General features: G+C 32.7%; 6 protein-coding genes and 2 pseudogenes across 6 annotated transcripts; 3 read left to right on the top strand and 5 right to left on the bottom strand.

Annotated features, from left to right (window-relative positions):
* Positions 1-5147: 5147 nt before the first annotated feature.
* LOC104746810 (ethylene-responsive transcription factor 1B-like) lies at positions 5148-6452 on the bottom strand. The gene has a single exon (XM_010468338.3). It carries the CDS (start codon positions 6025-6027, stop codon positions 5362-5364), a length of 666 nt encoding a protein of 221 aa, XP_010466640.2. The 5' UTR covers positions 6028-6452; the 3' UTR covers positions 5148-5361.
* Positions 6453-18595: 12143 nt separating this feature from the next.
* On the top strand, positions 18596-19289 carry LOC104746809 (ethylene-responsive transcription factor ERF098). The gene has a single exon (XM_010468337.2). The coding sequence runs from the start codon at positions 18675-18677 to the stop codon at positions 19098-19100; it is 426 nt and encodes a 141-aa protein (XP_010466639.2). The 5' UTR covers positions 18596-18674; the 3' UTR covers positions 19101-19289.
* Positions 19290-21376: 2087 nt separating this feature from the next.
* On the bottom strand, positions 21377-21800 carry LOC104748469 (ethylene-responsive transcription factor ERF095 pseudogene; annotated as a pseudogene).
* Positions 21801-28029: 6229 nt separating this feature from the next.
* On the top strand, positions 28030-30397 carry LOC147926622 (uncharacterized). The gene is made up of 4 exons (XM_087487121.1): positions 28030-28146; positions 29654-29722; positions 29833-29865; positions 30125-30397. The coding sequence occupies exons 1-4, from the start codon at positions 28030-28032 to the stop codon at positions 30395-30397; spliced, it is 492 nt and encodes a 163-aa protein (XP_087343247.1).
* A 5502-nt stretch (positions 30398-35899) lies between these two features.
* Positions 35900-38362, top strand: LOC104746808 (transcription factor bHLH34). The gene is made up of 5 exons (XM_010468336.3): positions 35900-36390; positions 36592-37032; positions 37375-37452; positions 37554-37716; positions 37868-38362. The coding sequence occupies exons 1-5, from the start codon at positions 36332-36334 to the stop codon at positions 38120-38122; spliced, it is 996 nt and encodes a 331-aa protein (XP_010466638.1). The 5' UTR covers positions 35900-36331; the 3' UTR covers positions 38123-38362.
* Positions 38363-38615: 253 nt separating this feature from the next.
* On the bottom strand, positions 38616-40298 carry LOC104746807 (CASP-like protein 5B3). Its single transcript, XM_010468334.2, has 3 exons — positions 39770-40298; positions 39111-39243; positions 38616-39021 (listed from the first exon to the last, which is right to left on the bottom strand). The coding sequence occupies exons 1-3, from the start codon at positions 39898-39900 to the stop codon at positions 38827-38829; spliced, it is 459 nt and encodes a 152-aa protein (XP_010466636.1). The 5' UTR covers positions 39901-40298; the 3' UTR covers positions 38616-38826.
* Positions 40299-40839: 541 nt separating this feature from the next.
* LOC104746806 (uncharacterized) lies at positions 40840-42336 on the bottom strand. The gene is made up of 7 exons (XM_010468333.2): positions 42123-42336; positions 41954-42027; positions 41694-41785; positions 41497-41595; positions 41298-41402; positions 41091-41165; positions 40840-40985 (listed from the first exon to the last, which is right to left on the bottom strand). The coding sequence occupies exons 1-7, from the start codon at positions 42239-42241 to the stop codon at positions 40890-40892; spliced, it is 660 nt and encodes a 219-aa protein (XP_010466635.1). The 5' UTR covers positions 42242-42336; the 3' UTR covers positions 40840-40889.
* Positions 42337-50537: 8201 nt separating this feature from the next.
* On the bottom strand, positions 50538-52495 carry LOC104748468 (bidirectional sugar transporter SWEET6-like; annotated as a pseudogene).
* Positions 52496-60948: the final 8453 nt, after the last annotated feature.

The following is a 60948-nucleotide window of genomic DNA, read 5'->3' as shown; positions in this document are numbered from 1 at the left end:
GCAATCTCTATTATAGAGGTGAGAATAGAAGACCATTGGAGTAAAACTCACCATTATTATAGAGTTACTCTATTATAGAGACAAAAATAGAGGACTATTGGAGATGCCCTAAGTTAATATTCAAAGAATAATGGTTCATGCAACGTAAACTGAGGATAAAACGATGTCCTGTTTGGCGAAAATAAATAAAAATATATGTTAAAGAAGATAAAGAAAAAAGAAACATAAATTGAGGATAACTTTTGTTTCTTTGTATTATTGTACTATTTTCAGCAACACGTCGGATTAAATTTCGGAAATGACAGAGCAATGAAACTGGTTAAACCATTTTTTTTTTTTGCAAACAAGACTCGGCTATTCATTCATTCAAAGATAGAGGTTACAGATTTTAGAGGTTTAGCCAACACAAGGCGTGAATCACAGAAACTACAAACATAGGTTAAAGAAGATATCAGGGATAGAAATATCGACAACAAAACCAATAGAAATTGTAGACATGGGTTAAAAAGCACCAAATCACAAGCATATCCAGAGGGTGTCAAAGCCACATTCACGGTCATAACTGGAACATGTTGAATTGTCCTTATCAATAGACATTGGGACGTTAAGAAGGGTTCCATAGCTGAGAATCTCGATGGATTGTCATCGGCAAGGAAGAGGGTGGTTGTGGGTTTCATGTCGAGTAGATTTTGTTCAAGAGGTTGTCGGTAACCGCAGTTCATTGGAAATGAGGTCATAATGCCGAGGCTCTGCAAACTTTGGACAAAGGTGATACACTCCTTGGCTTTGATGATATACAGTTGACACAGTTCAGGGCACAAGAGAGATGTGGATGGAAGATTAGGGAAGTTCCGGTAATCACCTCTTCTTGGAGGAGTGATCATAATGCCGGTCTTCCTCTCATTTCGGGTAGCTGGAAAGATGGTGTACATGGGCAATTGTAGTGACTCAGGTTCCAGATTAGACGTGTAGAACATAATAGAGAAGCTTTGCTAACCACAGCTCCATAGAACTGAGATCATAATGCCAATCTTCTTCAACCTATGGCAGTCATGAGGGGTAAATCTAGATAGTTCTAAAGGCAGGGTTCTCAAAACCCTTTTGCAACCACATAGCAACAATGATTGATACTGTTTCAACTGCAGTCTTCGGATAGTTGGTTCCAAGTATCGGCACAAAGGTATACATGAGGACAAAAGAGGATTTGGGACAGACCTGGTTTGATGAAGCACAAAAGTAGAAACACAGAGCTTCGTCCAGATCTTACGCAATTCCGGCGTCATCACAGAGCTCCTGACCAACTGCGCCCAAGTAAAACACTTGGTGAGGGGAACTAAATCCGAGGAGCAAGGAGATGTTAGGGATGACTTCAAGGGGAGTTGGTAAGGACGACAGAAGCAAAGGCTCAAAGGGGGTTCAGGGATTTCAGATTTGACTTTGGGTGGCTGAGGGCTCGACAGAGACAGACCGTCGAGGTATCTCACCGGTTGAGATAGGGGGGGACAGGGAGGATGAAGCTGGAACATGGTCGGAGTAGCGAATTTTAACCCTCCGGTGAAGTCAAAACAGAACCAGAACAAAACTAGTGAACAGAGAAGAGGATGCAAGTGACAGATCGAAGTCCCAGAGAGAAGCGGCTAGGACGAAGAAAATTTATATGTTTTTCCCCAAAATTTTTTATTGAAACTGGTTAAACCATTAGACTTACATTGTTTTATGTATTTCGCTAACTCTTTTGTTGTAAGTGCACATAATAACATACATAGTATACTACTATTACTAATAATGAAACAAATAATCATGAGTTTCTTTAGTTTTCACTATAGTAAAAGGATAGTGGAATACTGGGACTTTTACATTTAAATGACTAAAACGATGAGTGATTACGAATATATGATTTTTTACGATTTGACAAACACAACGTCTGCCTAACTTTGAACAAACTTCAACTTTTTATGCGTTAAGGTCATTGGTTTATAGATATGATATATTCTACGTGCATCTGGTCATTGGTTTATACATACAATCTTGTATTATAGGAACCAGAATGTAACTATTTGTGATAAATTGATATATGATGATCTCTTTGCCTACTCTCTCTAGTAGCTAGACATTGTATAGCCCCTATTATAATAAAATAGTGGTGTCAAGAAAATTTGGATATGACTATTATTGTACACATATTTGTTGAAAAAAACCCTTCTAGAATAAATGAAGGGTTTAAACAATACAATATCTAGTCAAACAAACAATACAATATCTAGTAATTCTAAGATGTATGAAACATTGGAAATGATTAGGTATGATTGGTACATATGCGAAAAAAAAAAAAAAAAAAAAGCACACAAGCAAATATCTTATAGCACTGTTTTCTGTATAATTAGAACAAAAATCTTCTAAATTCTTCATAACTTTTTCAGTTTTCAAAAAAAAAAATTGTAAAATGTAAAAACCAACGCCCAACACCAACATCGCTCCTCTATTTAAGTTTGGCGTTAAATTTTAGAAAAGAACAAAAAAAATATGATTTCATTTGAAAGAAATCTATTATAACAGCATACACAAACAAATGTTAGAGCAAACAAGGCCTAGTGAGTTCAACTGAAATATTGTATGTTGTGCTAATCGGATGGGCTAATCAGTTACGAAAGATATAATGAACTTAGAAGTATGGGCTGATCAGAAATTGATAAAGTCAAATTAATGCAAGAGTGAAGTGGATTCAAAACACAAGAGTAGAGCGCCACTATTTCAGAAGCTTAACATAGTTTTAATTTAAGAAACCAAACATAAGAATGGTAACAACTAAAAACAAAGAGCTAACATTCGATTGTAAGAAAACTACGGGAGGTGAATTCCTCAGTTAACTATGGGAGGTGAATTCCTCAGTTACCAATATATTCAACTTTTCAAGTCAGAATATTGTAACATGCTTGAAGCCAATTACTACCAACAAACACGATTTAGTCACTTGTCAAGCTACTTATTTACTCATACTTGTCCCGTTGTTACCTGTCTTGTTGTGTCAGTAAGTTCCCGTAACCAAACAAATAACAACACAAAACTAACATAAGTTAGAAAAGCCCAATAACTAATTTAGCCCAGTTATTGTTGGCATTTTTAGTATTTAAATTCAAGTAACGATTATCTCAAATTCAAGTAGTAATGATTATGACAAAATAATAAACCGGGTTAAGTACTTGTTGGCACTTTGGCAGTCATTTTGTAGGCTAGTAGTATTTGATATGAATCTTGAACGAGGCAATCCAAGTAACAAATACTGTATATGAAAAATTTGCAAATATTTGTCTCGTGTCCAGTTCTACTATAAATTAGAAATGAAAATGACTCTAATGTTCATTTCAAATTAAATTAAAAAAATATGATGAGATGCTTCTAACTACATAACCTTATTTTAGAAACTACACAAACAATTATTGGAGAACTTTTGCAGTTCAGTATCTATCTACCTTTTTCCTATTCAACTCGTGTTCAAATTTTCTGAACATTTTTTTTTTGGAATTTAGGTTTTTTCTTCCTTCAGCTTCTCATATATATATTTTTTTTTGAAAGAGAGTTAACTTCTCATATTTTACCTCATCGAATTGGATACAATAATGAATAATCTAAACTTGTGATGTTAGGTGTGGATAATGCATGACAAGTTATTGATTATGTTTTTTTTTCTTGTAAAAGAAGTTATTGAACATTAAACAGTAGGTCAAAACCGAGGATACTGGATAACATATTTGATTATATCGTTGGACCTTTATAATGATTATAGATCTAGAAGTTCAAAACAAATCTTAGTATAAATATATTAATATCAAACACATCATATCTTAAATTCGTCATTGTAAATTATTAAATGGAAATAATTGGACCAAGTCCGTGACCTCTGGAGAACCTCAGTATATAGTATGATTTAATGTTTGTTTCCTCATGCAAATGGGATTTTACAAAGTTCTTGAAATTTTTTGGGACCAAATTCAGTTAACCCTTTTTGGATAATGGATAAAGCTATCAAAACACATCAGCATTATAGTTGATGTACAGTAATCGTTCAGAGTATTTACACATGGTATTGCTTTTTTATTTATCACTAAGTGCATTTTAATATATGCTTTTTGATATGTGCCTAGCAAAAATATTGACCATTTGGCCCACCATCGTAAAAATAATTCTTCTTCTGTTTTGTTGTGCGATTCGCCGACGTTCAACAAAACACGTGCTCAAATAAATCTGCATACCCTTTTTAATGCTTATATGATGTTCCATGTACCAATTTAACAATTTACTAGATGTTCTGTTATCTAAAAAACTAAAATTTTTACTTAATTTACTCAATACATACGTTGATTATAGTATCTCAAAATATATATTTTCACCATTTACCGGCTTCATTTTGGTTCCACTGCACATAGTCAAGACTCATACGCAAGCATTCCCAAAAGTTATGACAGATCGTTTCTAGTGCCCTCAACTACCAAACAAATAATGTGACTACTTCTTTTCTAAAACGTTTATTGGAAAGAAAAAACAATCTTGATAAAGAAGCATCTCTGATTGCTAGATAATTAAAAGTCTCTGCATATTTAAATCTTTTATTATTCAATGATTATTCATAATCACCTAGCCTTATTAGTTTTTGCAAGAGAATCTAGTCCATTGCTTCCTTAAATCATAAACTAAAAAAATGGGAAAAATAGCACAAAAAATCTAGAAGATGCCACCTAATCAGAGGAAGTCAAGTCACGATTTTCATTAGACCACCTGACCATCTTTTTCAGTTGGGGTCTATTTAATACAAACACTTTAACTTATATTATTGGATTTAGCCATTTAGGTCGCTCCTCATTCCTCAATACATATAGATACCGTTTCCAAATCCAAATTTCGAAACATTTCTGCATATTACAACAAAAAGAAAGAAGAAGAAGAACTGTCTTTGTATATTATTATGATTACATGACCATTTTGAACTATTTGATATGCATAATGAAAATAATTTACGTATATTTCATTATAATTAGAAGCCTTAATTTATGTGTATATATTTTGTTTTCATTAAAAGATTCTTTTTAAAATTAAAACATGTTTGAATACTCTAACAACACATGCTTAAAGACTAGCCTCATTACGATAAATAAGAAAAATGAGATTTTTCTCTCTAGTTGAATAAGACACAAAGACTTTTACACTATCTTGAGAAAGTCAAGTACCACAAAAAAAAAAAAAAAAAAAAAAAGAATCAAACATTGTTGCAAAATTACAAAACACAAGAAACATAAATATTAGGGACTAAATAAAATTAACCAAACCACTATAACATTATGGGCCCGAACACAAATCCTAATCTTTTCACCAAGTCCCACTATTTTCAGAAGACCCCAAAAGCTCCTCAAGGTACTGTTCTCCCAAATCCTCAAAGACAACAACATTATCTAACTTCACGGAGCTTTGATCAAAGTCATTGTCTTTAGTCTTTCTACTTGTCATTCTCCTTCTCATCGAGTGTTTCCTCTTCAACGCCACAACCGGAGAACAACCTTCCTCGTAGCTATACTTAATCTCCAAAAGAGATTCTTGAACTCTCGCCGCCGGAAAATTAAGAATCGCCGACGACCCTCTCGTCGAGTAAGCCGCTTGATCGTAGGCTAGAGCCGCCTCTTCCGCGCTTTCGAACGTTCCGAGCCAAACCCTAATACCGTTTCGTGTTGAATCTCTTATCTCCGCTGCGAATTTTCCCCATGGACGTCGTCTTACGCCTCTGTAAGACTTCTCTGACTTTCTTGAGTTTCCGGTCACTTCCTCGGACTTGATTGGAAGATCTGCCATGAAGTTTTGTTGCGTGGATTGCTCGATGAGACCGTAGAGAAGCATTTCCTCTGAGTCGTTCTCGTTGAAGGGGAGAGAGTAGTTGTTGGAAGAAGAGGAGGAGGAGGAGGAGAAAGATTCCGGAGAAGATCCGATAGAATATTCCGGTGAGAAGCCAGAGAAAGGTGACTGAACAAAAGATGGATCCATGTAGAGACCGGAGAAAAAAAATACTCTGTTTTTCTTACTACTCTGTTTTGTAGACTACTCTGTTTTCGGTTAGAGGATCGTTGGTGGCTTGACAAGGTCTATATATATAGAGAGAAAAAGAGTGAGTAAGTAAATGCAAATGTCCAAATTAGACATGAGTTTTCACTGTCTTACGTGAAAGAGAAATGTCATGTAAGAATGGGTGAAATGGTACTTTAGGATCTTTTTTTTAATTACACATTCAAATGAAGAATTAAGGTTGCTTCGTGGAAGATTCGAGCAAAGACATTTTGCAATTTTTTTTTTCTCCTCGTGTGATCTTTGATATATGATTGCTTTTGTACCGTTTATTTTCAGTATTAGTAGTTCTTGGTGTCTTGAATTTTAACTACGTGAGATTATGAGAAAATTAATGTATATTGATTACTTTATCTCAAAATTTGTTTGTATACTGTTATTTTGGTAGTCTTCATATTGAAAGGTGGTTGATGTTTTTTAATCGTCAAGTGTAAATGAATGAATAGTTTAGGTTAAGTGTATCATTTCGTTCTTATCATCACATGATTCATCGAAATTTTTGGTACTTTTTGCATCCATATTTAGTATAAGGTAAGATATAAATATACATGCTACAAACTATAAAAGATTTATACAAAAGTAGAAGTAAACTGTATCATTGGCACTTTAACGTAAATATTGTCTTGTCATATATAGTAAATGTAAAATATTTTTAGAGATACTTTTCATACAATTTAGAAAAAGTAAAATATTCTTCAATAACGGCCAAATTATGAATCATAAGAAAACCAAAACAGATGAACCAATTTACAAAAACACTTGTGACGACCAATTTATGGAGAGCCTCAAATATGCCACGATAATATTATGGTGTGGTGACCAAGATTTCATTTTGCAAGTGAAAAATTGATGATGATGCTTTATAAAAAAAAAAAGAAATCGCGATTATATATACATATATATATATATATATATCATAAGTTTAATCAACCTACATAACACATTCAAATCAATTTGACTCTAAACGAACGAAATACGATAATGATGTTAGTAAAAACCAGTTGACTAAAATATTAAGATTTTTTTCTATGTAAATAAACTTTTCCTAATTTCTAATTACAAAACTATCTATGTAGTAGAGTCCATATATCTTATCTAAATGACTTGAGAGTAAAACAAAATAATTGCGGAAGTTCACATTCCACATATAGAAATAACAAGATCGATGTGAAAATGATCCAAAATAACTGGTGGATCAACTCAACTATAGAATTTTTATGCTTTGGCATTGCAAATATGATTACATAAATATCAAATCATATTATCCTATAATCTTAGGAGGCTATTCTTAATTATTATTTTTAAAACTTTATGGCCCAAAAGCAAGGTAAAATAAAATGGTTGGTTGGAAGGAGTCAAAGATACATGCCCCCTTGAACCCCAAACAACAAATAACTTTGAGCCATCTCATGTTTAGAAGATAATTTGGCTTTATTTGCTTTCAACGTCTTTCTCAAAGCAAAAAAAGATGCTTCATATCCCAAGTTTTTATCATTATTCTGGTTTATTCGTCTTTGTTACATTCTCTACTTATGTTAATCTTATATTAGAAATTATCTTATATTTAGGTGAAAATACACCAGTTTAACCCAAATTTGGCAATTAATTGCTAGATTAACACTCCATCCCATCTCATAACTAGAATGACACAAATTTTATGTAAAAAGACTAAAAACCCTTCAAATTTTTTTTTTCAATTTTTTAAAAGAAAAATATAATGTATAAAAATATAATGTTTAAAAATTATGATTTAGAATATGATTTATAAAAATAAAAAAATAAAAAAAAATATGATTTTAAAATATAATGTATAAAATAATATTCAAAAATTTGATGTTTAAAATTTTATTTTTAAATAAGTTTTATAAAAAATATAATGTATGAAATATAACTAAAAATATAATGTATAAAATGTTATTAAAATATGATATATGAAAATATAATAAAATATATAAAAATATGGTGTTTAAACAATTTAAAGAAAAAAAATATGATTTACAAAAAAAAAAGTGTAAGAATATGATGTTTAAAATACTATCAGTATATGATATATAAAATATATAATATATAAAATTTGATTTTAAAAATATAATTAAAAATATTTTGTAACATATGATTTATAAAAAATATAGTGTATCAAATATGATGTTAAATATTATTTAAAAATATGATATATAAAAATTTGATGTATAAAAATATTATTTTTGTAAGAAAAACTGTCATAATATAAAACAAATCTGTTGTCACTATATTTACATCTAATAAATCTGTTATCGAACATCAGATTTTTTAAAGCAAAAAAAAAAAACTGTCATAACGTAAATAAATCTGTCATAATATAGGTCTTTATGTAGGTTATTTTACCAATTTTTAAAAAACATTAATAAATCTGTTATCAAACGACAGATTTTTGTTTAAATAAAAAAATCTGTCGTAACTTAAAACAAATCTATTGTCACTAGATATCAAACTAGTAATTAATTTTCTGTTAAAAAATCTGTCACGTTATGACAGATTTTTAATAAAAAAATAAATCTGATATAACTGTAAAAATAAATCTGCCAGATATTATATAAACTTACTATATATTATGAAAATCTGTTGTGTCTATATAAATAAGTCTGTTATGAAAAATAAATCTGCCACTAATTATAAATCTGTAGTAACTATCATTAAAAAAATCTGGCATCCAAAAAAAGTCTGTCATAATAAATCTGTCATGCAAAAATAATTCTGTTGTACAGAAACAAATCTGTCATATACTAACAAATCTGTCACAACTAGTCCGACAGACTTTTGAAAATATTTTGATTTTTTTTTAAAAATGCTGGGAGGGTAAACTTGACTTTCTTTTTTCTTAACAAAGCACAAAAGAATATTTTAAACAAAAAAATAACTCATCTAACCTTCACTTTTTATGAGTTAGTTTAGTAATTAACCTCTTAATTTGGATCAATCTAGTTTTTTTCCCTATATTTAGTGTACATTAACAAAATTGGAGCTCTTAATCCGAGTTACTTTAGGTAAATTCAAATTAGCTGAGCAAATTTATTTTACTTTAGTTCATTCAATATATGTTAGGATTAATTTATATGTTAGACACTTAATATACAAAAGAACGTTGAGGAGACTGAAATGTTCTCCAATATTTTCTACACTCACTTAATAAGTCAGAGTTACATTAAGCACGAAAGAGCAAAAAAACGCAATGGTTGCGCAAATGTCATCATTGGCCATGCTGCATACGTGACCAAGTTAGAGCCATTGGTATAATGGTATCAAGTTGCATATGTTTATAAAGATAAGATTAAGTGTGATCCAAGCCGAAGACATCTGAAATCCAGTTTACAAATCCAGATCAAATTTAAACTTTTTCAAATCTAGACCTTATGATCCAAATTTTGTTTGTTAACCAGAGATCTTGATGTAACGTTTGAAGAAACTGGTATACTTTGTCACGCGGTAATAGCATAGCACACGTCAAAACTATAATCAAATTGGAAGAGAACACTACACATCATCACATATTCACATGCATCCTGACCCGAACAGGATACAAATTTATTTATTCTTTCTTAATGCTTTCCAAAACAAGCCACACAACTGATTATTTGGTATCCCGCACGTGTTCAAAGTTCTTGGCTTTATTTTAAACCTCAAACATGGACATTGTAACTTTTTTGGCTTTATTACTTTAAATTTCATATACGTACAAAAAACTAATAAATTAATTGATTTAAATATTGCATCAGAAAAGTAAGCCCAAGAATAATTATGTTTTCATATCTGTTGCTAAATAATCATAAATTGACAAAATAAATTATGATAGATATTCGAAATTATCAATACTTCATATAGGAAAAGGAACAAGTTTTACTAAAATTTCTAGTACCATTCTTCGTGATTCAAAGTTTTGAGTTTTGTGATTGATATCTCATTATTAAATAGATGCTGATCATATACATAAAATAGTTAAGAACATCTTAGCCAAAGGCAAAAACGGTTTGATAATAAAGCTTAGAAATAGGCAAATATAAAATGAGTATTAGTCAAATCAAAAACGAAAGAAAACAAAGTCTAGGAAGCATTCAATTTTGACTAAGGTGTTAGGCGTAAGGAGATAGCTACACATTCATGGTACGTGGTCATTTTATTTGTATTCCTTAGGCATATAATTTATTTTTGTAATTGTATGTCATATCAAGTATTTATTTACTAGGAGATACCCCGTGCTTTAAGCACGGGTCAACATTTAAAAAAAAATTATAATATACAATAAAAGTTATTGTTATATCTTTTTCAAAAAGTTATTTTGTTTGAGATAATATTTATTTTTAATTTTTCTGTAAATCTATTAGTCTATTTGAATACTAAGTATTTTGGAATATTATAGTATTTTATTTTTGACGTATATTACAGTTTTATATTGTTTGTTTGTTGTATTTGCATCATTATTTTGTGAAATATAAAGTAGTAATTTTAATATTATAATTGTGAGAAAATAAAAATTATTAATTTATCATCTATATAAATTTAGTTTACCAACCCGCCAATGTGGAAATTAAATCATATATTTTTTATAGATTGATTAATATATCTTCGTTTTTAAAAATTCAAACCACAACATATGCAGAAAAAATTCTGCACTTTATTAATCATAATTATTATATGAAAATTCTAAACAAATTGTATATAAAATAAAATAAAGATGATAGGAGAATCATAATTTGAAATCTTAACAAAATTTTCGAAATTTAGTTATTAAAAATAATTATATTGTATATTTGGATATAAAATCTTAGTTTTTAAAATCCTGATTGGTTTATATTTTTTTTAAAAAATTATTTAGTAATTTCGTCCATAAGTATTTTTTATTTTTTTAATTAATTATATTTATTTAAATTAATTAATTAAGCTTAATTAAAAATTTCTAATGGCAATTGAATGTAATTTTTTACACATTTTAAGGTTAGTTTCATATTTGTACTTTCCAATTAATATAGTAAGATTTATTTTTAAGTTTCTTCATGATTTTTCTTATAATATTAAAGTGTTTAACGGGAAAAGTTTTCTAAAGTACTTTCTCTCCAGTATTTTCCACTTCGATTAAAAACAAGATGAGTTTCAGATTTCAGATCAATATATATGTTAAGCTACGGGATATGAGCATGGATTATTTTGATTTAGTTAGTGGAAAAAGTGATTTGTAGCAAACCAATTTTGAGAGGAGTTTATGTATGGTGGTTCCATTGATCATCAAGCTTTGTTTTTTTTTTTTTTTTTTTTTGTCAAACTGTGTTTTTTTTTTTTTTTATAATTTTTTTTTTTGCTTTACATGAACATAATAATACCGCTCGTAAATATATGTACTAAAGCAAATATCTAAGAAAACTCAGCCGGAAAATAAATGTTATTTATTCTAAGTTTTTTTATATATACTAGATATTCACTTGCGGTACACCGCGGGACTATATTTTTTGTTTCGAAATACAAAATAAAATTTAATTATTATATTAACTATATATGTATATAATATATTTTATATTTTTATTCTACTATAGTTTTACATCAATACATTGTGTAGTGTATACTTTCCATTGTCTACATATAGTAGTTTATCTATATATACATTTTTTTTATAACAATTTGTGTCAACTCAAGCCCCGCAGAAGTATATTTATTAATAAAATCTCTCTTCCTAAGTTATGCTGATTTGGAGAAGATAAACTCTCTTCCTAAGTTATGTTGATTTGGAGAAGTAATTTTTTTTTAACAATTTGTGTCAGTTCGGACCCCAATTTTTTAAAGAATTAAATTTATTATCAACAATTTCATCACTTGAACTTTCAAACACATGAAAATAAGTTATTATCAACAGTTTTTTATAGAATTGATTAATTAAATATAAAATATATAATGCTAATGGGTGTTAGTCCAATACTTTTGGAAATTTGAATAGGAGAAAATCTTCTTAAATTAGATTCCTAATTTGATATTATTTAAAATTAAAGATAATTGTAAAATTAATGTTAATGGCATGATTATAAATAAATTTCAACTCGAGGATTTATTTCAAAAATGTCTCCAAAAATATATATATATATATATATATATATATATTATTTAGATTGTATAATTTTAGTTGGATAATAATATGTGAAATAAATAAATAGATAAATATACCAAAAGAATACATAGAGAAATATTATACAATGTATCATTTTCAAAACTTAGAGAATGACCCGTGGACAATGATTTTATATAACTAAATGGAAAAATATTCGATTGTGCATGTATATATAGATAATATTGTTTATCGTGATTGATTTTGTAGGATAAAAGATTTTACCAAATATCAGTTTCAGAAATAACTTAACTGTCTTGAAAATATTAGTGAAAAATATACAAACAATCTGAATTATATGGAAAGTTTATCACCTATAAAGAGCTCTCTTCTCAAATTCACATTATTTTTCTTTAATTAATATAACTTTTATTTTCTTTAAGTAGGACTATCTGGCTAAAAATGGCCAATCAGACGAAAAAAAAAAACGATTTGGTTATCATGAGGCTACCATAATAAATAAAAAAATCTGAAGTGAATATTTATAGGAAGATATGACATTAAACGAAATTACATTAAATAATTAAGATTTTTGTAGAGTTTTCTTAAATTAATTAGATTCTAGTATAAAATAACTATTCATAATCACGTTTTTATTTTGCTTTAATTCCGGGTTTTTAGCTATCACATTAACTATCTTTTGTTATAAATTGTCTAATTTGGAAACTAATTAATTATAACCATAAAAGATTTTAATTGTAATTACTGAATTTTTTAATTAGAGATGTTTCTTATTGTCAACAAATTAAAATGTAATTTTAATATAGATAAATAATTATAGTTATTATCTAAAAAAATATAAAATAATTTGAAAATAATTTGCATGAATTAAGAAAAACCGAAAATAAATAAATAAAAACGAAAACTAAGACTTCTCTATTTTTGTTTTGATTCATCTTGTTCATGTTTATGAACATATATTTTATACAAACCAAAATATTTGTGAAACTAAAAGCAGTAAACATAAAATAAACTATAGTTTTTTAATAAAGTAAAATAAACAATAATGACTTTAACTGTATAAGAAAACCTTATATTTGAGAACTGAAATAAACACCATGACAACAAAAAATAACTACATTCTATAAAATTCCAAGTATATGATATTACAAAATATTGATAATGCTCTGTAACCCAAAAAGAAAAAAGTATAATAAACATTCTATTGTTTCTCCATCATTTTCTTTTTTTCTTATAAAGATTTCCAAGATTTGGAGACAGATTCGTCAACATATGTTGATACAAATCTAAAAATCATGAAAAAGAGGGTTTAACAATTATGTAGTTCTGATTGTTGATATATAATCGGAGTTTAGGTGTTAAGTATTTATAGGATGAACATTAGGTTGAGGAAATAAACATTTCCAAGCAAAAAAAAATCTGATTTAATAACTAATTAGGGAGTAAATCATTGTAATTTGTTTTGTAAGAAATATGGTAGGGATATGATATCTTTTGGTATTTAATTTTTTTTCTTTAATTTGATTGTTAATATATCTTATGAGAGAAAATAATCGAAATTAATGTATGAAAATCAAAAATCTCGGCTGATTTTTTAGCAATTAATAGATTATTTATTACGCAGATTTTTTGGAAATTTGTTTTCAAAAATCAGAATATTAGTATTATTTAAATTAATTACCAAGTTAATATTTAATAATTTAATACAATGGCAGTCTTGTAAATAGGTGGCAACTCTAGGATTTATTTGCTAAATGTACTTGGAAAATGTATATATAGATACATAAATACATGGTTAGTCCAACATTTTCGGGTGCAAAGCAAAAAAAAACAAATTATGAGCTTAAAAAAAACAGCTTATGTAATAATTGTAGATTAGAACCATAATAACATAAGTTTAATTTTGTTGTCACAAATGTATAAAATTATAATTGCGCCACAAGTAATACCTGTAAGGTTTTTTTTGTTTAAACATAAAAGTTGTCTACAGTTTTTTTTTTGGTAAAACAAAAGTTGTCTACAGTTCGATGGAGCTGAATCTAATTTTATAAATATGTAATTATTCTCTTAATTCACTACTCAACTTAATATGCAATTGGCGTTGTGAAATTAGATGACACTGATTCGGCCCTGACCCATGCTCAGGCCCAGTATTTTGCCGATTTAACCAAAAACATGACCCAACTACTATCGACGAATCATCCTTGAACTGCTAATGTTAATAAACGACCAACGAACCATTCTTGACCTGCAAATGTCGTGCCCACACCCCCAAGACCCAACTACTATCCCCAACTATTTCAGTTGCCTTTCAGGGTCATGGCATTTTGCTATAGTCCATTACTTTTCTTTTCTTGATGCTTTCCATCCACTTTATATCATCTTTTGAGTTACCAGTATCCCAAAAGTTGAGGTTAATGCGTCAATAGAACAACTTAAAACTTTCACCAAACAGATTATGGTTCATTGCATATTTAATGATAACGAATGGTGCAAGATGACCATTAATATATACGTTTGTGTGACAAAGAGAATATATAATGGGATACTTGATGTTACGACTTAAAAGACGGATATTTCTGGAAAAGAAAAAAATTATATCACTTGATGTTACGACTTAAAAGACGGATATTTCTGGAAAAGAAAAAAATTATATCAAAATGACACTTTAAAACCAACAAATTTTAAAAACTATTTTTTTCCTCCATCATAATTAAAAATTCTCTATAAATTTATATATATTTTTACACAAAATTATCATCATTTTTTTTTTTTCTTTTGACATCCACTTCTCTTTACAAATTTATTATTTTTATCATCATTTTTATATTTTCTTACAATTTTGTTATTACTAAAAATAGGGCCGGCCTACCCATAAAGCAGCCAAAACATTCTCTTTACTTTAGGTCACACTCTATAATAAATGTTTTAGGAGAAGATTCTAAAGAGTTTAGGTTGGTCAGCTAGTTAAGTATCGTGCAATTTTATGAAATATCTTGGGTTTGAATCTTAAGCCTTGCAGTTTCTTCATTTTTTTTCATTTTTCTTTTACATTTTTTTGTTTCTTTCTATTTTGTTGGAGTAGTCAAATTTTTTCTGTTAATTTATTATTTTTTGGTTTAATTCCTATTTTTAACAATAAAATCTCTAAATATTTGATTTAGTTTGGCTACTATATATTATAATAATTAATAAAGTATTTCATTTAACTTGGCTATTAGATTTTTTTACATTGTAAAAATTCAATAACTTTTTAAATATTTTTTCACTATATTTTAGTATTTTAATGAAAAAAATATTAGTTTTTATATGGAAAATCAAATTACTGAAATATGCTTTAGGTCACCAAAATTCAAGGACCGGCTTACCGTCACAACTTTTAAAATTTTTTTTTAATAGTCAGATTTTAACAGTTAAAGTATCTATAATCAAATTCTTTACAACCAAATTTTTACAGTTAAAGTTTCTACAGCCACAAATAACAGTTGTTACTAGTCGGATTAATAGTCTATAATACTATATATAAATCTTCATAGACACTTTACAAAAAGAAAAGAAGAAAACCGCTTTTTGCAATCGTATCTATGATTTACAATTTTTTTTTATATATTATAGATGTGAATAAAAAAATAAAGTAAGAACAATTTGTTACTAACAGCTTGTAATATAATTTGACTTATTTTCAGTATCTTACAAACTTGGATCTTGAATTTGTTTGGTAAGTAAAATAACAGACATTTCGACGAATGAAAAGGTGGATTTGTCTCTTATTATTATTGGTCAGTAAAATAAAAGGTCAGCCGGGAAAATATATCCATTCAGTTCCTTTGCTTGTCAAAAGAACTGAGTCTAAACTCTAAAGGGACATTATATAAAAGTGGCATCGTTTGACCAAGATTAAGTTTATATTATAGACTTAGTATAATCTCCAAAAGATACTTTTTTGACATTCCGAGTCATCGCCAAATTGCAAAATCTGAGTCATGTTTAGAAAAGTGTTTTGCTAAACATACATATGACTAAAACTTGTTTAAAAGTTGCCGTAAAGGAGTTGACGGTTTAGCTATTAGTCCTATTAGCTACGAGTTCGAATTATTATAAGTAATCTACGATGATGATATACGTTTGTAGACCGCACCACATATTATCAAAAGCTGGTCATGACTAGAGAAACAATGGGTAAAATATAACAACGGTGCAAATTTTCAGTTACTACGTGAGTTACCAAATATTCCCTGAATCACTCTTACAAAAATGACAATAATTAAATATCACACTAGTTGTTCAAATTATTTTTTAATATCACACTACTGTAGATATTGTACTATGAAAGGGGAAAAAAATACCAAAATGTTCAAAGATAGCGTCGGAATCAGAACTCATGTAACATCAACTGTAAAGTTCGAACAAAATATTATATTCCAGTTTTGGCAAATCACAATCCCATCCCTGATTGAAAAGATTAAGGCAAAAGAGACATCTTACAATTTAGGTAAAAGAAAGTGCAAACATAATCAGACATATAAACATTGATTTGACATTTACAAGATATAAAGCTATATATATATATTCAGTAATTTTAATAGTCTTGCGTTTCACTCCATTTGTAGAGTGCGAGTAACCATTTTTGTTTGTTATGTTCGTAAAAGAATGAATCAAACATAATCTATAAAATGTAAAGAGACGATGACTATTAGTTGTGAGTTATATCTATATTAACATTTTTTAAGTACATTTTGTGTTATGTCCTTTTAGTTTTGCTTATTTAAATTTTTATTTACAACATTAATCCCTAAAACAATTCCATAAATAACATTATAGAGAAACTCAAATACTAAACTTTCTTAAATTGACCAACATTTGTTACATTTATTGCCAGAAAATCTTAACAACATCTATACATTCCAATTTTTCCAAAAACAACTCTACTCATTAAAGTTTTAATCCATTAAATCTCCAAAACTATTTTTATGGATGCTAGAATTTCTCAAATTTAAATGATATACAACAGATTTTCCATAACAAAAGTTTACAATCTCCATAATTATATTAATATTAATAAATATCCTAAACCGAAACTCCAATTATAAAATGCCACATTAAATATGTTAAAAACCCCTATATAATTTGGTTTATTTTTTATTTTTTGAGAAATTACCAAAAAATTAAAATTCTATTAATTATCATAAACTATACATATTGACATAAACTATATAAACTATAAAAATATGCTAATTTTGTAAAACAATTAACATAATTAAACTTGATAAAAATCTTATTTTGATTATTATTTTTTACGCAAAAACTTATTTTGATTTTGGTGAGACGGGTTGGCATTAATCCCATATAGGGAGTTAAGTGGAATTATTTTTTTAAAACACTTTTAGATGTGTACGAGGAGATAAATGTATTACTAGACTATAAATATATCACACGGGTTAAAACCTTGAAAACACTACAAAAATCCTATACTTTGAATACTTATATCAAATACCTGTAAAATTCTATATTTTTAAAATTAATAAAATAACAAATACATACAATATAAATTTGAATTTTTTTAAATTAAAAATATTGTCCCGCGGTGTACTGCGAGTTTAATTCTAATTGAAGAATAAGACATTACCATCAACAAAAAAGAACAAAAGATAACAATGTGGCAGAATGGTCAAATACACTTTTTTTTTAACAAGAAAGTCAAATACACTTTTAACTCAGGGATTTATAATAATTAATTCTTAGATTTTTATATTTGGTCTCTCTCTCTATCCTATGTCCACACACAAACGTTGTAATGTTTATTTGCGCAAGAACGACAGGAAAAATGTATTCTTATTAGTGTACAAGAAAACTTTAGAATAAGTTTTCCATTTTTGTTGAAGATCGAATTTTTAATTTCATTAAATCGCCAATTTTGATGTAAAGGATACATGTTAGCCTGTCGTCATTGAATGCGTAGGACTTACGGGATTGGGCATAAATGGTACTTAATTACTTTGGTTAAATTATGCTTTGTCTATATTCTATGGACTTCAGATGTTAATATTTAAGAACATATTAAGATTACTGTTGTGAAGATTTTTAGAATCCTAGATTACCGATACTACGACTATTTCTACCTAAGTTACAATTTAGTTCACTCTAGAGTCAAAAACTAACTAAGAACAACCACCAAAGTTGGTTTGTGCAGCAGATGGAACCTTCCTGAATGAGACAACGACGATATATTATATTATTATTAACGCATAAAAAATTAACTAAATCAATAAAAATAATAGAAAAGGGTATAAATGGAAAGAACAGTCAACCAAAGAATCGTCAAGTCACATGAAAACGAACGTCGATTCTGACTCGGCGAAAACCCAACCTTTAATATAAATAGCTAGACGCATTATATAATGGCATCATTCATAGATCTCTCTTCTCAAACAACATTGCTGACCAAGCTCTTACAAAGCAAGCCAATCTTGAACCACCAAAGTTAATGGAGAGCTCAAACAGGAGGAACAACAGCCAGTCACAAGATGACAAGCAAGCTCGTTTCCGGGGAGTACGAAGGAGGCCTTGGGGAAAATTTGCAGCAGAGATTCGAGACCCGTCAAGAAACGGTGCCCGTCTTTGGCTTGGTACGTTCGAGACAGCTGAGGAGGCGGCGAGGGCTTATGACCGAGCAGCCTTTAACCTTAGGGGTCATCTCGCTATACTCAACTTCCCTAATGAGTATTATTCACGTATGGATGACTACTCGCTTCGCCCTCCTTACGCTTCTTCTTCTTCTTCTTCGTCATCGGGTTCAACTTCTACGAATGTGAGTCGACAAAGCCAGAGAGAAGTTTTCGAGTTTGAGTACTTGGACGATAGGGTTCTTGAAGAACTTCTTGATTCAGATGAAAGGAACAGACGGAATTAATCACGATTAGTTTGGTTTTGTTATTTTATGTGGCACTATATATTGTGGCTACTACGTGCATTATGTGCATGTAGCTCGCTTTATAGTACTTGATTTGGTATTTTTATAACGTGCCACGACCATAAGTTGTAAGATAAGGCGTACCTTGCGTTTTCGTGAAATATAAACGTTAGATGGTTTAATTAAGTACGTACACCAGCTTCATTATATATTTTCCTATATTAATTATCTGCATGTAACTCGCGTTATAGATGATTCAATGTAAAAAAAAAAGTACACGATTTAACTTCATCAGTTTGAAAGACAAGAAATTTTCATTAATTATGACCGTCGTCAAGAATCTATGGACGATGAACTGATATCGGTGTGCTAAACGAGAAAATCTAAGATAACTATATGATATCTCTTTACTTTCACCATCTTTGAATATGGAAATTGACTTTGTAAAAACTCAAAAGTTAGAGAACATCATCGTAGATCTCTACGTAAATTTTTTATTACTTACTCTGAATAAAACTATATTGTTTGTAAACTTTAGTTTGTGACAATATGAACGCATCTGATCGATCAGCATGACATCTAGAAAATCAAATATAGTTTAAGTAAGAGAAAAAAAAAAAAACAGTTCTTATTTCAACTGACGTAGTGATGATCCCAATTATAAAATTATACGAGAAAACTATAATATTAAAATCGTAATACTGAATATAGTATAAAGTCTATAAGATCTTTGAAATTTTATTGGAAAGAATATAAAGTGTCACTAAAATTCCTAAACCTAAGTAGACTATTCTGAAAATCCTATAAAACTCTAAGAATCATACAACAGTATTGAAAAAGACAGTTATATACTACGATTAATCAAATGTGAACTAGTAATAAAAACTCTAAAATCATACATTAGTATTGAAAAAGACAGTTATATACTACGATTAATCAAATAAGTAGAATACATAAATATTGGAATCAGTTGCATCACTTTCCAACATAAGGAAGAAATTCGACTAAAGATTAAGAAAGGTTAATTTTCAAATGATTCTTGATATAGAATTTTCTTTGTTTTCACCGACTGTTATTTATTTATTTTCTTTCTAATTGTTATTTGTCTCTCTCATTGTTTTGAAAGATATTGAATACCATATTACGGAAAGGTAATGTTTTCATTATAATGATCAACCAAAAGAGAGAAGTTGTGAACGACCTTAATTTAAGAATTGTCTATGGAAACGCAAGAAAGAAAATTCTACTGTTCTAGTACTACTACTCTTGTTCCGTTCGTACGTAGGTAAGAATTAGTTTGCCAGTTAATTAGGTCGATGATATCGTAAGTAGGAGTCAATTATGAAGTCCATGAAAATAAAAAACCTCCACAGTTTATATGATGCTACGCTCTCTTCATTAACGAGAAATATGTATCACAGTTTACTATATAGAATTAACTCCAACAAAACTGATAACATCATACTGTATATATAATTAAATATATTTTCTAAACAAAACAACCAACCAACTTTTGAAATGTGAACTAGTAATTTGAATTTCCCGGGGAAATTGATACATAAAGTACATAATAGGATACACTTGATTACAGAAAACAAAAAATATGATTAAGTCTTCACTACAAAAAATATAACCCAAGTAGATATGCCAGTGTTCAGTGCCGTGCCCAGGTTTATCGGGGCTTAAGGCGAGTTTAACATTAGAGGTTATTTTAATATATTTTATGAAAAATAAATAAATATGAAAAATTCAAAACTGTAGAAATTTTTCGAAAATAAAAAATAATTCTAAAAAACCTTAAAATTTATTGAAATAGAAAGAAGAACGATTATGTTTAAGGTTTTTTAGAATTTTTTTTATTTTCGAAAAATTTCTCTGATATTAGACCAACTTCTCTTAATCTATTTCTTTCTGTTTTACGACCTTACTCGGTCTTTCACAATTTAATATTTTGTTTTCCTTTTTTTATATATTTTTATAAATAAATATATTCAGAGGAGTCATACATTAGGTTATTTAAGAAATAAAAAGACTCCTAAAACCATAATGATACACCATATTTTTCATAATTGAAGATCCAAAAATACACACAAAAAAAATTATATACTTTGGGGGCATGAGGCAAATGCCTTTTTTTTTACCCATAGGCACGGCCCTGCCAGTGGTGTTACTATGTCCTTATCCGGATTCAAAACAGTATATATTTTTCACAAAAATATATTGAGTAGTAACGGTCTAACAACTTAAGGAGGAAAAACAAATTAGTGACAATGGATCTAACGGTTTGCATCATTTCTAGGTGCCTTTGTTATAGTTCTCTCCATAATCTAAAAGCTCCTCCAATATACTATCGTCTAAATACTCAAACTCAATCACCTCCTTCCCGTTACCAGGTCCACCGCCTCCTCCTTTATATTCCGACGACGAAGAAGCCACCACATTCCCATGGCCTCCACTTGGACTGTTCCCAATCATTGGGTATTCATGAGGGTAATTGAGAACGGCCCTTTGGCCTCTCATGGCAAAAGCGGCTCTATCGTAGGCCCGAGCCGCATCCTCAGCTATGTTAAACGTTCCGAGCCAGACACGAGCACCATGTCTAGCCGAGTCGCGTATCTCAGCCGCATATTTCCCCCACGGGCGCTTCCTTACCCCTCTGTATTTCACCTCGTTCGTGTTAGACGACTCTCTACGTTCCATATATGAAAAGCTTTTATGTTTTTGCATGTACATGAGTTGATGATAGTAGTGATAATTTATACGTGGAAGTAATGTGATTCTATTAGAGAATATAGTGGACGTTATTTTAACGCACGTGTGTGTTGAAAAGCCTCCTTTATATCCAATAAATAAAAGTTGAAATCATGGGAGTAAATTGCAAATTACATTATATTAGTGCCATCGTAAGAGAATGAGAAATTATCGGGCAGACAAACTATTGTGGCTGCTCAGTGTACATTATAATTTAGGAAGAAGTAAGGGGCTAAAATGTAAAAATTAAAAGGTAGGAACCATGAGTGAAGTCCAATGAATCTGGCTGGTCAAGGAGACGGCTAAGTTGAAAGAAAGTATTTTTATGACAACGGACCAAAGAACCTCTCAGCCTCTCAATTAATTGTCTCACGTGTCAACTTTGACCGCACGTGTAGTAGATTCTCAAGTCTTTTAAATTTCAATTTGACTATCATTACCAAACACATAGAGATGTGTGTGAATCTTGGTGCCTACAATGACAGATAAAAATATGACAAATTTGTGACTTCTATTAGAGAAAATATAAAATAAGCATGCTTACTACTTTTATTTGGTTAGTTATACAGTATATATCACTCTGTGTTCAATTCATTGACCAGAAGATGAAAAGTAAAGTATGGTAAAATTTTATATTGTATTAAGATTTTTTTGTATATAAAAATGATTTAATAAAATTTACATTCTATTCGAAAAAATATTTTAAAATCTCACATGAAACTATTTTTTGTCTTAAATTGATCTTACGAAACTTAGAGATATGTGGGCTTGTTGAATAGCTCTTTTATAAACGCTCGATGAGCTGATCTAGTATTTGCATGTAACTATCAAGTAATCGAGTTTCTCTATGTTTTTTTTCATGAAATTTCTGGTGGTATTAATCTTAGAGTTTCATACATAAAGAGTTAGGTAGATGCCAATAACAACATCGAATCCGGGGTGAACAAGCCCGGTACAAGAACCGAAATAAACTTAAGAAAAAGAAGAGGAGATTTAGGGGTAAAGGGAACGAAACCAGAACATGAGCATGTCTTGGAACTTTGGTAGGTGTCTCCTGGCCAAGCAGATGTTGCAGATCCTTCTATCAAACTGAGGATAGAGTGCTTCCACTAGAGTATGAATACCTGTAAAGATGCGAGCATTCCTCTCGTGCCAGAGTGTGTAAATCACCGCCTGAACAACCAAGAGCTTCAGCGTTGTCAGGTTTGGGTCGTTGTTAGCAGATTGTAGCCATAGGAGGAATCGATCCCAAGTAATGAACCACATGAATGGTAGTTTGAGCTTTTGTAGGCACCATCTCCAAAGGTCATAAGAATAAGGGCGTATGAATAAGATATATCAGTTGTAGAATGTTGGTTTGATCTGGGTTTAATCAGATGGTTCCGGTTAAGGAGCGGGATTAAATGAACCAGGGATTGTGTCCGGTTTGGAGCAATTGGACATGGTTATCGTGTTTACTAAAACGGAGGCGTTTCAATGGTGGAAGTTCGAAGGTTAAGTTGCAGAGCTGAAACAAGTCAACACCCATGTGACTGAGTTTGACGGATCATGTGCGACTCAAGTCGGTTAGAGTCAGTTAGAGAAGCTAATGCCGAGTCGGTTAGAGGAGGCTAGTATATAAGCTTTTCTGTTATGATTCGTTGGGTGTGAGAACGAGAGAGAGTTTCTGGGAATCTAGGGTTCATATTTTCTCGGGAAAACTTTACTTTCTTGTTAGGGGTGAGAGACGCTTGTAAACTGTAATCAACACTGATCTTAGTAGATTCCGAGCTGAGATCTCGGCCAGACGTAGGGATTGCGGATTGCAACCTGAACTGAATAAATTCGCATTGTGTTCTTTCTCGTTTACGTTTTCTTTTATTCTTCGATTTTGTTTCGTGAGAAAACCAAGAACAGAGTGATCAGAGCATCATCTTAATCGATTTGTTACACGTTCTTAGTCTATCGCAAGTTACAGACTCTACAAGTGGTATCAGAGCCACACGGTTATGAAGGCTCAAGTTGTCAGGTCTCATCGATTTGAGTTCGCGATGTCGTCATCAAGAATCGAGCTGGAGAAGTTCAACGGTATGATCGACTACAATCTGTGGAAGGAGAAGATCCTAGCTCATCTAGAGATCATCGGTTTAATGGGAGCTCTGAAGCTTCAAGAATCTTCATTGAAGAAGGGATCCGATTCAGTCAAGGAGGAGGATCCAAAGGGAAAGGGATCGGAGGAATCAGGGACAGAGAAATCAGCTGAGGAGGATCTAGCCATGGCGGAAAAGCAAAGAAAGGTCCGTAGTACAATCATCCTAAGCGTGAGTGATCAGGTTCTAAGGAAGATCATTAAGGAAGATACTGCAGCTGGTATGTTCAAGGTTCTCGATTCGTTGTACATGTCACAATCACTGCCTAACAGGATTTATCTCAAGCAAAGGCTCTATGGTTACAAGATGAATGATTCTTTGACTATTGAAAGTAATATTGATGAGTTCTTGCGGATAATAACAGATTTGAGTAATGTCAGAGTGGATATTTCAGATGAGGATCAGGCCATCCTCCTCTTAATGTCTTTGCCAAAGCAGTTTGATCAGCTGCGAGATACGCTAAGATACGGTAAATCTACTCTGTCACTCGAAGAAGTAATCAGTGCTATCCACTCAAAGCAATTGGAACTGGGAGCAGCTGGAAAAGGGAGCAAGACTCAAGGAGAAGGACTTTACTCTAACTCGGATAATAGAGGAAGATCTGTGACCAGAGAAGGATCACAGGGTAAATCGAGAGGAAGGTCAAGATCAAAGTCTAAAGACAAGAAGAAACGTACGTGCTGGGTGTGTGGTGGTGAAGATCACTTCAAGAAGGATTTTCCAAAGAAAGGACAAGCGAAGGTTAATCAGGATAAAGGAGAGTCTGCAGCTGTATCTGGGACTGAGTTTGTGGAATCACTGATGGTTTCAGAGGCGAATTTAACAGAGAACGCAAACTTCAGTGAGATATGGATATTAGATACAGGCTGCACGTTTCACATGACATCGAGGAAGGATTGGTTCGTTGAGCTAAGGGAGTTTGATGCAGGATCTGTCAGAATGGCGAATGAAAGTTTGTCAGAGGTAAAAGGCATTGGAAGCATAAGGATCAAGACTTCAGATGGCAGGATTGTTTGGATAAAGGATGTGAGATACATTCCTGGGTTCTCGAGAAACTTGTTGTCTCTAGGGACGTTCGAGGCTCAAGGGTGTTCATTTGGTTCAGAGAATGGAGTTATGAAGGTAAGCAAAGGGTGTAGGACAGTGTTGAAAGGTAATAGACATGGATCTCTCTACTTTTTGCAGGGACGCACCTATGTCGGAGAGGTAAACTCAGTGGTTCAAACGGATCAGACAAGTCTGTGGCATAGCAGGCTCGGGCATATTGGCCAGAAAGGGTTAGATACGTTAGTCAGGAAAGGTTATCTTGAGAAAGAGAAGGTGTCTAGTCTTCAATTATGTGAAAACTGTGTTTTTGGGAAAGCTCACAGAGTAAGTTTTTCAACAGGAAGGCATACAACTCAGAACTGTCTGGAGTATGTGCATGCTGATCTATGGGGTTCTCCAACGGTTCCTGCGTCACTAGGGAAGTGCCATTACTTCTTAAGCTTGATAGATGACCATTCTAGAAAGGTGTGGGTGTATTTTCTGAAAACTAAGGATCAAGCTTTTGAGAAATTTGTCGAGTGGAGAGTGATGGTCGAGAAGCAGTCAGAGCTTAAAGTCAAGAAGTTGAGGATAGACAATGGGTTGGAGTTCTGCAACAAGGAATTTGATGGTTACTGTCTAGAGAATGGGATTGTCAGGCACAGGACTATCGCTCACACTCCACAACAGAATGGAGTTGCAGAGCGAATGAACCGTACAATACTTGAGAAAGTCAGAAGTATGCTTAGCGAGTCAGGATTGTCTAAGATGTTTTGGGCTGAAGCTGTGAACACAGCGGTGTATCTTATCAACAAGTCTCCGTGTTCCGCGATTGAGTTTCAAGTACCAGAGGAGCTGTGGTCAAAAACGGTTCCGAGTTATGGTCACTTAAGGGCTTTCGGATGCATTTGTTATTATCACACAGATGATGGGAAGCTGCAACCGAGAGCTAAGAAAGGAGTATTTGTTGGTTACCCATCAGGGGTTAAAGGGTACAAGGTCTGGTCGCTGGATGATAAAAAATGTATTATCAGCAGAAACGTGACATTCAATGAGAGTGAATCTTATAAGAACTTAACTCAAGCTACAGAGAGTGAGAGAATCTCACTGGATACATTTGATGATTTTGAGTCTGGCATCACTGTAGAGAAGGGTATGAGTTCAGGTGGAGAGACTCAGGTTTCTGTGGTTGACCTGCAAGATAGTTCAGAGTCAGAGACTGAATCAGGTGACACTGGATTAGAAAATTATCAGCTCGCTCGTGATAGAGAAAGGAGAGTGATAAGGTGGCCATCTAGATATGAAGAAGGCAATTATATTGAGTGGGTGTTGGTTGTAACAGAAGATGGCGGGGATATAGAACCGTCAGACTATAATGCAGCTATCAGAGATTCTTGTAAGGAAGGATGGAAAGGTGGCATGAACGAAGAGATTGATTCATTGCACAAGAATAAGACTTGGATTCTGGTTCCAAGACCGAAAAACAGAAGAATGATAGGTTGCAAATGGATTTACAAGAGGAAACCAGGTATACCAGGAGTGGAAGGGCCTAGGTTTAAAGCCAGGTTAGTGGCGAAAGGTTATTCTCAGAAGGAGGGAGTAGACTACAATGAGATATTCTCTCCGGTGGTAAGACATGTATCAATCAGGTACTTAATGTCTATAGTTGTTCAAGAAGACTTAGAGTTGGAGCAGCTTGATGTGAAAACCGCTTTCTTGCATGGAGAGTTGGATGAGGAGATCTACATGACTCAGCCTGAGGGTTATGTAGAACAAGGTAAGGAAGACATGGTTTGTCTCCTTAAGAAGTCTCTGTATGGACTGAAACAGAGTCCGAGACAGTGGAATCAGAAGTTCAATGCATTTATGCTGGAGATTGGTTTCAAAAGAAGTATTCACGACAGTTGTGTGTACGTGAAGGAATACTCAGGTGTGTACATCTATTTACTTTTGTATGTAGATGACATGTTGGTAGCCTGCAAGGACATGAGGTTGATTGATACTCTGAAGAGTCAGCTAAGTTCCAGGTTTGATATGAAAGATTTAGGAGCTACAAGGAAGATATTGGGGATCGATATTTACAGGGACAGGAAGAAGGGAATATTAAAGCTTTCTCAAGAGAGTTATTTGGAGAAAGTCCTGGAGAGGTTCAGGATGCATGAAGCAAAGGGGGTTCAAACACCACTCGGGAATCAACTTAAGCTTCTTCCTGCGAGTGATGCTCAAATCCAGAAGGATGCAGAGTTTATGAGGTCAGTTCCTTACTCTAGTGCTGTGGGTAGTTTGATGTACGGCATGATAGGAACGAGACCAGATTTGGCATACCCAGTAGGTGTTGTGAGTAGATTCATGAGTAATCCGGTGAAAGTTCATTGGGAAGCAGTGAAGTGGGTGCTTAAGTATGTTAGGGAATCTACGAGGATGAGTTTGGTGTACAGGAGGTCGAATGATTTTAGAATAAGTGGTTTTTGTGATGCTGACTACGGTGGAGACTTAGGACGAAGGAGGTCTACTAGTGGTTATGCATTCTTATCTGGGAGGAATGTGATTAGTTGGAGGTCGTCTCTCCAGAAGGTGGTGGCAATGTCGTCGACTGAGTCAGAGTATATGGCGTTAACCAAGGCAGCCAAAGAAGCTGTTTGGCCGAGGGGTTTAAGTGAAGAGTTTGGATATTCTCAACAGGCTGTGGAGGTATTCAGTGATTCTGAAAGTGCTATTGCACTGGCCAAGAATAATGTGTTTCATGATAGAACTAAGCACATGGCCACAAGGATGAGTTTTGTTCGAGACTTGCTTGATAATGGTGAATTGCAGGTTACTAAGGTGCACACAAGTGATAACCATGCGGATATATTCACGAAGGTTTTGCCGGTCAATAAGTTCAAGGGAATGTTGGACTTATTGGGTGCTTCAGAGGCGTAAGTCTGAAGCAGGTTCCGAGATGCTGGAGTCACTAAGGTCGGAGGAGCAGATCAAACCAAGGTGGAGATTGTAGAATGTTGGTTTGATCTGGGTTTAATCAGATGGTTCCGGTTAAGGAGCGGGATTTAATGAACCATGGATTGTGTCCGGTTTGGAGCAATTGGACATGGTTATCGTGTTTACTAAAACGGAGGCGTTTCAATGGTGGAAGCTCGAAGGTTAAGTTGTAGAGCTGAAACAAGTCAACACCCATGTGACTGACTTTGACGGATCATGTGCGACTCAAGTCGGTTAGAGTCAGTTAGAGAAGCTAATGCCGAGTCGGTTAGAGGAGGCTAGTATATAAGCTTTTCTGTTATGATTCGTTGGGTGTGAGAACGAGAGAGAGTTTCTGGGAATCTAGGGTTCATATTTTCTCGGGAAAACTTTACTTTCTTGTTAGGGGTGAGAGACGCTTGTAAACTGTAATCAACACTGATCTTAGTAGATTCCGAGCTGAGATCTCGGCCAGACGTAGGGTTTGCGGATTGCAACCTGAACTGGATAAATTCGCGTTGTGTTCTTTCTCGTTTACGTTTTCTTTTATTCTTCGATTTCGTTTCGTGAAAAAACCAAGAACAGAGTGATCAGAGCATCATCTTAATCGATTTGTTACACGTTCTTAGTCGATCGCAAGTTACAGACTCTACATAAGTTTTATACACAATTACTAGAATTTATATACACAAACAAATATTATTTGCGGTTATAAAGTTAAATTTCTTTTTTTTCATAAAAAGTGTTATTTTAAAGTTTTAATGTTGTTTTACAAAGATGTTATTCTAAAATTTCAATGTAACTTTTACACTATTTTTATTTTATTTTACCATTAAACTAAAACTAGTTAAACCATTAAATATTTACTAAATAGAAGTATATACATATAGTTTGATTTTTTTTACTTTGTATAAAATATGTCAAAATGGAACTCTTTGCAAAACAGTGAAATATTTAATAGTTAATATGATTGGTGTTGTGATTAGAAGTTTGTGTGTTTGTGTGTTTGTGAGACAATTTGATGTTTTTTTTTGTTTTTGGTAATAGACAATTTGATTTTCTGAGTGTGGATGTAAATATGTAATGCTGTTTGAAGGTAAATTTCTTGAATCTATATATATAAAGTTCACTTTACTCACTCCTGGTGCTGCCACGTCAGCATTTCTTTTTTTAATAATTTGGGTTTTACGGATATTGAAAAGCCCACTAAAGAATCATAAAACTAACAAAATGATCTACTTAATTTTATTCCAAGTTTCCAAGCCCAGACTATTTTTAGATCCATCTAAACCTAATAATAACGCATATCGTCGGCGTAAAGTCTCTCCTCGGCGGTGACAGGGACGCTCCACTTTCTGACGTTTCTCCCCTCCTTAACTCGAGATCCATGGCCTTTCAGCATCTAATGTTGCTACGGAAACCATTCAAATTCAATTTCTCCACTCCTCTACACTTTCACCCATCCTTCTATGTCTTCCATCACCATCGCAACGGTTTTGTTTGATACGGCTAATTATGTTGTTCCATCTTCTCGCATCTAATGTACAATCTACTACTTCTTCCTTAAATCTTCGTAAGTCCTTCTTGCAAGGTTTGTTTTTCCTTTTTTTCTTTTTCAGTTGAGATTTTCTATAATTCTGAAACTTGATTGAGGCATTACATTAACAAGTGTGTTTTTGTGGGTGTTAGGTTCTTAGCAGCACCATTAAACAAAAGAGGAAAGAGAAAGCTGGCAAATGGGAGGTTCCTCTTTCTAAGGTGATATATTTCTCTGCTTTTGTATTTGTTTTTCAGTGTTGAAACTCTTAACATATGGGTAAAGCTTAAATTCTTCTCTCTTGGCAGCTAATAGCCATTTCCTTTTACAGGTCCGTCCTGTCGCTGAAGATGAAATGTTCAGAGTGATCCGATCTGGGAAACGAAAAAGTATGTATTTTGTTTTTCGTATCCTGATTTAGCTACTTGTTTTTTCATCACTCTATGTTTGAACACGCCTTATCATATAGAGGCTATTGATTCAGGAATTGGCTCTAGACTATTAGATTGAGTTTACTCTAGACTATATAGACTATAGATTTGGAGTTTACTTTGTGGATTGATTTGATTCGTTACTAAATAGTCTACTTACAACTATGTTAATGCTTTTTGCATCAACTACAGCAAGCTACATTTGTTGGACCTGCTTTCACAAGGAAACCTCCAAAGTACGAGCGTTTCATCCGTCCATCTGGTATGCGTTTCACCAAGGCCCACGTCACTCACCGTGAACTAAAATGCACTCTCTGTCTTGAGATCATTGGAGTTAAGAAGAATCCCAACGGTCCCATCTATACATCACTTGGTGTCATGACCAGGGGAACAATCGTGGAGGTTAGTCCCCAAGCTCTATACATATTAAGGTCTCGCTTATCTCAGCTATGCTATAGGTGCTAATATCTCAATATGTGAATTGATTTTCAGGTCAATGTGAGTGAGCTTGGTCTTGTTACACCAGCTGGAAAGGTTGTTTGGGGTAAGTGAGGACATAAACACTGACTGACCCTTGTGCAAACTGTAAAAAATGTGTAGGCAGTGCCTTAACTCTCTTTGTTTTGACTTCAGGGAAATACGCTCAAGTGACGAACAACCCCGAGAATGACGGATGTATAAATGCCGGCTTACTTGTGTAAGCAAATGTCCAACTATGTCAGAGAAATATGGATAGAGACAGTGAGGATCATGTTAGCTACTATCTTTTTTTGTTATCTCCTCAAACATTTTTGTGCTATCTTTAAGTTTTTTTTTGTAATGGAATCATTGATGGTTGGTCTTCGCATCACTGTCATATGTATATATATTTCTATGATTGATGAACTCTTGAAGATAATATAACAAAGTTTGACAGTTTTACGAGGTCCTACGAAGAGTCAATGACTTAAAAAGATGAAATTATGATACTTAAACGTTTGCGAAGCTTTACTTGCTGATGTTGTTAATTATATAAAGCTCAGCTTGATGGTTGAGTTCAGGATGAAGTGTCTTGGACTAGCTACAAGAATCCAAGGGATAGACATTGTCAGGGCAAAGGATAAAGGAACATCCTAAAGTTGTCGTAGCTTGACAGGTGTCTTGAGAACCTTAACTGGGATTGGATCAAAACTTGTCATTTCACACACATGTTTGGACAGGCTACTTCAAATGAGTGAACTGGTCTTATTAAGAAAACATTAATAATTCTTACATGCACGGTAGTTTAATGTTAAATGTTAAACGTCAAAACACCACTAACCACAATTAGTCACACAATCATATCATAATTGAAAGACTAAGAGGGATAAAACTAGGGTAAAGAACGTAGACATAAACGGACAATTAACAAACGCCAAATAAATTATAGAATACTAATCAGAAATTATAATGTTCAATTACTGAAATAATAATCATGTTTAATAATACAGATTAATAGATAGAATTTCCCATTCACATACATAAACGTCTTATATATTCAACTACAGAAATAATTAAAACAAAACCCACTCAACCGAATTACGCACACAATAACACCTAAAAATAATGATTATAAGTAACGGCAAAAAAAAAATAAATCGTCAATATCAAACGCTGAAAATACACAATATAATAGCAGGACAACAATTAGAAAAAACCAAACACAAACGTAACTGCAATTGACATCCAGCCTATAAAGTACGCTCTTAAAAATCCAGACTGAAATTCAGAGCAACTACTATGAAAATGCAACAAAAGAAAGATTACTCCCTTGATGAACTACCAAACGACATCCTGGGAGATATAATCTCAAGAGTTGCTCTCATTTCACGTAAAACCGTCAGACATGTTATGCAAGCATCACCACAACTAACAAAAGCAGCACAAGACAACAGAGTATACAAGAAAATAACCTAAGGCCACTAGCTATGAATCCACTAGCAGAAATTACCAAATACCAAGACCTCGTGGAGAAATGCATAGCAAGTGAAAATGTGAAGGCACACTACATCAAAGGAATACAAGAGTATTTTCACAAGAACAATACAGAAACAGGCTTGGAGTTGAAAAAGGCAGCAGAAGGTAATTACAAAGATGATATCTACCTTTATGGAATTGTAAAATTATGTAGGGGCGATATAGTAGAAGGAAAGATGTGGTTGGATAAGCTAGGCTGGAAGGAAAACAAAGCAAAAAGTGATCAATGCTGAAAAAATATCAAGAGGGCATTACACAGAGTCAAAGTACAAAAGCTACTAAAATACTACGCTACATTGGCCACATTTCAACCAACAATCAACTGTAGCATCAATGATGGAAAATAGATGTGACCACTGCTACCACCACAAACAAATGACCAAATTCATCCTGTTCGTTTAGACTATAAGGTTTACCAATGTTATCATGAGCAAATCATTTCCAACAACTCGAATAAAAACATTTCTATTTCTTTTTCATATTGATTACCAATACATAGAAACGAATATATACAAAACCAAACACAAAAAACTAACATAAATAAAAGTATAAAAAAAAAACTTAAATTCAAACAAAATAAGATAACACTAGCTCGCGAAGCATCACAACACATTCCAACAGCACCCCCAGACAATCAAATTGACAACAACATCAATATAGGTCTGCTCGCCATAAAACCATTACCGGCAATTAGTAGATAGAAGGACCTCAACGACATAAACCTCAGAGACAGATATGTGGAACACAACATCATAGTAATTGCAGAAAATTTACAAGCAAACAACTCAAGTACCGAATTCATACAATTACAAACAGCAGGAGACATATATTTCGAAAGAATATTTATCTTAATGGAATTATAATGTTAGGGACGGGCAAGAACATGAAAAGCAATCTTTGGAAGGATAAGCTGGGCTATAAACAAAGAAAAACAGAGGCCGGTCAAAGTTGTTTAAACAAAAAAAAAATTTGGTGATGCAAAACGGATTAAGGATAAGATAGCTAAAACAGTAAGAAAAAAGAAACTTGATCTAAGCTGGAAAGAAAATCACTTACAATTTACTTCGTCACTTACGCGAAAAGAGAATCAATTCACAATTATCTTCGGCAACTCACAATTAACACATCAAATAACATACATCGCCCGAGAAAAATAATTAGACCAGCATTTTCAGCAACAAATCGGAATCGAGAACATAAGCAGCCGATCAAACACGCAACAGTCAGGAAATCGCAACGATACAATTGGTGATCTAAAAAGAAGAAGAAACTTTGAAATCAGAGTTCCAAACTGGATTATGTTCTTCACTCGGAAACAAAAATGGATTTACTCCAAATTGGTTCGCTGTCATCGGTAGCTGGCGAGATCTAAGATGCAGCAGACACCAATGTCAACCCACATGCGAGTCCCCCTCACGTTAACTACTTTACCAATTTGTTTAAATTTTTAAAAATGACCCATTAGACCCCAACGTTTTAAGGCTATCTTACAAAAACCCACTAGATAAGAAACATCCAAAACAACACAATTCTAACTCATCTAAAAAATAAAAAACTAATCACAACTCATACACCCACTTTGAATTATTAAAATAAATATAGCTGCTACAAATCTTTTAAAAAACCACTAACTCATTACTACAAATACAAAAATATTGACAAAAAATTACTCACACAAGTTACTAACAAAATAATAAAATAATTAAAAGATTATCTATAACCATATATAATAAAACCAAATAATAATCCAATAACAAAATAAAAAATAATTTTAATTAAGCACAACTAACGACTAAAGCAAGACAACAATTATTACTATACAAACTTAACTTCTAATTTTATATGTTTTGAAAACAAAAATAATCATGATAATTTAAATTTATCAAAAATTTTAAAATTGACTACATTATGCTAGCTGAAAAACATATAGAAAAAAAATAAACTAACAAAATAGCAAAATAAAACATACGAACAACATAACCAGACGTAAAAAGAAACAATATATAACCAATAACAAAGTAACAAAACAACCGAAAAAAACCCTCATCTAACTCCCGCGCGTAGCGCGGATCAATTGCTAGTTATATATACTAAATAGAAAAACATTTTTTTGATAGGATACTTGTTTTTTTATACAAAATAAACATAAATCTAAATGATATTTTGATAAATCATATTTTACTAAGTTGGCAAAACAAAGAAACCAAAACGAAATAAAAATAAAAATAATTTCAGTTAAGGGATTAAGCCCCTTTATTCGAGATTGTTACGACCCAAAAGTAAGCCCAACGAATTGTTTCCCAGAAATACAATTGTGTGTTTCTTTCCCCCTTTTTAAAAGAGTATAATTGTAATTCCGATTTCAACTGTAAAGAAACTTAAAGAAAATGTTTGATTGTAGACTGATACCATATATTTATACGGTTATACCTATCAGTTTGTGTTAGACGGACTATGAAACAATTAAAACCATGAAAACGCATTAAAAAAACCTTAATTCAACAAGTTGATACTATTACGATAGAAGGATTATGCAATAGATGACATTATGAAGATGGATCTGGACACTATAAAACCAGTTAAAGTTCAAGAAATGGAGGATGAACTTGAAAAACTGAAAAAAAAAAATACTACAGTATAACACTTCCACATATACGTACATCAACATTTTATAAGCATCAACACTATAAGTACGTCTATCAACACAAGTTTAGAACCACAAAGAAACTAAATGAATTATATAATATCGGGGAGAGATTATATATGTGAAGTTCGAAGATGCGGCGCTTGAAAACGCCAACAAACGTTTTTGTTATTCCAAACATCCCAAGTGTCAAAAACTTAGACAAAAAGCATGAATGAATGATTCTTTGATTCTTTCACTGTAATGATCATATCATCACACTGCTTCATGAATTGTCTATCCTTTTCTTCGATTGGCCATTTTCTCCACTTTGTGTTTTCATTTGTTCTTTGCTTTTTATCAAAGTTAGATTTTTTTTTATCTGTCAAGGCCAAACTCTTTTTAAGCCTTAGACTTTTTTGACCAAACAAGTGACATTTAGTTTGGCCTTCTATTGAGAGAGTATGTGGATACTGCTCACTCTAGAATAGAGACAGAACTAAATAGTAAGCTTCTTTCATCTCTGGGTCGTATTTCAAATTTCTGGGGTACAATCATACGAGTAAATTTTTTTAATAGGACTGATGTCATAAATATTTTAAATTATTATGTAATATATATATAGATGATTAAACTTGTTTTTAAACCGGCTAAAATAGCGTTTTAAACTTACAAAAAATATTTTCAGCAATATACGAAAAAGGTTAGAAATAATTTTTATAATATTTTAGGAGGTAAGGCAAATGTCTTTGTTTTTCCTGTCACTAGTCATGTAATTAACTTTTCTTTACTTGATATGAATAATATAATCCATAAAAGAAGATAGAGCACTACGATATCTAATGGAGGCCATAAAAATTGAAGTGATTTATGATTTTTTTTTTCTTTTTTTTTTTTAAATGTGATCATGTGCGTTAATTCCATCCTCAAAACTTCAAATTCGACAGATTCCAAAATGGCTAGCATCCAACAAATATCTAACGTAAGGCAAAATATGACGCAACATACATACTTTCTTAAAAGATAGTATCGATGTCATCATACATACTCTAATATTTATCACACAATATCAACAATTCGCTTGGTTGCGTTAAACTTACAAACTCTAAGTGTGTGGTTGGTTCCTATAGAATGTTGAGATTAGACGCTCAATGATGATATTGTTAAGTGGATTTAGGTTGCGACCGCCGACCGCAATGAAACGATAATGCAACTGACACTCTCTCGTACATTTAAACATACAATAACTCTCAACATGCAACACTTCCATAAAGGCATAAACTAAATTATATTAATAAATAAATAAAAACTCAGTCCAATACAAAAAAAACGAAACGTAGTAATGGCCCGCGCCTTTTTTATAAAAGCGGTCCAACACTGAACGATTCTCTTTTACTGTTGACCCCAACCAATTTGCTTAATGCGTGGCTTTCTTAAATCCCTCAAAATATATTTACTTTAAAAAAAAAAATTAAAATAGTTAAACTGATTCCGATTTTGTTGTCTTCTCGTTCAAACCAAAGTGTTTATTTTTTTACTAAATTCGATATGTTTTTTTCTCCCCCCGAGAATAAGATTCAGATTTTTTTTTTGTAAAAAAATTCCAAAATTCCCTAAAATCTTTATTCTTCAACACTATTTATTCCAATAACCTAAATTCTAATTATACTATATAATATATCTAACACAACAAAAGTTTGTGTTTTTGTGTTCTGAATAAAAAGATTTTTTTCTTTTAATAATCAGATTCTCTCATTCTTCAATTCACTCTGGTTCTTCTAATGTATCCATCAATACACGACGACGATGATCTCCTCGCTGCCCTTTGTTTCGATCAAAGGTTTGATTTTTATTCTTCAATTCCGATGTCTTGTTCCTTTTCAGATTTCTGGGTTTCTCATGGTTTCCCTAATTTCAATAAACGAAGCCTCAAAGTTTCGAATTTTTATAGAATATCAAAAGTTTTTATTTTTCTAGGGATTGTTTTGTTTTGCGTTTATCTGAGTTGTTTAGTTATTGATAGAGATGACTCTGTATGTAGCAATGGAGTAGAGGATCCTTATGGATTTATCCAGAGAAATGAGGATGACAACAACATCTTTCAGGGGTTTGGGTCTTCTGGTGTGAATTTGCAGCAGCCACAAGATCAAGGGCTACAATTCGATTCTTTTAGTGGAAACCTAGAGCAAGTTTGTAGCTTTAGAGGGGAGAACGACGGAGTTGTTTATAGTAGCAGCATTGGATCAGCACAATTGGATTTGGGGGCGTCGTTTAGTGGTGTTTTGCACCAAGAGACGCAGCAAGTGTGTGGCTTTAGAGGAGGAAACGATGATTCTTCAGCAGCAGCAGCAGCGCCTCATTTGTTGCAGCAGGAACCGGGGCAAGTGGTGTGTACCGGTGATGTGGAAATCAATTCTTCTTCATCTGTTGGTGGTGTTAAGGAAGAGCTTGAACATGTTGAGGAGGAATGCTCGAAAAAGAGGTAGTCTTTTTCAAGAATCTGAACACTATGCTCTTTAGTTTTCAAGAACTGTTGTGGTTGATGTGGTGTGGTGTGTTTGCTCTAGGTAGAACTATTTGCAGCTAATGATTTATCTTTGCTCTCCACCAGTTTTGGATCTTGAATTCAACTTTGATTGCAATCTTGTTTACTTGGCTAAACGTTTGTGGTTAGTGAGTGATACATGTTTCTTGTCGTTAGGATCAATCACAAGTTCCTTGTAGGAAAGAATCACTAGTATATTAAACTAGATCAGAGACTGCTGTGTGATCTTGTTGATTTTTTTATCTACATCTTTGTTTAATATGATTTATGTATGAACAGGAGACGAACTGGATCATGTAACAAGCCAGGAACCAAAGCTTGTCGCGAGAAACTGAGAAGGGAAAAGCTAAATGATAGGTATGTTCAAAGCTTTGCTTAACCTTGTATGTTTTTGTTATTGTTTTGCACTGTGTTGTTCTGCAGTGTCTCATATGTAAGAATACCGTGTGTTTTTTCAGGTTCATTGACTTGAGCTCTGTTTTGGAGCCTGGCAGGACTCCGAAGACGGATAAAGTAGCTATACTAGATGATGCAATCCGGGTTGTGAATCAGCTCAGAGGTGAAGCTCATGAGCTTAAAGAAACAAATCAGAAGCTTCTGGAAGAGATCAAGAATCTAAAGGTTGGTTTCTCACTTTGTCATAAAGCCTAAGGTCATAATACTTAGCTACCTAATCCTAGTCTGTGTAGCTTCTTCTGGATAATGTTTCTGGCTCATAATCATTATATTTGGTAAGCACTTATCTGATCTCTGGTCTAACTCTGTGGAACAGGCGGAGAAAAACGAGCTACGCGAGGAAAAGCTGGTGTTGAAGGCAGATAAGGAGAAGATAGAGCAACAGTTGAAATCTATGGCGGTACCTCCATCGGGTTTCATGCCCTCCCAGCATCCAGCAGCTTTCCATCCCAATAAGATGGCGGTCTTCCCTAGTTACGGTTACTATCCAAACATGTCAATGTGGCCATTCGTCAATCCTGCTGGCCGTGATGCGTCTCAAGATATCAAAGATCATGCTCCTGTTGCTTAATCTTCTTTCTGCTAGATTCATCATTGATCATAGTTCAGATGATTCTTTATCAGTAGTTTTGCAGTAACCATTGGTGGGTTGGGATTAGAGAGTTTTATGATTTTTGTTTCGGTTTATCAAGTATTTAAGCTTTACTCTTAGGTGCTATTTTTGAATAATGAGAAACTTTGATCCAATGTAAAGGTGGAAACAGATCATTTGAAGATGTATTACACCAAATGAAGAGTACTATTTTGTAAATCACGCAAAAGTTAGTGGTCCTTAGTAGTAGTAGTAGTAGGTCATAGACTAGAAGCATCTTAGCCACTCATTATTTAACTCATTAATACCCAACCGTTGGATCTATGCCATCTTGTAGCTTTGAAGCAAGGCAAAAACAAAAACCATCACCAACCGAATTTTACTTGTTTGCATAATTTGTGAAATCCAAAACATAACGTAAGATATTATCTACTTTAGTACAACAATCCATAATTGAAATGTCCCACAAAAATTAAATAAAACTGAGAGCATTGTTCTCAATCTCAATTAGGAAACATCTGTTTAATTAAACAATCTTTATACACTGAGTTAAACACAAACAATGGTGTAAATCGTATTCTATTAACAAAAATAAAGAATCAAAAATCTTCAGATGAGTTTGTTTAATAAGTGACCAAGTGTGTATATATATGTAAATTGTACAGAGGCTTCTTCGAGTTTACTTACGCGGAAGCGAGTAACCAGAGAGTGGTAAGTGAAGAAATGGCTATGGTGATCCAACAAAGGAAAGCTAAAGCTACAGAGAGTTGGTACCTCCAACACTCTGCTTCAAAACTGCAGCTTCCTAAATCGCCAAAGTATAAAACTGTTATCCCCGCGGAGGACGAGGCTCCTGCTAGTGACAATGTTGATGTTACCTGAACACGGAAAGAAACAAGATGATTCAGAGGTTTTTGGTCATTTAGTAGAGAGAATGAGAGGGAAGAGAAGAGAAGGGATCTTTTACCCAATCTCCAACTACAAAGAGGCTGACTAAAACAGGGCTAAGAAGCGTTTTCTTTCTCACTAAAGCGAATGTGTCAAGTATTGCAAGACCAAAACTCCATATCACTTGCAAACCCATTGCTGCTACTAGATAGCTGCAACCAAATATTTTCAAGGTGTAAGAACATATAGGTACACGAAAACTCCACATTGTTTATCTCTATACAATGCTAAATTGTCAAAGATTCACATATCAAGATGTGATTTTACACTTTTTCAAGATCCTTTTAACTTCAGAAAACAAAAAGAACCAAGCAGAGGTTTCGATTTATCAAGGTCTAGTTTCGTAAAATGTGCACAGAATACAAAACAAAACACAGCTTCTTGAATTTTGAAACTTGAGAAACAAACCAATCTTTGTCTAGATGGATCTGTCCAATCATGAAGCAATAGACAAATAAAGCCACACTAGTCTAGAACAAGATCTTCGAGACACCTAACACCAAACTCAAACTCACTCAAAATCCTAAACACTAAATCCAGAGTTCAGATTCTAAAACAACTTTCTCGGGATTGGATCTATACGATTGAACACACTATTATCCAAGAACTCAATATCCTAAACTCTGATCAAACAGAACAGAACATTAAAGAAAATAAAAGAGCTGACTTTATGATTACCAGAAAGCAGTGAAGCTGAAGAATCCACCAGAAGTAACCATATAAGAAATGGAACCAGCAGCAAAAACACACTGAGAAATTCTCAAGACAAGACCGGTCACAGTCCCTGGTGTTCCAGGGATATCTATCATTTCTCTTCCACCACCAGACACCCACCAAGAATCTCCAAATTCAACACAAAACCCCAAATCGTAAATTGTTAAGTCTTTATCACTTCTCCGAGACTAAAAAAAGTTCAGAACCCCACCGGAAAAACAAAAACAAAACAGCTTTTTTGAAACTCAGACGATTTGTCCGGCGAAGAAACAAAAATGGTAAGATTTTTAAGTTTTTTTTTCAGGGTACGAATTAGAAGAAACAGAGGAGAAGACTATTGAACAATTGAAGACTTTTTATTTATGTTTTCTTTTGTTGATTCAAAGGGGCACATAGAGAGGAGGAGAGAAGACGAAGAAGAACAAATATGCGCAATTTTTATTTTTAACTTTTGTTAATTGGAAAGTGGAAAATTTTATATAAATAGTAAATTAGCTAATGGTGAAAGTGATGGACAAATATTTATTTAAAAATTCAATCTTTTGGTCTTTTGCATTGTTGGAATTTCACTTTTTCAATTGGGAAATTGATTTTATAATGTTTGATTGATATACTATTTTTTTTTTTTGTTTTTGGGTGATTTGATCAGGCTTTTGGCTTTTTATGTTGTTTGTTTATTCAGTTTTTGTTAGTTTATTACTCAGCCAGAATATGTCCAACTTTACGGCAAAAACTATACCGAACCAAACAACATAATGAACCAGTTTTTTGTTTAGATTAACAGTAAAAATCATTTATTTTGTATCACTTAAAACATCAAATTTAGTGTTTGAACAACATAAAAATAATGCGCATAAACTCTAAATTTAATTAATATTAAAATAAGCATAGAGTCTAGAAAAAAAGAATAATGAATTAAGCTATTTAACTTGTCCGGCAAATGAAAATACCACATCATAATCAAATACTTGCTATTTTATTCATAGCCAAAAGAAAAGCATCACAAAAACTTAAAATTACACTAAAAATTATTGGAAAAAAACAAAGAGATATGTATCTTGTTTGATTGAACCAATTGGCTCAGTTAGTTTTTTTGCTTCTTGGAAGACTTCTCGATGAGAACCTCATGTCTATGTTTCATCGCAATGAAGAACGCCAATGCAGCTACTATTCCAACGCCCTGAAAATAACACACAGCCAATTTCAGTTTTCGATAATCATTTCTTGTCTGAGTTAATTACTTTCTTATTGTTAGTTAACGGTTCTTGTTTAAGTAATTCAATACCTTAATAAACCTCATGAACAATGTGTTAAACTCGCTCGGTGTGAACAGAGGGTTCGAGATGGCTAGTCTTGCAATCTGCAGAAACATTACCAACAAGAAGGTTATTTAAAAGCAATGACACTATAATTTTATTTATTTATTATAAATATAGTCTAAATATACACTAATTAATTATGATATTATGAGAAGATTATCCAGTTTGATTACTTCGTTAAGCTGATCGGTGAATTTCTGGTGCGATTCTTCATTAACTATGGAGGTATATAGGCTCATGGCCACTCCATCATCAGCTGACATCGTCTCGTTCACAAACTAATAATATTATGTCAAATGTGTTATATATAATCAATCATATATCACCAGTAATACTGATATTTCACTTTAAGCAGTGAATCAGGTTGCTTACCATTCTGAACTTTCTGTAGAAAATGGTGAAATGATCTCTATCAAATTTGCGACTGTAGAAATCGTACAATATGGGGGTCAAAATGGCTTGGTATACAAGCTAAGATCAAACCATATGCAATATTTTAGTAATTATTCCGTTGATGATTTCAGTATTAAAGATATATAAGAATAAGATAGTGAGGTATATTAGTATACCAAGAGCAAAGCTCCTATGTAGGCGTTGAAGATGAAAAAGATCCCTCCAAGTACCTTAATCGCTATACCAAGAGCAACTATGTATTTTGCCTACAATTTTTATTAATTATAACGCAAATGAATAAAACATACAGTAGAAATTGTGTGTATATGTTTTTTTTTTTAATTCAAGAAATTGTGTTTAGTTAGCGCTTTGGTATAATAAAATGTTTACCTGGTTCTCAAAAAAACCGTTTGTTCAAAAAAAAAAAAAAAAAAAAGGTTCTCAAAAAAACCAAGTTTTGGTTTTAACTCATCGGCAGCTACTCCACCATTAAGGTCGAATCCAGAAGACCTTATGGAAAAAAAAACACAATAAAAATAAAAATCACTAGGTTAAAGAAACAACAATATATTTCATTTAGATCTAAAAATGTGATTAGTGCTTACTCTCTCCAAGCAGACACGATGAACGCAGATGCAAAGATGAGTCGACCGGAATGTACAAGATGCGGCATTTTCTCGATCTTTTTTCCCCATTTAACAACCCTTTCTTGGGTTTGCTCCATGTTTTCTTAAAATTATACGAAGATTGTTAAATGTATGAAGAGAGTTTGCTAGGAAGGAAGATGATGAAGTCCCTTATCAGCAAGGAGACGAGGGAGACGGTAAATGATGGAATAATTAAATATACAGTAGAAACTACAAACTATAGGGTATATATATGATTATATAAAATGAATAAGAATAATAGACACACCTTAAAAAATGACTTACCTCTATGTCAAGAAATAACATGTTGCTTAAAATACTACGACTTGTGATAAAAAAAAAAAATTGACTATCGAATAGTATGTGAAAACAAAGACCGTCTGTATCCTAAATCCTAATCATGGATGATGGCAATTAGTATCTTTATCTTAGAGGAACATAAGTAATAAAGACTTGAATGTTTAAACCTTTAAAATAAAGTTTAGTAAAACTGTATAATTATACGAATGCTAAATTAGTTCCTCCCAAAGTTGACCTATCTTAGACCAGAACTCATTTTATTTAATTTTGGATCAGAACGATCGGACCGGTACTTACAATATTCTCAATTCTAACTAGAATATAAATTTATATTTTCATATGACTAGGGATTTGGGAAACTAATCAGAGAGTTAGCCAGTTTCAGTTGTATTTAGGGAGACTCATTGGTACATACATATGTACCAAAATGTCTCTATGTTTAACCGGCTAAAAAGTCAAAGTATGAGGATATATATAGATCCGAAGTCTCACGTTTTATAGATCTAGCTTAAGTTTTGTTTGGCTTTAGTTTCGAAAAATTGTGAAAATGTCATTTAAAATATGTTTATTTGCATGTTGTTATATTAGGCTAGAAGCCTAGATAGAACGTGAACAGTGGTGCTAATGTGATCGATTTTCTATTGAGCTACAACTTCTATTGAACAAATCCGCATGTACATGTAGTCAGTCACCATGTAGTCTACATAAATTATTATAGCACTATTTATTCAAGACTGAAGTAGTAATAACGGTAACGTATTTGCTCGTTTGTCAAAAAAATAAAATTCGAATCCAATATTACATCCAATATCACATAAAGACGACGCATTTGAAACGGTTTTTTTAAGTCTTAGTCTGTTTTAAATCTGGACGTCTTCTTGGCTTTGTTGAGTCGATGCTTCATATCCACGAAAAATAGCGATGCTTCTACTATGTCCAATCCTTTGAGGAAGCTTAAGAGCCGACGAACGAACTCATTATTATGTCCGAACAAGGCAGGGTTTGTCATTGCGTGATCCGTAAGCTACACAATACACATTAACTCAATCATCACACAGTGGTGTTATCACAAAAGCTACAATAATATTTACATGTAGGCCTCACTAACGCATCTCGCGGAATTTTGATTTGACTTGCTCTATTTGCTGCTGGTCAAATTAAGTCTGATTGGTAGAAATTGTATGCAGTGTCGTATGACACAGTTTCATTCAAAATCTAACAAGCAACCCAGGAGACATAACAATTAAAAGAAATAATGAGATTTTCAAAAGAAACTTAAAAGAAAGATCGGTTGTTATACCCTTTTCAGTTTGAGATAGAGCCGTCCGAATTCCTCGGTGTCGAGAAGATGGTTCTAGAAAGTAGAAATCATGATGTCTCATTGTCGCAATGTCTTCAGCCACAATATTAATTTGGAATGAGAGACAAAGCATATGGTCTAATCTATTGTTTAGTTGCAAAATTTGCATCCAAATTCCACCACTCCATCCAAAATATCTAGACTAATCGAATGCGTTATCTAGTTGTAAATACTAAATTGGAGAGTGCAAAACATCTAATGCATTTGTATCTATCATACCAAACCAGTCCCACCCTTAAGAAGTTCGACAACTTCCTCTATTTCAATATGATTAATAAGCTGAAACCTTGTCATCCTCTATATTGAGGAAAAATGTCTCAACCTAATCTGACAAAAACAATAAGTCAAATAATCAGATCTAGATTTTTAACCGGCGTTCCTAGAATGAAGAAGAAGTGTTCAAAACGAAATTGTTACGATTTTGGCAAAATAACTCTATGTATATGTCGTATTAGGTTAGATCCGTTAAATCTGCGTTTTAGGGAAGACCCAACACTAATTTTCACTACAAGAAATTTGACTATTGATAGCGCCTGAAAAACGCTACCGTATCATACGATAGCGGTTTGGTAAACGCTATGTCATCGCCCGCGATAAAAAGTCTGACACTTTAGATAACGTTTTTATCGTGCTATTGAATTTTGATATACAATAACGTTTTCAGCGCGCTATTGAATGTTGATAAACAATAACGTTTTTAGCAAGCTATTGAATGTTGACAAAAACTATAACGTTTTTATAACCGCTATATTTAAGTGTATACAATAGCGATTATATTTCGTTATTTTTAGACTATTTACATTTTTATATTACTTTTTGTAGCATTCGTTTTATGCTATTTGTTTGGATTCCTGATTTACGACAAAATGAAGTGAAGAAGAAAACTTTTATAAAATAACATTAGGTTTTCAATCCAACTAACCAACATAATCCACACAATAGTTCAATAAACTTATAAACTAGTTAGCCAAACATAAACACCACACAATTGTTCAAGTTCCAAGCTAAGGCCCTAGTTTGTTTCTAACACAACTGTGTTGAACTCAAGACCCTACAATCTTATCAGTAGGCCATGCCACTGTTGTACCTAAAGCATCAGCAACACATTCCACTTCCGCACTTGGTCTCCATACTTTGGCTGTTCCAATCTTTATAATTTTAACCCATACCTTGCTAGCATTAGGTCCTAAGGGTTTACAGTGGACTGTGTCTTCCGGATTGGCTGACATGACTATACCTTCTGCAACGATCTCTCCTGAGTTTTCACAGTCCAACAACATGCAAGTCTTCTTTCCATTTGTTGAGCTGTTAGCGACGCTGCAGCTTATACTCTACCACTCAGAACAAAATTAAAGATCAACTCAAGATCATTATATAACATTTGACTAACTTAAAATTCAGTCACTGGAAATTATACCTTAGGTGATGATGCTTTTGGTGATGCTTCTCTTGAAGGTTGAGTATTGATCTTGTTAATTGGCCAGGAAATATAATCTTGAAGTACATGCTCCATCAAGTAATTTTCAGTAGTTGGTCTCCACAGATAAGCATCTTTCTTAACCACCTTATCAACCTTCACCACTGCAGCATTTGAACCAATACGAATATCATTGATTACTTCGTTTGGATCAGTAGACCATATATGACCCTCAGCAACTATCTCATCCTCCTCCACATTACAATCGTAGATGATGACCATGTCATGTACCTAAGTCAGTCATAAACAAATATATATCAGAACAAGGAATGATAATAATACAGTTTCATAAAAATCAACCAAAATCAAAATTTTACCGATGAATCAGAAGTTTGGTAATCAACCATCTTGATTTTATTAGCTGGCCATGCTATTTTGACTCCCACAGCTTGGGTAAGTGATCCAACAGTTTTAGTTGACCTCCAGAGAGAAGCATTTTCTACGAGATTGTTACCACCTTTAAGTGACAAGCGTTTTCTAAGATATAAACCACAATGTCTCTCTCTTGTGGTGTTCCTAAGTATCCCGACCAGTTGAAAATTTGTAGACTGGACAACAAGCATTTAGGAACAGGACTCGGTTGATTCCAGCAAACCATACAATCATGCTCCTGATCATCCTCATGTTCCTAACAACAAGCAGAAGAATTGGATTAAAACCGTATCAGACAACCAAAAGAGTAGTAGTTTATTGAAGAAGCTTACTTCATCAAGGAACATGTTTAATACTCGTAAGTTAGGAGAATCCTTAAGCAACTGGCCAAGGAGATTCAACGAATCCTCTTTGCACACACATAAGTTCAGATGCTCGAGCTGGTTGAAAACAAAACCATCACCATACACATCCTGCCCACATAATCAAAATTATTAACAGAGTATTCTATAAATTAATGAGATTAACAACTTGTAGTTGATAAATCGAAACTAATTACCTGTGAACATATTCTAAGACGCTTGACAAATCTGATTGATCTAATAAGACACTTTAGATCAGGGAATTCAAAAACACTGACAAATGCTTCCCTCAGCTTAGGCATATTCTTAATCAAACAGTGGTGTTGAAAATAATTCCAATCCTCAAGTTTCAGATAGTTCAAAGGAGTATCTATCACATACCCATCTACATGCAAATTCTTAGCTATAAAGATCCATAAACTTTGTAAAGACGGGACGATAATATATTATCCATCGTCCAACAAGACCGTAACTCAGCTCCACATACACTCAAATTTAAAACTAGAGAATCGAGTGTGAGAATCAGAGTGAACTCATCGTCCAACAAGACCCTATCAAAAAATCAACAAATCAGAGAACAAGCAAAGATAAAATTACCCACCCGGCTAATCTGAGTGTGAGAATCGAGTGTACTCCTTGATTAGGGTTTCCACCGTGAAATCGAGTTGAGAGAGAGAGAGATGGAGTTCCGAGACAGAGAAATCGAGTTGCGAGAGAGAGAGAAACCGAGTTCAGGAAGAGAGAAATAGCTAGAGACTGAGAAATCAATTGAGAGCCAGAGAAATCGAGAAAGAGAAACCGAGTTGAGGAAGAGAGAAATAGAAACTGAGAAATCGATTGAGAGCCAGAGAAATCGATTGAGAGGAAAAGTCGAGAAGTCGATTGAGAGTTTGAGAGTTTGAGAGTTTGAGAGTTTGAGAGTTTGAGAGTTTGAGAGACTGAGAAGTCGATTGAGAGGAAAAATCGAGAAAGAGAGAAAAATGAAAACCCCTTTTGCCTTAGATCTATTTTTTTTGCCTTAGGGAAATGACGAATTTTTTCCCCCTTTTAATTTCAATAGCGTTTACAAATTTTTAGGAACCAAATTTTGGCCCGCGTCAAATTTTAATTCCCGCTGTTAACCATAGATAGCGTTTACAAATAACCAAACGCTATCTTTAATATACGGTTCACTCAAAGATAGCATAAACATCAAAAACGCTATCCTTTTATGCTATCAATAGTCAAATTTCTTGTAGTGTTTGGTTGTAAATAATAATACACATACTAGGTAGTGCGGGTTAAATCAATTTAAATAAAATATTATGAGTAAAATTATAATTTGAGATTTAAGATTTGTTTTTATGAAACAAAATATATAAGTAAAGTTTTTTTCGTTTATTCAAATTTGCATTTATATTCTGTAAATATGTTTCACCCGTGAAATATTTGAACTTGGAAAAAAATTTTAAGATGGTGTAGAAAGTTTTGATGTCTTTTTGTGTTTCTAAAAATCAAATTCACATATTTTATGTTTCACATTATTATTTATATCACTATACCATTAAATAGATAAAGTAATATTTTAAACTAATTGATTTAATTTAAACTAATCATAAGTTTAAAAATGCAATGAGAAAAATGATAAAAGTGATAAATAAATGAATATTTTTTTTTCTTATTTGTGAAATGTAATTTACTTTTAATAAGTAAATAGATAATGAAAATGATAATTAAATACATTTTCGGATTTAATAGTTGATTATATCTTTCATTTTTAAAAACTAATAGGAAAAAATTAGCTTATAATATTTCAGTGGCATATTTATGTAAATAACAATGAGAAGTAAAAACATTTATTAATAAAAAGAATATGAGCTCTGTGAGCGCGACTGATCAAAGGTCAATTAAAACCCAAAGCACACTCAACCACGATCTAGTGGTGTCGTCGTAGCACTTTAGGGTCGAATCCACAGAGATCAAGCGATGCACTATGAAATTGTATAGACTGAGTAAAGCTAAAGCAATAAGGAAGATTGTTTTGCAAGTAACCGATCAAAGACAGAAATTAAATAAGAGTTTATAAATTAAGAGAAAGTATTGGGCGCAGTGAATCAATCAGGGAACAATGATCACAAAATTAGTTGATGGATTGGGAAAGCTTTAGGTACCATTCTTGAACTCAAATCTCGAATATAAAACTAACCTACTGTCGCAGCATTAGTTATCTATGCAAGGAATGATGAAACTCTAAGCCGTCGTTTGAATCTAAGCAATCCTAGCAAGCAATAAGTTCAAGTCTGATTATGTTCACAAGGTGCCTCAACTTCAACTTTCATTGGCTAAGGATCACCTTGCTCACCTATGTTCTTTTCAAGCAATTCAACAACACTTTTGATGCCTAGATGAATTTAACCTAAGATCATAAACTAGGTAGCTAATCTAGTTTAAGCAATAAGAACAACAATAGATGAAGAACTCAATAGATCAATCCCAAGTCTAACAACCTAAGTTAGAGAATCATAAAACCCCTTTTGAAACCCAAAACCCAACAGAGATACTACTCAGACATCGAACAAAAGCAATAACAAATTAAATATGAAGAAAACATGTTTGAATTGCAAAGAGAAATAAGAGGGTTCAGAATTCTTCTCCAAAGGGTTAGAAAGGATAAGAGATCTTCTCCCAAGCTTACAAGTGCTGAAAGGCTGCGTAGAAAAAAACTTGTCTTTCTAGAGGTCGAGCCTCGTGCTTAAATAATAAAATAAAACCCTAATAAAATTTGTCAATTGGTGACAGCTTGTCCTGTGGGAAGGTTATTAAAGGGTGGAGACCAGGGTTCGAGGAACGCCTGGCGCACCAATAACCTACTGTGGATTTGGATGAACAGTTCCATTTGCCCAGTGAGTAGTTAGGATCGATGCCTTGCAAGGCCAGCTTGGGATCCGTTGGGGCGGCTAGCAGTGAGGCTAGTAGAGTCCACAGGACGGGCTGTCATATAAAAATCGATTTTTATATACTCAAGTATTGTATAGTGTGTGTGACTCTATTTTCTAAGAGTTTTAAAATTTAAACTTTTGACTTTTTCATCGGCCCTCCCCATCTCTTGCCGAAAATAGTCCCAAACTCTTCTCTCTTTCTTCTCTGTTACAAACAAAAACAAACATGTCTTCCACAAACTGAAATGATCAATAGAATTTTGTATAAGACACAATAAAAAATATGAACTTTGTTAGCTCTAAAAAAATGCTATTATATGTAACTGATAGCAAACTATCAAACGCTATCTCTTTCACAATATATAATAGCGCTTTTTCGACATGCTATTATATGTTGTTCTATTATAGTGTTAATCAAATACGTTAATATAAGTTATGATAGCTCATAATATTTTTTTTATGATATCTTGTTTTGTAGCAATTTTGAACAGTGAAGGGAAATATAAGCATGGTGGTAAATATGAGAAAAACCTCTCAACGTTCTCACCCGTTATGTATCTGATAATGATCTTGCGAGCGGATACGTGCATGTTTTCAAAGCGAGGCTCCAGATTCCGTCACCATCATATTACAATGTCGTGGCGACTCCTTCAGGTCCAATTGCCACTCTTTCTATGCCACCGCCGTCAACGAGGTAATGGCACGAAACATTAGTTAACTAATAGTGCCATGTGAAATTGTGACAACCCGTCCCGTGGACCCCACTAGTCCACTGCTAGCTGCCCCAATGGACCGTCCGTGGACCCCACTAGCCCACCGCTAGCCGTCCAACAGATCCCATGCTGGCTCTGTCCTGTGGGAAGGTTGTTAAAGGGTGGGGACCAGGGTTCGAGGAACGTCTGGCGCACCAATAACCTACTAGTGGATTTGGATATCCGCAGTAATGGGTTAGGATCGATGCCCTGCAGAGTTAGTATCGATGCCCTGCAGGGTCAGCTTGGGGTCCGTTTGGGCGGCTAGCAGTAAGGCTAGTGGGGTCCACGGGACGGGTTGTCATAGAAATATATATCATTATTATTATTTTGTTTTTTTGCCAATAAAATAAATAAAGATATATTGCAGATGACATTATTAATTTAATTTATTTGTGGTATGAAATATATCTTTATTTATTTTCTAATAATTTAAAAATAATTGTTTAATTTGTGTCTCTATAATTAATTTGATTACAAAGTTTGGTATAGTGATTGAATATTAGTTCAGTTTCATATCATGTAAAATCTTACAATATTTACTCATAATAAATTTAAGAAAACTAACCTTTCAAACTTATTTTCATTACAAGACTCTCTATGTTACATTCTCACTTTGTAAATTATTTGCCTAATCTTTTCTTCTTCTTCTAAATTATTTCTGTTGTGATTGATGTGATAAAAAAACATTCCAGCTTGGCCAGGCCGCCATTTGCTGGAAGAAGGAGAGGATTTGAGATACTATGTTTTTAAGACAGTTCCGAGAAGCCTTTATGCAAAACATGATAAAGTCTAAAACCAACGAAGAAACCCAACTATTAAGAAATGAGACCTACACTACAATCAAACACTGCCTTTCTGCAATTAGTTTTTTGGTCGACTGTAGTAAACTCCGTATAGGATCAACTGGACCAATCCAAGTGCGCAGCCTATTCCATTTGGTATCTGCAAAAAGAAAGATATCATTACAGCAAAAAATCAATTGTGTAGAAACAGATAAAAAATTTATTAATCATAATTTTTGGAAAACAAGAACTTCACCGCCATGTACGGGTCGAACGGAAGAAATCCGTAAGCCATCCAAGCGGAAGCATTAAGTAAACCAGCTAGAGACAGACAAAACGGCATGAATTCCACACTTTTAGTTTCTATCACCATTTTCTTCAAAACTAAAAAAAAATTTGATATTAATTCAAATTAAAACAGCATAAAATAATTTGGTCAGAGGTGAATTCAAAACTCGCTTACCATGATAGATAGAGGAGACACATACATTAATGTGTTAAAAATGCAGGAGACTATTCCAACGCTCAATGTCCTCTCAGACGTTGAGTGTTGGAGAGTCAGTGCCGTTGTAGCAAGGACAGCTACAAAAGCGAGTTCAACAGCTAAAATAGCGGTTATAACCAGTTTTTTATTTGCAGCCACAAAACATAAAAAATATAACTAGGAAAGCAATATTTTTGACGATCCCTATACCACTGAGCAAAGCGAGTAATGCGCTATCAGGGTGCACCATAGGAAGAGCATAAAGCATACGAACCAAATAATTCATCAGGGCTGCCAAGTATGGCATTGGGGAGTATTCTTCCACGGATTTCTTTTTCACTATCCCAACAAATGTCGGCCTGAAGGAAATCAGATCGTTGTAATATGAAAAATGTTACAACTATCCTAATTTTTTATGTAAATTATTAACAACGAAACAAAAGACGTAAGTTTGGAAAAAAACTTCTCTAAGAATATATATATATATATATATATATATATATATATATATATATATATATTTTTAAATAAAGCAATTTGTGACAACCCGTTCCGCGGACCCCACTAGCCCACCGCTAGCTGCCCCAACGGATTGTCCGTGGACCCTGCTAGCTAACTGCTAGCCGGCCCAACAGACTCCAAGCTGGTCCTGCAGGGCATCGATCCTAACCCATCACTGTGGATATCCCAATCCACCAGTAGGTTATTGGTGTTCCAGGCGTTCCTCGAACCCTGGTCCTCACCCTTTAACAACCTTCCCACAGGACAAGCTGTCACCAATTGACCTGCAGATCAATTGGTGACAGCTTGTCCTGTGGGAAGGTTGTTAAAGGGTGAGGACCAGGATTCGAGGAACGCCTGGCGCACCAATAACCTACGGGTGGATTTGGATATCCACAGTGATGGGTTAGGATCGATGCCCTGCAGGGCCAGCCTATGGGGGCAACTAGCAGTGAGGCTAGTGGGGTCCACGGACGGGTTGTCACATAAAAATCAATTGGTGGCAACTTTTCTGTGGGAAGGTTGTTAAAGGGTGAGGGACCAGGGTTCGAGGAACGCCTGATGCACCAATAACCTACTGGTGGATTTGGATATCCACAGTGATGGGTTAGGATCGATGCCCTGCAGGGCCAGCCTATGGGGGCAGCTAGCGGTGGGCTAGTGGGGTCCGCGGGACGGGTTGTCACCAATTGACTAGCAGTGGGTTAGCAGGGTCCACGGACGGTCCGTTGGGGCAGCTAGCGGTGGGCTAGTGGGGTCCGCAGGACGGGTTGTCACACAATCGGTTAGAATTCAAGATATAAAGAAAATTATAGTTTTAATAAAGCCAAAACTTACGTAGGGGACAAGAATAGACTGAGAGCACAAATGTTTCCTGAAAGCATGATCATTCCAAGTAAAAAACAAAGAATTTAAGTATACAACAGAAGATGAGGGACAAACTTGTTAAGAATTTGTGAGTCTGAACTATCCTATTATCCCTACAATCTGCCGAATGAGGTTCAACTCTGAAGGAACCATATTGGATGAATGTAACAGAGGATCTTGAAGAAAAAAGTAGATGAAGATTAGGATGATGAAGAAGGAGAAAAGAAGATGATCAGATACAGGCAAGGCAACCCGTATTTTTTTTTTTTGACAACAAATAAATTAAATTAGCTCAAATGGGCCAATTGGGAAGAGAATCGTTTACAAAAATAATAATATGCGCTTGAGTACGAACTAGTCGTGCCAATCGATCCGCAAGCACATTAGCATTCCTAGAAATCAAGGAAATCATGTATGGTGGTTACAAAAGTTTGAAGATTATTCTCTCTTATGAGTAGAAGATTTATTAACACCCCCTTAAAGTATGAATTAGAAAAATCTTTCACTAAAAGTTTGGTTTTAATGTCAAGATTTTGTACAAATATAAAATTCTAGTTTGTTGCCCGCGAGTAGCGCGAAAGTTATATTTAGATTAAATGTGGGTTGTTTTTTTTTTTTTTTTTTTAATTTTGTTATGTTTATTTGTTTTTTTTTTTGTGTGGTTCTTTGGTATGTTGTTATTTATTAGTGTTTATCATTTTATAGGTTGGTTGTTTCTGTTGCATTAACTGAGTAGTTGGTTTTAAATCTATCTGAAGTTGAGTTTGGGTCTGTTTGTATAGTATAGGTTGATGTGTGGTTGTAAGCGTAAGTTGGTTGTTTAGTATAGTATAGCAACTATAGGTTGGTTGTTTCTGCTCCATGTTTTCTTAAAATTATACGAAGATTGTTAAATGTATGAAGAGAGTTTGCTAGGAAGGAAGATGATGCAGTCCCTTATCAGCAAGGAGACGAGGGAAACGGTAACTGATGGACTAATTAAATATACAGTACAAACTATAGGGTATATGATTATTAAAATGAATAAGAATAATAGACACACTTAAAAAGAATGACTTACCTCTATGTCAAGAAATAACGTCTTAAAAATAATAGTAATAACTAGGTGATACCCCGTGCTACAGCACAGAATTATATATTTTGTTAGTTAGTTTTTTTTTGTAATTTGCATTTTTGTAATTTAGTTTTTTATTTTGACTTATTTTCTTTGTTTATCTATACTATTAAAGCAGAAGTATTCCCTAGACTCAAAATAGACCATGACTTGGTTTTGGTAGGTTTTTCATTAAAAATAATTAGAGAATCACAAAATTTAATCTAATTAACCTATAGTTTCGTTTTTGACAAATGACCATTATACCCTTGATCGATCACTTAAAAATTATGGGTCGGGACGCGGATCCTAAAATATCCGACAACAGAAGGAAAAAAACCCGCGGATCTGTTTGTACTCCAGATTAATCTTTTTCGGATCCAGTATATTATTTCATTCAAGATTAGTTATTTAAGATCCCAAACAGAGTTATTCGTTATAGGCAAACACTCTGATTTCATTTTCTTTTAAGGTATTTAAATGAAAACCATAAATTTTAATTACCAAAAATTCGGATATTTCCTTAATTACCGAGATTCGATCTTAACAAATAATCTTTAAAAAGAAATATTTTGTGATTCTAAGAACCATAATAGTATCCTAAAAAAGCATAAATCAGGATAATCTTTCCATATCTTTGTTCCCAAAATTATCTCGATCTTCAATGCTAATTAAACAAATCAAACAACATTCAATATTTTAAGATTATAGAAACTAGAATATCTTAATTACATCTTTGATTTAGATTATATGGAAATTGGAAATTATATAATTAATAGCAAATGGAAACTAATATTGCATATTCTTAATCATTGATATATTACTCGCATATTCCATATATTGCTAATCACTCACCTACAACCCTAGGATCTCCTTATAAGTCTATAAATACTGCGCCTTCACCGGAGCTCATAACACCAAAAAACCAAAACACACAAGCTGAAAATTTTAATTATAATCATTTTTTTTTTTTACTTTTCTAATACGTTCGCTCAAACTATGTTTTGATTGTAAGGATTATTTATTTCATTAATAAGTTATTGATTTACGCTATACTCTCCTATATCCAAACTACATTCTTATATACTATGAGTTATTTTATTCAACAACAATCAACTTTTTGTTTTTTTTCAGCAACAATCAGTTTACATTTATGAAATTTAGAGTTTTATACAACTTATGCAATGAAAATTAGTTATTAACCATTGCATCCCTAGCTTGATCAAAATTATTGAGCTATTACGGTTGATTTTGTTGTGTATTACTGGCCACCTATCAAGCAAATGCATTTTACTACAAAACTACTATCCAACATTGCGGTGTATCTGTTTCCATGAAAAGCTACATTCTACAAACTACTTACTCTATTAGGATTTCCAATTTACTGTATAACTCCAAATATATAAATAAACACTATATAAACAAAGAAAATAAGTCAAAATAAAAAAACTACATTACAAAAATACAAATTACAAAAAAGTAACTAACAAAATATATATTCCCGTGCTGTAGCACGGGGTATCACCTAGTATAGTGTTTATTTGTATATTTGAGGTTATACAGTAAATTGGAAATCCTAATAGAGTAAGTAGTTTGTAGAATATAGCTTTTCACGAAAACAGACACACCGCAATATTGTATAGTAGTTTTGTAAGAAAATAGACACTCCGCAATATCGGATAACAGTTTTGTAAAAGAATAGACACACCGCAATATCAGATAGTAGTTTTGTAAGAGGATGAGTTTTTCTTTATTTTGGTTTGTCGTCAAAAGAGGAGAAGTTGCTTGTTAAATTTTAGTCTGAGATATTTTAATGGTTGAGAAACCATTGTATTTATAGTGAGATTAGTTATATTTAGGTTATTATTTAGAAATTAATATTTGATATATCAAATCTCAGCAAAATTGTAAAAACCCCAATTTAATTTATAATTTGATAAAAATACATGTTTTAACGGATTTAACTCAAACTTTTTATATATTTAAAAATGTTAAGAGTAAAAATATTAATATTACTTAAATATTTTATAGACTTTCAATATATTATATGTGACAACCCGTCCCGTGGACCCCACTAGCCCACCGCTAGCTACCCCAACGGACTGTCCGTGGACCCTACTAGCCCACCGCTAGCCGGCCCAACAGACTCCAAGCTGGCCCTGCAGGGCATCGATCCTAATCCCCCACTGGGCAAATGGAACTAATCATCCAAATCCAGAGTAGGTTATTGGTGTACCAGACGTTCCTCGAACCCTGGTCCCACCCTTTAACAACCTTCCCACAGGACAAGCTGTCACCAATTGATCTCAATTGGTGACAGCTTATCCTGTGGGAAGGTTGTTAAAGGGTGAGAACCAGGGTTCGAGGAACGCCTGACGCACCAATAACCTACTGGTGGATGTGGATTTCGACAGTGATGGGTTAGGATCGATGCCTTGTAGGGCCAGCTTGGAGTCTGTTGGACGGCTAGCGGTGGGCTAGCATGGTCCACAGACGGTCCGTTGGGGCAGCTAGCGATGGGCTAGTGGGGTCCGCGGGACGGGTTGTCATATTATAATATTTTAAACTTTTGACGGAGTTCAAATATTTATAATAATTTAAACATTCTAAAAAAATTTAAATATTTATAATATCTTAAACTTTTTTAAAAAATGTAAATAGATTATTTTATGTTTACTTTTAAAAGTTTAAATATGCTCAAATATAGAACCAAATTAAACTGTTAAATTTGGATACCTAATAAATCAAGCTTCCTGCTCATTTGTACTCAAAACGTATTAGTCATATATTTATAGTGATTATCAACCATATTCCAAAATATTTAGTCGATGTGGGATATACAATACATCTTTTCTGTAAATTAGTTTACAATTTTACATATATATAATTTCTGCGTTTTTATTCTTTGCATCTATACTAATCATAATTAATTACTATAATTTTATTAAAAAATATTGAAAATCTAAACTAAATGATGATTTGTTTTTATTTAATTGTATTAAGTTAATTTATTGTTTCCGTAAATATCTCACAATATAAAAGCAAATCAAATAAGTTTACATATATATACAATTTCGTATTTAATCTATTGATTATTTGGAAACAACAAAGTCACAATTGATAAGTATTAAAGATTTCTCATTATTATTAATATTCGTAATAATTATAGGGATTAAGTATGGTAGTAGTTAATATTTGATATTACTGAAGCCATTAAATACTCTTATATCAGTTTCCTTATTTATAGAGATTATACCTCTGTTTGGTTGTGTGTTTAACTATTCTTGAATCAAACAATATACAAGATCCGAAAATTATTAATCTGGAGAACAAACAGATCCGCGAATTTTTTTTTTCTTCTATTTTTGGGTCAGAGAGGATCCGCGTCCCGACCCGGTTAGTTTTAAGTGATCGACCGAAGGGTATAATGGTCATTTAGTTAAATTGAAACTATAGGTTAATTTAATTAAATTAAGTGATTCTCTAATCATTTTTAATGAAAAACCTACCAAAACAAAGTCATGATCCAATTTGAGTCTAGTGAGTACTTCAGCTTTAATAGTATAGATAACAATAACATGTTGCTTAAAAAATACTACGACTTGTGGTAAATTAAAAAACTTAACTATCAAATAGTATGTGAAACAAAGACCGTCTGTATCTTAATCATAGATAATGGCAAATTGCAGATATTAAAAGATTAAAATGAAAATTTATCTAGTTAATGGGTATAAGTGTAAATTTTTAGGAAGGTCAAAATGAGAGTTTTGATTTAAATGGAGTCAGAATGTAAAATTTGAATGGTCAAAATAAAAATATAAAATTTACTAGGATCAAAATATAAAATTTAATGGGTCATTTTATAATTTCTACCTAAAAATATACTAGAAAAAAATATTTAGTTCACGGCCTCCGCCCCTGACGGCAATTAGTCTTACCTTAGAGGAACATAAGTAATAAAGACTTGAATATATACAGTAAAACCTCTATAAATTAATACTCTATAAATTAATAAACACTATAAATTAATAAATTTTGTTAGTTCTAAATCGGGCCAGTGTAAAAATTAACAAAATTTGATAAAATAATAAAATAATAATTTTTTTGAAATCTCCATGTAAAATATGGTCTCAATAATAGCATAAAATAATAATCATGTAAATTTACACATATATATATATATATATATACTGATATAATAATGTATTTTTCTCCTAAAGCTCATTTCTATAGAACAATTCTAATGTTGTATTCTCAAACTATAATGATATCTTCTAACATATCATAAAAATAGTTAAAGTTTTAAACTTTTCATTTTTTAGATATGCATCATTTACAATTTGATAATTTGACAGATTATTAAAATAGGACAATTGATATTATTATTCATAAATTTGAATTTATGTATGTCATGTGTATAAATCAATTTGTCTATAGTATTTGTAATTTATTGTCAATAATGTTCTCTAAATATTACAAGTTCAATACCTAAACCATAAAATTTACAATATCCAAAAGTTTAATCTTATTTTGCTAAAATTATTTCAAATAATTAAAAATATATCTATAAATTAATAATTATTAATTTATACTATAAAATAATAATTATTAATTTATAGATTAATATCACTATAAATTAATAAAATATCTTGGTCCCAACATTATTAATTTATAGAAGTTTTACTGTACTAGTATTTTTGCAGCAACTTTTGATAAAAAATCATTTTGAAAATAAATAGTATTCAATGCATCGACTTTAATATTAGTTACCAAAACGTTCACTGCATTAATTATAGGTAAGATTTAAAAAAATAAGGAAATCTTTCTACCTTATTCAAATATAAATATATGATTCCCTTTCATTTTTATTTGAATTTATATTAAATTATTCTATAATACATTCAGTTAATAAAAATTGTGATTTTTCCTGCATATGATGTAATACAAATTTTTTAAAACGGACATATATTACTCAATAAAAAATATGGGTACAATATCTCACATCGCCTAAAATTATTGGGCAATGGTTCAAAGTCATACTATAAAGGAGACCAAAATGATTCAGAATACAAATAAGTAGAAAACTTGATTTATCAGGCATTCAAAATTAAAAAAACTTTTATTTGGTTTATTCCAGTTCTTTATTTTAATAAAGAACATATCAACTCAATCTAATATTTATAATACAAAACAATAGGTATTAAAAATTAAGATGTTATAGAGGGAGTTAAAATATCTTGGGACGAGTTTTATCGACATTTATATAAATTTAAAATATCATTAATTCAGTGTTTAACGGGTAAAACATCATTTCATTATTTTGTTAACACTATCGGTATCAGAGAATAGATATATCTAATTAAATTGATTAAATAAATATTATGTAATAAATAAATTATATTACGGTATTATATAGTTAAAACCATATAATTAACAATTATTATATAATTATACATATTTACTCAATAAATATAACTTATAATTTAAATATTTTAGTTATAAATAATTTGTCCTACGGTATACCGCAGGTCTTAATCTAGTGTTTAATATAAACCTTTAAAAAAAAGTTCAATAAAAATGTACAGTTATTCGAATGCTAAATTAGTTTCTCCCAAAGTTGACTTGTCTTACAAAAGGACCAGAACGCCTTTTGGATCAGAACGATCGGACCGGAACTTACAATATTCTCAATTCTACACTAGAATATAAATTTATATTTTAATATGACTAGGGATTTGGGAAACTAATCAGAGAGTTAGCCAATTCCAGTTGTATTTAGGGAGACTCATTGGTACATACATATATACCAAAATGTCTTTCTAGTTTAACCGGCTAATAAGTCAATGTATGAGGATATAGATCCGAAGTCTCACGTTTTATAGATCTAGCTTAAGTTTTGTTTGGCTTTGGTTTCGAAAAATTGTCATTTAAAATATGTTTATTTGCATGTTGTTATATTAGGCTAGAAGCCTAGATAGAACGTGAACAGTTGTGCTAATGTGATCGATTTAATATAGAGCTACAACTTCTATTGAATAAATCCGCATGTACATGTAGTCAATCACCATGTAGTCTACATAAATTATTGTAGCACTATTTATTCAAGACTGAAATAATAATAAAGGTAACGTATTTGCTCGTTTGTCAAAAGATAAAATTCGAATTCAATATCACATAAAGATGACGGAATTTAAATGGCTTTTTAAGTCTTAGTCTGTTTTAACTTTGGACGTCTTCTTGGTTTTGTTGAGTCGATGCTTCATATCCACGAAAAATAGCAATGCTCCGATCCTACTACGGCCAATCCTTTGAGGAAGCTTAAGAGCCGACGAACAAACTCATTATTATGTCCGAACAAGGCAGGGTTTGTCATAGCGTGATCCGCAAGCTATGATGTGTATAACAATAAACCATTTTTTGGCTGGCGGATGGAGATTTTAATCAATGTAATGAAGATTTCTCAACTACCAATACCTCTTATATTTATTTATTTATTTTTGTCCGGTTTGATCTTTGATTTTTTTTTCTTTGTTGTAAGAGCCATGTAATAATAGTTTGTCTTGTACAGAGCCATGTTCAAAATAATTGACTGATGATGTATAATATTAATTTCTTCTACTTCATTTAAGATGCCTATAATGTTACTTTGACTCAACCTTTCAAAATCTAGATCTAATTCGAACATGTCTATTGGTTTAGAAACTCTTATGAGTATCCAAACATGTAAAATATTATTTAATTTAATTAAATTATAAGATTTAATTTTATTTTCAAAGTAAAAATTAAATCAATAAGTAAATGATAAATTTCAAATAGGTCTCTAGTTTAGATACCAAAGGTTCTTTTTTTTTTTTTTTTTTTTTGAACACAACATATGCTTCCATTCCATTAGATAGAGTGTAACATACAAAGCAGGTTGAAAATCATAAATAACATAAGAGGGCATACGCCAAACACAAAGGCAGTAAGAGTACAAGGATAGAAAAAAGCAAGAGATATATGGGTCTTGAGAGCTATGGACCAAATGCTGAAAAGCAAGCTGGAGCCTGTGAGATCAAAACATATCAATGCAGCTTCCAAGAGTGAATCATTGGAAGGGAAGGTGGCCAAGGTCTTGATTCGAAGACTGTATGGCGATGAAGCAAGCAAAGCTAAAGGTCTCATCGAAATGAGCCAATCTACACGAAGTAGAGCTTTGTCAAATGTGTGAGCAGGGATAAGAATGCTCTGACTACCGCTCACTGCAAAGGTGGTTGCGGTTTTAAGACTGAGAGGGAGAAACTTGAAGAGGTTGTAGTAACCACCACTCCTTGGAATGGTGATCATAATGCCACTACTCTTTAAGCCAATATGCGGGAGCTTCAATAAGTAGATGATACACAATTTAGAGAGCTTATAACAAGGAAGTGATGTAGAAATCAAACTGGCTAAACATCGGTAATCCCCACTCTGCAGAGGTGGAATCATAATGCCGAGTTTAAGCCTGGTTAAACGCTGGGACTGAAAAAGTTGA

Source organism: Camelina sativa, chromosome 15 (genome assembly GCF_030686135.1).
Source record: "Camelina sativa cultivar CO46 ecotype springtype chromosome 15, ASM3068613v1".
Classification (NCBI taxonomy): Eukaryota; Viridiplantae; Streptophyta; class Magnoliopsida; order Brassicales; family Brassicaceae; genus Camelina; species Camelina sativa.
Note: the sequence above shows the minus strand (reverse complement) of the source record. Positions and strands in the feature narration are given on the sequence as shown.

Excerpts from the sequence above, each read along its gene's own strand:
- LOC104746810 (XM_010468338.3), bottom strand. The coding sequence starts at position 6,027 with ATGGATCCATCTTTTGTTCAGTCACCTTTCTCTGGCTTCTCACCGGAA.
- LOC104746809 (XM_010468337.2), top strand. The coding sequence starts at position 18,675 with ATGGAGAGCTCAAACAGGAGGAACAACAGCCAGTCACAAGATGACAAG.
- LOC147926622 (XM_087487121.1), top strand. The coding sequence starts at position 28,030 with ATGGTTCCGGTTAAGGAGCGGGATTTAATGAACCATGGATTGTGTCCG. Across the intron at positions 28,147-29,653 it reads TCAATGGTGGAAGCTCGAAG|GTTCTTAGCAGCACCATTAA; the intron begins GTTAAGTTGTAG and ends TGTGGGTGTTAG. Across the intron at positions 29,866-30,124 it reads CTGAAGATGAAATGTTCAGA|CAAGCTACATTTGTTGGACC; the intron begins GTGATCCGATCT and ends CATCAACTACAG.
- LOC104746808 (XM_010468336.3), top strand. The coding sequence starts at position 36,332 with ATGTATCCATCAATACACGACGACGATGATCTCCTCGCTGCCCTTTGT. Across the intron at positions 36,391-36,591 it reads GCCCTTTGTTTCGATCAAAG|CAATGGAGTAGAGGATCCTT; the intron begins GTTTGATTTTTA and ends CTCTGTATGTAG. Across the intron at positions 37,717-37,867 it reads AAGAGATCAAGAATCTAAAG|GCGGAGAAAAACGAGCTACG; the intron begins GTTGGTTTCTCA and ends TCTGTGGAACAG.
- LOC104746807 (XM_010468334.2), bottom strand. The coding sequence starts at position 39,900 with ATGATAGATATCCCTGGAACACCAGGGACTGTGACCGGTCTTGTCTTG. Across the intron at positions 39,244-39,769 it reads TTCAGCTTCACTGCTTTCTG|CTATCTAGTAGCAGCAATGG; the intron begins GTAATCATAAAG and ends ATTTGGTTGCAG. Across the intron at positions 39,022-39,110 it reads TCTTTGTAGTTGGAGATTGG|GTAACATCAACATTGTCACT; the intron begins GTAAAAGATCCC and ends TTCCGTGTTCAG.
- LOC104746806 (XM_010468333.2), bottom strand. The coding sequence starts at position 42,241 with ATGGAGCAAACCCAAGAAAGGGTTGTTAAATGGGGAAAAAAGATCGAG. Across the intron at positions 42,028-42,122 it reads ATCGTGTCTGCTTGGAGAGA|GTCTTCTGGATTCGACCTTA; the intron begins GTAAGCACTAAT and ends TTTTTCCATAAG. Across the intron at positions 41,596-41,693 it reads ACATAGGAGCTTTGCTCTTG|CTTGTATACCAAGCCATTTT; the intron begins GTATACTAATAT and ends GTTTGATCTTAG.